At 36.7% G+C, this 72,089-nt stretch overlaps 1 protein-coding gene across 1 annotated transcript; it reads right to left on the reverse strand.

The window, feature by feature from the left end:
- Positions 1-4,731: 4,731 nt before the first annotated feature.
- Positions 4,732-54,726, reverse strand: TSC22D2 (TSC22 domain family member 2). The gene is made up of 3 exons (XM_082839027.1): positions 52,623-54,726; positions 7,480-7,531; positions 4,732-6,454 (listed from the first exon to the last, which is right to left on the reverse strand). The coding sequence occupies exons 1-3, from the start codon at positions 54,569-54,571 to the stop codon at positions 6,194-6,196; spliced, it is 2,262 nt and encodes a 753-aa protein (XP_082695153.1). The 5' UTR covers positions 54,572-54,726; the 3' UTR covers positions 4,732-6,193.
- Positions 54,727-72,089: the final 17,363 nt, after the last annotated feature.

Here is a 72,089-nt window from a genome sequence, read left to right on the forward strand (position 1 = left end):
ACACACAAATTCTATTCAATTAAATCAGTTCTGTTATCTACAAACAGAGTATTAAGAAATGTGTAAACTTCTCTTTAAGATTAGTTCTTTTTTTTTTAGGGGACACCTCACAGGCTAAATATAGAGATGGAATCCTTTTTACCAGCTCCCCTCTTTCTAGAAGTATTTGATGTTAAAGCTTTTTGGTGATTTAAAGTTTTTTCCTGGCAATGTCAAATGGTATCACGTGGCACGGCAATATTACTGTTCATTTATAAGAACCTTTCATTCAACAAATGATCTGAGGTCCACAAACGGTGACATATACTTTGAGAAAAACAATGTGACACTCTAGCTTTTACTTTTACATTGGACCATGAGCTCCTGGAGTGCACAAATCATGTCTCATTCATCTTTCTATCCCCAAACATCCAGTACAGGGTGCACACCCTGAACTGAAATAGAATTGAACTGCATTTCAACAATGTTTCTATAAAATAAAAAATAAAACTCAAGCTTCTCAAAAACAAAACCTTTACTTCAGGGGCATCACAAAATTATACATATTTATTTTTTTCTGTCCATCTGATTAAATTTTATATATATATATATATTTTTTCTTTTTTAAAAGTAGGAACGCTAGATTTAGACACTGACCTGATAATCCGTGCCCAAGTGTGAGAAAAATGTTCCCTTGCTGTTCGTGGACTTCCTCAGGTATGATCTATGTATAGGTATGTTGCTTGCCTGTTAAATGACAGTAAGAACTGTGATCTGGAAAACATTCTGGATTGCAGTGGGCAAGCATACTTTACAGTTGTTATACAGAAATATCTCAGACATGCAAAAGAAGGAAATAAAGAAGGTAAACTTAACTTTTTTTATAGGAAAGTAGAAGTGTGACATTTGCCGCATTTTAAAATTCAGTTATTTTTATGATGTGAGTTAGCACACCTTTTCCTTCCTTCTTTCAAAGGGGTAGCTTTGGCTTTCATGGGTAATGCCTTAGCCCATAAACTTCCTGCTCTGTTTTACAGCTCAACACAAGACATTAGACTATGGGAAAATTCCCCAAACTACTTAAACTCTCAGTTCCCCTGGTGAGGAGAAGGAAAAATAAAGCTAGCTCACCACCCAAGTGTGGTGAACAAATTCTGTGACCAAGTAAATTGTGCCAGTGCAAAATACCAGCTCCTTACCTTACCATTATCAATCCTGAAAGACTGTCTTGCTTTTATTTTTGATGATTCTCTTAAAAAAAAAGGATGTCTCTGACCTTTAACTTACTTTGTATAGTGCTTCACTTAGCATTTTTATTTGTGAACACAGCACGTCAGCCTAATTGTAGACCACTAAGGAAATCGTTAAACTACACTTTACAGTAATCTCTCTACTGACGAAAGGAATACTTGCATTTAAAGAACAGATTTTACCATTAAAAATTCTGTGAACTGGTAGAGAAATATATGAAACAGGAATGCATACTGGAACTTCAAAAAGGGAAAAATAGGATGCAAATACACATCACTAAATAATACACTATTAGTATTGCTAGAAAATAAAAACATGGATTACCAGGCAGGAGGAGGTGGGAGAAAAGGTCCAGTTTTGCTTACGCAGGGGGCTTATAGGGCAGAAAGAAACCTTCTGAATTGTGTCAAAGAATGAAAGGTTAAAGCCTAGCAAAACCTGTTCTGACGGGCTGTCAATATCTGCAGCGGGGCTAGAACCCGTATTATCCTTTCTTGGGAGGAAGGGCTAGCTCTGAGGAGCAGACTTTGAATTCATGCTTCTGGGCCATTCTAATCCTAATCCACTATAAAAGGACTAAATTTGGTTTACCTTTAGGGCTGGATTTACACAGAGGCATAAAGGGACAGCTGAGCCTCCTCTAGTCCCCCCTACCCCTTTGCTAAATTCTTGAAATTCCTTTAACAGGAAACAAAGGCTTTCGTTTCATAGAGATATATGGCTGTTGGAAGGAAAAGTCTTAAACTTTCTAAGACTTGGAGTTCTCTGATCTTTCCTCGGAGCAAGAAGTAACAGGTACCTGATGCTGGGAATGGAATGTTCACCGTGGAGAGAAAAATGGTACAGAAGAACTCAAGACAAACTTCCTTCATGAACCAAGATTGCCTATATAATTTTGCCTATCCATCATTTCTGTTCTGGATTGTCTCTCCCAAATTATTTCTCAGTTTCTAGTTTTAGCTCTCCAACTACCTCTCATGTGCCACTGGAATGATTAATTTTTCTGAAATGCAATTCTGATTACAATCCCATTGCTTAAAATCATTCAATAAATCATTCCTGTTTTCCGAATTGATGCCAAACTACTCAGGTGAGTGAGACGGTCATGGCCTGCGTGCCTCCTGTGGAACAGTTCTGTGGCTTCTCAAGGAGCTTTGCTTATGCTCTCCTTTAAGCCTCTGAGCACTTTGACTTTTGCGACCTTCAAGACTCACGTGTCACCTCCTTGAAGAAACCTTCCCTAACAAAGCCATCCTTGACTGTGTAAAACAAGCCTTTATTATTGCATCATATCTATTCGTTTGTCTCTATCCTTAATTAAACTCTGAAACTTGAGGGCTGGGCTTTGTCCTTTTAAAGGATTATTGAAGAGAATTGAGTCATGTCACTAAATGCCTGCCACTGAGCTATAAAGCTTCCTTTAAAATATGTGACTTCAGACCACCTTAGAAATTTGGTTTCCAGAAAATTAGGTGATATTTTATTTCTGGCTCTACAAGGATGAATTCTCATGAACAGGTATTTTGGTTACTTTAATTGGAAGGATACTGCGCCCACCCTCCCCACTTCCCGTTTTTTTAAACGTCCAGAAGTGACTATGGTTTGGAACTTGGAGAAATACCCTAATCTCTGACCTGTGACAATTCTTTGTGAATAATCGAAGTTTTAATTACCCATCGCTGAGGGCTTGATGGTAAAGCATTCCTGTTTTTATACTTATTTATGCTTAGCTCAGAACATCGGAAATATCCAGCTATTTTTGAACAAAAAATTATGAGGAACCATATATTTAATATCTCACAATCGCTCTATTTCTTGGGGGGAGGGAGGTGTATATCAAGCTATAAAATCACATTGTAGCTACTTGAAATGATTTTTCTTTGGGGAAAATTAGGTTTGTACTGAAGACACATTGCCGCATCAGAAATATTTTCTACCTATGATCTTGTGGTTGGTTGAAGTAAACCAACAGAACACTTATGTGGCACCTTGGTCTATGAGCATTTCACCGAGAAAATTACAGATGGCATTCATACAAGACTGTGCTCCCAAATTGGCATCTCAATAAATTAATATTCCAGCTAACTAGAGACCCTAAATATCTGAGGAAAAACTGAAATTTACTTAAGATCCTAAACTAATCATTTGGAGGAATGCTTGATGTTGTTTTCAAATATACAGTATATCTGATGCTGAAAAGCACATAGCTTTCCCACCCTTAAGTTTGTTCCTGACTTTGGATTGGGGGCATGCCTCATGAGAGTAGGTTTGGATGTACAGGCTTCCTTTCACAGCTATTTTTGGGGTTGTATGGTGGGGGATGGGTCATACAAGAGAAGCGGGGGTGGGGGGGAGTTGGGAAAGCAGAGGACAGGCACCACTATAGTTTTGCATTTTTTGAACATGGCACCAGTAGTTGAGTATCTTCTCATGTCATTAAGTTGAAAAGTTTTTTAAGGCTCGATACATTTTGCCATCTTACTTTCTAGAAGTTCACAGGAAAGCTTGCCTTTCTACATTAGGTCCTGCTATTTAAAGGACAAATAATTTGTTGAATGTGAACTTGTATTTCTTAGGTTACTAGAGGGTGAAGCTTTAGAAATTGCCGTTTATTTCTTCTGTGAACTATTCATGTTTTCTCTTCTATTGTGATTTTTTAAAATGTAGAAGTAGTAATAATTGCTTTTAATTACCATTTAAAGCATATTAATCACTTCCTTTGTGACTATTACTTTAGCATTTATAATGTTTTTCTACCCCCAACACCAAAATTTATATTTTCACATAAACCCCAACCTTTTCTAATACTTTTTTTCCACCTGTATTATATATCACACTGTTCGCACTTGAGGGGTGCACCCGGTGAGCCTTTTGGTTAACATTCCAACGTGGAAGTTTCACTTTCTAGCTCACCTGGAATGGCTCTATTAAAAAATCTTACTTCATATCTTTAGCTTGCTTCTTCAAGCCTAAGTACTTAGTTCCTTTAGTTAGTTCTATTAACATTAAAATTGTGTTTTTAGTGAATATATCCTGCAGCATAACTAGAATATAAAATAACTGGAAATCCCATGTACACTCTGATTTTATGCATTTAGTTTGTGACTTAAGTTTTAATTTTAGATAGATAAAGAACACTTATTTATCTTCTTTTAATGCGAAGACCTAACTATTGATTCTTATTAACTCCTGATTAGCTAGTTGGCTATAGATACAGAGCATGTTAATTTCTACAGGCACCTTTCTGAATTCAAGTAAAAGTTCTGGTAGACAAGGATTTCCTACTTAAATGTCATTGACATAATATGAATATTGAGTACAAATATTGCTCACCATTCTTGCATTCTTTAAATTATTTTACTTGGAAAATTTAAGAACCATCATTAAGTCATTAATAACATAGGTTTTCATTGAAGGAATATTTGGAACTCTGAAAATACAAATCTAATCAAATTAAATTTTGAACACATATGAGAGCCAAATATTTCAACAAAACTGCAGTTTAATTTCAGAAAATGTGTTAAAATATATATTTATACATCAATTTCTGACATATACTTAATGTGTTAGTATACACAAAATGATGCTTTCTCTTGAAACTGTATTTATGAAATGTACATTTTAATTTAAATACTCAGTATACACTGCACTTAATCTGCATGTTGCATTTATTAAATACATTAAAATCTGCAATGTAACAAAACGTTTTCTGCATACGAAATTCAAAACACCATTTTAAATGAACAAAAAGATGGCTCACTTCATTATTTTTTTTTTTTTTTTTTTTTTTTACAACTAGTGTATAGTACACTAGCTCAGCTCCACCATACTACCTGTTCGTTCTTTTTTATTTGACATTGTTCACAGACTAGTACATATTACAATAAGAGTGCTGGATAAAAACATGAGGTACGAAAGTGGTTCAAAGATTATAGGTCATGCAGATCATGCTAGACAGCAAAGAAAATTGTGACCGAGAGAACACTAAATAAAAATACATAAAGAATGTGCATTATAAAAAAAAAACAAACAAAAAAAAACAAAACTCCATTACACAGCTTTGCTTCTTTGGTTACAAAGTAGGTTGAACAATTTCACAGCTTTTTATTCCCACCCGAAAAAAAAGTCATACGAAATGTCAAAAAGCAGAGGAATCGTGGCAATTTCTCTATTAGAAAGTAGAAACAAATGAACAAAGTTTTCTTCATCAAAATAGCCCAATTATTTATTATATCACAATAACTGGTGACTACCTGTACAGTTGCACTATGTTCTTCATACTTACACTATACAAAATTTACATTCAAGCTGGGTCTTTACTACTGAAAATAAATACCGAAGGTAAATTGCCATTAGTGTTAGAAATATGCCAGGATTCTTTTGTTCAATTATTGCCTAAACGTTTCATCTATTAAATGCAATCCTGCCTTTCAATTCCTTTACTGATACTTATAATTATTCAAAAAAATTAAAAAAGTTCTGTGACATTGTTCATGTACATTATGAAAATAGCAGCCCTGTAATAAATAAAACACAAATAAATGAAAACTTATGTAGGCAAATGTTACTGATATTGAAAGAAAAGTGGCTCTTTAGATGAAGTGTTATTTATAATGCGATAGGAAGGCTCAGGGTAAATCCATGGATAATAGGAAACATGGGAGAGCCACCAAAGCTCTTAAAAGACCCCACTCGTGCGCACCAGGTAAAATGCTAACTTTGCTCTCTTTAATACACCCCATCTATTATTCTCCTTGTGTACTGATGACATAAACTGGACATCAACAGCACTGCATGACATCTCAAAGAGAGGAAAAGCTCTTGTAGAATGATTGTCTAATACTGAAAAGGCCAAACACACAACTGAAGCATGGCTACTTGCTTTCGTATAAAGTGGAAAGAACACCAGTGGCACACAAGGATAGATTGCTTTCAGTTTTTTTCTTAATGAGGCAAGAAAGCTTTATGCTGAGGACACATTCGGCTGCTGCGGAGGCTGCGTTGGCTGCGGAGGCTGTGCTATCACTGCTTGCTGTTGAGAAGTGCTACCAGCATTGGCCTGTTGGGCTGGGAGTTGGGATAACTGATCATTGTTTGAAAGAGATTTTAACAGTGCATTTTCTCGTTCAAGTAAAGAGTTTCTTTCAACTAATTCTTTTATTTGTTCCTTTAGAACTTCCACTTCTTCTCTTACTGCATACATCAAATGGCTTTTCACCAGATCCTGTGAAGAACAAAATTAGGAATGTCAAAAAGAGTGAAACGGAAAGGAGTTGCTATTTGGTTCTAGCCTACCTGGTGCCTTATAAACATTAGGCAGTTTTATATTTATATAGTTTTATATATTTATATTTATACTATAAATATAGTTTATTTAAACTACATTTATATAGTTTTCCTGCTCTTGCTTTTAATGTTTCTACTGTTTCTTGATTGACACTAAGGAAGATGGGGTGGAAAAAATCTAGCTCCCAACTAGGGCAGCAAGCCCAGGATTTTATTTTCAAAGTTTGGAGTGATTTCAAAAAATACCAGCTCCTTAAATTGTCAATTAATATAAGATTAGAATTTAAAAAAAGGTTTAAAATCATATATTTAGACGTCAGACGAAGAGAACAAAGGATATTAAACTGTCTGATAATAAACTAGTTACAGTACTGCTTTAAGAGATGAAGTGACCTGCAATTTCCAACTTTAAAACCTCAGGATTAAAAAACAAAATAGTTTGAGACCAATGGCCTTTATTTATAATCTATCTATGGTTTTAATAACTTGAATCAAAATATTTTAAATAATATGAGTAGAATATCTTTAAGAAAACCAAAAAATTGACAGTAATAGCAGAAATCAGAATCAGAATCAACAGAAACAAGTCTATTTATTAAAGCTGAGTAAAAGAGTCACTGTAAATAACCAAAGGATGGAAAAGATTTCCAGCTGAAGTTTTCATTTTATTAGTCTTTTGTCTCTAAATTATTTTTGATGCTGAGATATTTAGGGGATCAAATGCATGTTGATTATGTATATTCCCCAAAATGGCATGAAATGTAACATGTTCAAGTAGGGGAAATATCTATTCCACTGGTATTTATAGACTAAAAATTCTCAACATTCTAGCATTTTCAACCAAATCTCATTATCAAAAAATACACTTTGGTCATCTTGGTTTAAAGAAATTAGGTATTTGTTTTTTATAACTGATGAAACCCAACAATCTCTGAAATGAGAGGACTATAAATTTTTACTTACCATTGCTTGTTCTATTTTGTTGTCAATGGCTACACCACCTCCCCCAGATGCACTGGAAAAAATTAGAATATTTCATTAAATTATTCTAAAAAATGTAAGCTCCCTTCCAACTCTTAAAATAATTGTGTTTTACTTAAAACCAAAAATAGTAATTTAAAATAGATTATTAGTCTATTCTCAGAATTTCATACTCAGAGCTCTCATTTTGAAAATGATCTCAATAAACAGATGGCTTGTAAAAATCTTTGTAGTTTCAATACTTCTAATTTGCCAATGACATATATATGCTACTTTAAAAAGTAACTCCCAATTCTATCCAGGAGTTCTCAATTCAGTGAACTTAAGATACATTTTGAATGAACAGTACCCCCTCCACATCTCTTCATTTACCAACTATATATTCTAATTGCCTTTCATGTAGAAATTCCTTACTTATTGCATTAAATTCAGATGCTGATTTTTCTACTACAGATTTTATATTTTAATGTCTGGTTTTTAAATTTTAAAAACTGGCTTGTAAAAATGATTCAGAGGGCTTTTGGGCAAGCAGTACTTGCAGGGTTGGTTAACAAGGAACTCAACATTCTGGTAGACCTGAATGCTTTGACTGTAGTTTACTAGCTGGCAAAAATCACCTACTAAGGTATGTGGTTTAGACCAATTTTTCCTAGAAATAATTGGAAATAGTCTAGCTGGTAAGTACATCCCAAGTTTAAATATCACCTTATCATTTCTGTGATAATGACACAGGAGGTTGAATAATTGTCCTCTTTGGCAGTTTATATTTTCCCATGTATGTAGTGAGGATCTATATCCTTTTCTTGGTGTTTTTGTAAACTTTAAAGAATAGTTATTAGATTTTCTTGTAAATATAAATCAGATATGTTAATCTACTGTATCAATACAAAAAGAGGTCTTTAAACCACTTTTATACAAAACTTTTACTACATACTCTTCATTTAGTGTGTAGTGCTAAATTTAGGTGCTAATATATCTGAAGACTATTTTGCTTTAGATGATGTGGACCCTCAATGTTCTATCAGACTGAGCCTCAGAAATATCCTGTCTGATGTAGTGGTGCCTTTTTTTATTATAATCTAAGTAGATCTGGTTATAATCCTGGTTCTGCTACTCACTACCTATATGACCATCAGTAATCAACTATTTAACTTCCCTGGACCTCAGTTTCCTCATCTGTAAAATGAAGGGGCTGGTGTCAATGCCTCAGTGGACTTTGAACTTTTAAATCCTGAGTCAATGCGTGGAAAACACTAAGCTTGTTTATCTGTGCATTAAGCACATTAATTACAGCATACTACTTCACTTCTTGCTGCTGTTGCTAAGATGAAAAGGGGCTTCTGTATACCTAATAACTGGAAAGGATATATAGATCATTAATAAATACTTATATATGTTAGGCTTTAACTGCTTGTAGACAGCAAAGTATGGCTTCATGTAACTAAAAACTACAGAACTATATAAACTTTAATGTAAAGTTCAATTCAGACACCACATAGATAAATTCACCAAACACTGGTCATGATTTGGCAAAAAAGATAGTGATAGGCATTTAGATCAGAATTTGCCTGAGAATCCTAGATTATACTTTATTTTTTACTTCTATGTCAAGGAAAAAATGAAATAGTTTTAGTCATTTCATGACTTAAATACATTCAATTCTTTTAACACATCAGTTTTAAATAGGATATCTTAAATGCTAACTTTAACACCAGTTTTACATATTAATGAGCAAACAAAACAAAAAACCCAAATAAACCTCAAAAATCTTTAAAAAAGGTTTACTTCTTCTTCTTTTTTGATAATTAAAACAAAACCTAGTCAGTTTCCAAACCATTCCCTCAGCTAAGGAACAATAATTAGCATCCTATTCTTTGCTGATATAATAACCTCTAGTCCTGACTCAGATCTCTTTTACTGCTACGGAGGAACAGGTTTGCAAAGTATAAATGGATCATGTTGAAGATATGTTTCCCTTAAAAGGTATTACTATTCCAATTTTGTTAAACACTGTACTTTAACAGAATCAAATCAGTCACAGATACAATTACTATCACTATAGTCACCTTCGGCCACTCTGAAGGCTGTTATCAAGAATCCTACAACCTACTGCAGAGGTTCTCAAACTTTAGCATGTACCAGAGTCATCTAGATGTTTTATTAAAACACAGATTGCTGGGCTCCACCTTTCAGATTCAGTAGGTCTGGGGTCAGGCCCAGGAACCTGAATTTCTAACAAGTTTCCAGGTGATGCCAATTCTGCTGCCAGACAAATCATACTTGGAGAACCACTGGCTTAGAGATGAAAATTAGAAGAGTAATAATAAAAAAAACCTAACTCTACTTAAACAATTTCTTAGCCTTGTACACAAAACCCTTTACGACCTTGACCTCAGCTTTCTATGGTCTCCTCTCCTCTCATACCCCATGTGGTATATTGTGTTATGGTCTTACACAGCTATTTGCAGTGTGTGGAACATATGTTCTCTCAGGTCTCCATGGCTTTGCAGAAACTGCCCCCTCAGCTGGAAATGCTCACAGTTCCAATTCATCTGGCTATCTTTAACTTGTCCCTTAAGATGCTCAGTGCCACCTCTTCTGCAACACCTTCTGATTTCCTAAGGTAGAACCAAATATTCCATCCCTTTTGTGGCCCACTAAAATCATCACAAACTTTTTATAGTGCATAACCAGGAAATTCTGGCTCCTCCATGTAATCACTGTGAATTCTAGGAAATTATTTTACCTTTCTAGACCTCATTTTATTTTTTTTAACCTAAAATAAGGATTATATACCCCAATCCACAAAACTCCTGTGAGGATTAAGTGAGTCTAAATAATACTACCACTGTTAACTCTATTAGACTGAGCTCCTTGAGGGAGGTGGCTTATCTTCTTCACCTCTGTGAAGAAGTGAACAGTGCTTGGCACATAGGAGCTCAAATGCATACTGAAAGAGTCAATATGATAGTAATTGGATTAGAAACAATTACTGGTTCATGTTAGGAAGCCATTACATTTTTCTGAGTTTGAATAAATCAGTAGCTCTCCATGTGTGGTCCCTGGACCAGGAGCCATCATCAGCATCTGGGTACCTGTTAGAAATGTAAATATTCAGGTCCACTCAGATCTACTGAATTAGATACTTTTGAGGTGGGACCCAAGAAATCTATTTTAATAACTCCTCCAGGTGATTTGAAAGAAACTAAAGTTTGAGAACCACTGCCTTAAATAGCCTGATTTTTAATAAAGATACCAGTATGGTAGTTTTAAATATAACCAAATAAGAGTGTATTCTATTTCAAGATCCCAGAACATGGTTTAAGAATATTGTTTCAATGAGCGAACCAAATTTTCCGTTGTGTTCAAAGTCAACATAGTGGTTTGGGCTTTATGCTCTTTTAAAATGAGAATGATCAGCTGAAGCAGAATGAATAATTTCCTTTCATTTGTTTCCCTGACCTAATGTTATAGTATTAGGCCTTGTTTTCTTTCTTATTATTGTATTCACCACACTATAACCAGTTTCTGAACTTAAGTTCCTTAAGGGAAGGCTTCCTAAGACTTTGTAACTATTCTGTTAAACTACCGAGTGCTATATAAAAAGGGATAATTCTGTTACTATGGGTCTCTCTTTTAGAATAAAATCGTAACTGGATTAGCATTTACTAGATGAATAAAAAACTGTGGGTATGGAGGGAACGGACAGAAATACAGAACTATGGGAAAAAAAGAATGACTAAATGACTTTTTATATAATGAATTTTCATTTACCGGAACTGCGGCTCCCAAAAGAACCAAATGAGCTTGAATTTAGTGTTTAAATAAAGTAAATTACAATCACATTCATAAGAAAAGTAAACCTTAAAAGTATCAATGGCACACCAAGCTAGATTGGATTTCCATGCTGTTCCTCTTTTAGTTCATCCCAACTGGCTCCCCACCACAGCTTTTCTTCCCAGGCCTGCTTGCTCTTATCACAATAGATTACTTGCAACCTCACTGAGAAGACAAGAGGCCAGATAGGAACCTCTGCTGCGGCATCACAAGTTTCTTACATTTGCAGCCTTCTTTTTTTTTTTTTTTTTTTTTTTGCGGTATGCGGGTCTCTCACTGTTGTGGCCTCTCCCGTTGCGGAGCACAGGCTTCGGATGAGCAGGCTCAGTGGCCATGGCTCACGGGCCCAGCCGCTCTGCGGCATGTGGGATCTTCCCGGACCAGGGCACGAACCCGTGTCCCCTGCATCGGCAGGCGGACTCTCAACCACTGCGCCACCAGGGAAGCCCGCATCCTTCTTAATAGGCTAACTGTTTCATCCATGCTCTCAGCTCAGTGACTCTGCAAATCATCCCGTCTTGCCTCTCTAAAAATTAAAACCAGTGACACAGTTAGGCTAACTTGATCTCACATTTAAGAAAATTTTTTTATGAGAAATCAACTTTTTTCTTTATTAATGTGGACAGAGACATCATGGCTACTGTTTAAGATAAAAATAGTGCAAATTTCTTCTCTATTACATTTTGGCTACGCTGTCTTTCTTCTCCTTTCTCAATACAAATGCTTATTTAAAATTTTTTTAAAAAATTTATTTATTGGCCACAACCACACAGCATGTGGGATCTTAGTTCCCTGACCAGGGATCCAACCTGTGCCCCCTGCAGTGGAAGCACTGAGTCTTAACCACTGGACCGCCAGGGAAATCCCACAAATGCTTATTAACAAAGCAACAGGGTAGAGGAAAAGAACACAAATGACTGCCCACTTCATGGCAGCACACACTGTTTAAGTGAGTCCTTACTACAAGCCTGAGCAACACTCTCACTTTACAGCTGAGGAAACTGAAGCCAAGTAAGTTATTCAGACACAACCCTAGGGAGAGGATTAAAACCTAACCTAATTAATGTCAAAACATATGCTTTTCCTATCATAACAGTCAGATTGTGAAACGAAGAAAGCAACTATCTATAATGACCTAAAAGAAATCCAGCGTTGTGTACATTGTGAAAAGTGCTTTAACCAAGTACCAAATGTTAGTTGTCAAACCATAACTGTGGATCCAAAGATTAAACTATGTCCATAATATGCCATTTATCTTATCTAGCATATTCCTAGGAGAGGTTCAGCTCTGAAAACAAGGGAGGTCACTTCTTAGAAAAGGGACTTGCTCAGTGATCTTTAGACAGCCAGTATAGTTCACCTATTTGCTAAGGACTAAAACGTTCTTTTGGTTTGTTAGAAAGATGAAGATATCTTAAGATTATATGGATCTATATGCAGAATATTATAAAAAAAATTTACCTTGCTTTACTCCAAGACCCTCCTAACTTTCTCTGTTGAATCACAACACAATTAAAAATCCACTACAGGAATTCCCCAAATTACAAAATAAAATGTTTTGTGATGAGAACTTATTTGAGTTGGCAAATCTCGTATATCAATACTTATGTTAAAGCCCCCTTACCCAAACCAGGTAAAATCAATTCTTCTTAAACTTACAAGTTGAAGCTACAATCTTTCTTGGAGGCCAGTCCTCAGGAATCAGGTACTGTTTCCAGTAAATCACCTACAACCTTAATCCCCTTGCCGCACTGCAATAAGCTCTATAACATCATTAGTGCTAAAAATGCTTTAATTCTAATCTGGGCAACATTTTGCCTCTTCTCTAAGAAAGGTATGTTTTGCTTTTTAGAAAGAAACTGTTAAGTCACTGATTGCAAAAAAATAAATCTAATGAATCTACAGCTCAGCAAGCCTATCAAGGTTAAAAAGAAAAAAACCCCATCACCCTTCTGTAAGACTAATTTAAAGAACATTTACACTCTAACACAATTTAAGGGCAAATAACAATCCTCCTTCCAAAAAAGAGCCTAAATAGATAAAATTCATGTAGACAATCTCTGGCCAAATGCAAACCTCTGTGGTTAAGAATAAAACTATTAGACAAAGTTAACAGTAAATTAAGCTAAGAACTCAAAACTGCACATATTCTAATTATTAACCATAAGTTCTACCAATGTAAAAACAACCTGTTTAATTTCATGATTTAAAAAACTCACAAAAAGGCCCCATGGAGATTTTTATTATCAGTAACACAAAATAAGTGATTTTTGTGGATGATAAAAGCTATTATTCATGCTAAACAAGCAGGGAAAATGGCTACTCACAAAACTAAATGTTATTATTTTCTCAAGTAACCAATCTTACTGTGAAAAAAAGCTTTTACGAAGGAACTACTAAAAACTGAGCTAAAGGGCTTCCCCTGGTGGTGCAGTGGTTGAGAGTCCGCCTGCCGATGCAGGGGACATGGGTTCGTGCCCTGGTCCGGGAAGATCCCACATGCCGCGGATCGGCTAGGCCCATGAGCCATGGCCGCTGAGCCTGCGCGTCCGGAGCGTGTGCTCCGCAACAGGAGAGGCCACAATAGTGAGAGGCCCGCGTACCGCAAAAACAAACAAAAAAACCCCAAAAAACAAAAAACTGAGCTAAATACTTATATGAAGATTGATATTTGTTTTTATCATCTATAAAATCTTTGCTCACCAATGCCCTCAGCATATTTCACATTCATTTAATTAATTTCAGGTCAAAATCCTGACCAGAAAAGAATATTTAAAAAGAGGAAAAAAGGATTATACCTGTGGATTATACCAATGTCAATTTCCTGGCTTCAGGTATTATACTATAGCCATGCAAGATGTTATCACTGGGGGAGAACTGGGTAAAGGGGTACCTGAGACCTCCCTGCACTTTTTTTTTTGCAACTTATTAATCTATAATTACTCAAAATAAAAGTTTTTAAAAATATACATATACATGGTAAAGAATAAATTCAGAGAGTATACACAAAAAAGTATACCATCAATACAAAGTCCCTCTCCTACCTCAGACCCCCTTTGTCCAGAGTCAACCATAACATCTGTATTAATGACCTTAAAAAGGCCTATTTAGGAAGAATTTCTTTACTATTTTGGAGAGGAGTAGGAGAGGACTTTCTAACTATATGCCTCAAAATATAGTTTTTTTAAAGCTTCTTTAATAATTTCCCTAAAATATAAAGTACTTCTAGGAATCTGTAAGACAAGAAGCCCAAATAGAAACATGGGTAGAATTCACACGAACATTCACAAGACATGAAAAAATACTCAACATCTCATTCATAATAAAAATAGAGATTAAAACTATAATGTGATATTATTTCCCTAACAGACTGGCAAATATACTAAAATATAATACACAGTCAGTGAGGCTGTGGGAAAATGGGCCTTCTCTTACAGTGCTGGTACAAAGTGGTATAATGGTATAACCCGTATAGAGAGCAATTTGGTTATATCTAATAAATTTTATACACAACACACTCTTTGAGCCAGCAATCCTACAAGTTTCCTATGTATGCAAAAATACATGTATCCAGTTTCCTATGTATACATTTCCTATGTATGCAAAAATATCTATAGTAGTTTATCCTATAGATATTTTTGCATACATAGGAAATAATGTATTTACAAAACTACTCATTACAATACTTTATAACAGCAGGCTTTTGATTAGCAATAGGGAAGGGGTTAAATAAATCACAGTATAGTCATCCATTCAATTTAATATTAGCCATTTATTAAAAAAACCCACAAGGATGCTTTTCTGTGTACTGAGATGGAAGCAATGTATCTTGAAGATCCTTAAAGGTAAAGGTACAGATGTGTGTATATTATCATTTGTGTGAAGAGGGAGATAATACACATTGTATTTGCTTGTGTATACAATAAAGAGACTAGAAGGACACACACACACTAAGAAAGTGCTTATCTGTTTAGGTAAGTGCTTATCTGGAAGGCAGGCAGAAGGGGAACAGGGATAGAAGACTACTTTCTCTACACTGTGAAGAATACTGAAAAACACATTCCAAAATGAAAATGACTCATGAAGGAGTTATTTCCCTGTACAGTGTGAACTCAAGACATGAACAAATGGCAGACAGGAAACAAGAAAGGAAGAAAGGGAAGAGGACCAACAGCTCCACTTGTATTTGGAACTATTTCCTTCTGAAAGATTAGGTACTATGTTTAACATACAAAAAAACAATCAATATAAATAACATTTCTGATTTGTAAAATTTACTTCCTTGGCTTAGGGTGAATTAAAATCACTTAAAAATATAGTATAAATAATGTTTATAACTCCCAGTATATAGTTATTTTTGTTCAAAGTGATGCTAGTAAGTAAATAGTAAAAGTCTCTCCAATAAATATCTAAGATACAATAGGCTACATAACCTTACACAATGTTGCATTAAAAATGAATTCCAAAGAAGGTACAGATAAGATTAATACTAACTTTACCTTCTTCTTCCAGATCTCTTTACACTTCAAAGTTATGATATTTTGGCAGAATTATTTTAGTATTTGGTAGTAAAATTCTGATATAATTATTATTTTTTTTTTTCTTGAAGAGTTACTCTAAGGAAACAACTTAAAAACTAGCCAAACTAAACATTTTTTTTCTGTTAAAACAGTCAAGATGGAAGATGTAAAAATTTAGTCTGGAAAGACTGGAGACTTATACAAAAGTAAAATAGCAGCAATTTTACCACTACAGGCCAAACAGTCCAATAAACTAAGGAAGTTTGTTTAATACTCTATTATCTCAAGTGAAATACTTAAATGGAATAAGAACATGGAATCATATCTACTTAAGATAAATGAGCTTATACACTAGTTAGTTATTTCTTACTAGACTAACATTAGACAAGGTTTGACACAATGAAAGTTATTTCCTTCTTCTGAGTCAGACTGCAAAAGAAAACGGTGTGAGAAAGGGGTAGGAGGAGGGTGGCATTTTCCCCAATGTTGGAGTGCTTACATTTAGAGCAGACTCTCTTGAAAGCGATTTCATTTTACTGTTTACATAGCAGCAACAGGTAATTTGATGATAGCATAATTATGGGGGAGTGAAGGATACATAACCAAGGGGCTTAAGTCCAAATTAAAAATTTGACACCTATAGTCTTGGCTACTTTAATTTACTTCCTGGAGACTGGGAAAACAGTATTATGATTGACAATTATCTAGACTGAGATGTACACTGGTACCTGAGATTAAAAAAAAAGGAGAGGGATTAGAAAGGAATTTTGCCAACTGATGTCTAGTTCAGAATAACTGACGAAAACCTAAATAGTTATACTGAAAAGTAATATAGTGGATGTATTGATAGTTTCATATATTCATTCTAGATATTCTAAAACCACTCCTTTAGTCTGCTGGGATAGAAGCTGATGGTTAACCAACTTCTAAAAACATCAGAATTTATGGGACCTCCCTGATTGTACAGTGGTTAAGACTCCACCCTTCCAATGCAGGGGGCGAGAACTCACATGCCACGTGGCACAGCCATAAAATAAAATTAAAAATAAATAAATAAAAACATCAGAATTTAGTGATTAAAGTACTGTATACTTTAGTAAAAGATCTATGGTTTTCAATACTGATTTTAAGGACTATCTGTCCTACAAAGTACAAAAGTTTAATAAAAGAGAAAAATTCAATGAAAATCCTTAATGTGAATGAAGACATTAAAAACACATGAGTTCAAATTTCTCCAGCTGTGTTAGGAAAAGGATAAAGATTAAGAAAAAGCCTTCCAGGGAAAGGACTATGTTTAACAGCCATTTTGTAGTTAAGATCAGTTGTCCTTTAAAAGGTTAACAATATAGTATTCTTTCCCTTTGACTATGAGGAAATCACAGCACTTTCACCACCTAAGGAAATGTTCATGGTGTAAGTATATGAAAATGAACAAAACTGGAGAAAGAACATAATAAAAAAGAATGTCAAAGGACACCAAGGGGGGAAAGCAGCAGGGGGTGGTGGTGGTGGTGGGATGAATTGGGCGACTGGGATTGACATGTATACACTGATGTGTATAAAATGGATGACTAATAAGAACCTGCTGTATAAAAAAATAAGTAAAATAAAATTCAAAAAGAAAAAAAAAGAATGTCAAGGGAAATAAAAACAAAAACGTAAAGCTCTTAAGATTTGCATTTCATTTCAGAGACCAACAAGCACTGAATAAATTTTCACTTGGCAGTGGGCCTATTATAAAAACAACCTACGTAGCTAAATTCATCTAACATTTCTAAAGTAACTCAGAATTCTTCAGCAATGACATACAAATGGGGCAAAGGGGGGAAAAATCAGGAACTAGTTTAGTATAAATTTCTAATGCTAACCTTTACATTATCCCATCCCACTTCCTCCCAGTTCCAAATGCCTGCTCAACTTTTGAACTGGATAGCCTAAACTCCGTTAAGACCCTCCATGGTTTACTTTTACTCTCCTTGTTCATACTGTTTCTCACTCTCTAAGTACTGTAGAAACTCTACCATTCTTTTATAGATTTCAGCTCAAATATTTTCTCTTCTGTAAAGGCTTCTCTAACCCTTCCAGAAGTAGTATAGTAAGCCATGTTCCACACTACACTTATGGCACTAACCACACAGGCTATGTTTTAACAGTTGCATCTATCTCCTACCAGACAAAGCTCTACTGGCCGTACAGACATCTATCATGAGGCTGGCAGCCATTTAATAAAGACTGCCACAGATACTTGGACTCAAAAACTGTATACTTAGAATCTGAGTCCTAAATATATCACTCGCTACTCTGGGGCCCCTTTTTTAAAAAAATTTTTTTTTTAGCTATAACATGAGGTAGCTGTACTAGATCAAAGCCACTTCCTACACTTAACGGCAAAACTGACTTTTTCCAAGCACTCCTTGGTATTTAATAAACATGGGTAATGCTATTATTTTAACTAAACTCAATAAATAATTGGGGAAACATTCCTTAATCTCATTCTTCATTTTCAGTCTGAAACTACACTTGCCATATGTTCTTGCTGCCTAATATTAACATCTAATCCATATACTGAGGTAATCCAAATTCCTTTGGAGGTAACAGGTCATAAATCCTAAACAAACTTTTGCTTCTTATTTCCTAATAGCCAAATCTCAGTAACATTTACCTTTCTAGGTGACACTTTTGTTAAAAAAAAAAAGTTCCAATCTGTCGCCTCTGCACATGCCCAATACTCAACAAATACTGGGTGGAAGAACATGAAGTTAGATAGTGTCCACCAGTGGGAAGATCACTAGATGTGGAATTAGCAAATACACATTGCAACTTGGCCTCACCTCAGATTTGCTGTGTCCAGAGGTAAGTTATTCTCATTGGGCTTTTTTTCTTTCATCATTAGTTTTAGAGACTTTTTATGAAACTTACTGTAACCACTCAAATGTGGTGTTTTGTGTATGTGTGTGTGTGTGGGGGGGGCAGGGTTAGTGAGAAGGAAGGATAGTAACACTCAAGACAGGTCTTAAAAAAGTTACCTAAGCAAGCAAAGGGGAATAAGGGATAGCAGGACACTGCCAAATGCTTGGTCACAGGGATTAAGCAAGGGAAAATGAAAGTTTTTATAACTGAAGCACAGAGAGTCTGTGAGAAATCAGAGGGATGATAAATGAAAGAGACTCATCTATAACAAAGAAAATGCCAAGGATGACTGCAATTTTTAGCGTGGAGCAACTAAGGCATGGGGAAATAGTTAATGTGTCACAGGAAGATGGTTAGATTTTTTTGAGGGATGGGGAGTGAGTGGCAGAGAAACCTGAGATGAAAATGAGAAATTTGAAGTTACATTTGGGACTTTTGAATTTTGAGACATCTGGGATATAGATCATGGTGGAGAAATAAAGAAAGAAGGTTGAGAAATAAGGAAAGGTTGCTAGAAATAGGCATCTAGAACTCTAGAGTAATCTCTGGTGACGAGTCTAGATTTGAGAGTTATCAGAATGTGGTAGGTAGCTCAAATTGTGAGAGATGAGTTTGGTTAAACAGTGAAGACAAATAAGGGCCAAAGCACTAGAGGAGACTAGCAGGTAAAGAGTTGTAGAAGATGGGATGGGAAGAAACTGCCCTTCTTGAGAAAGCTAATTATTTCTTTTGCTGAATGGCCTCACATTTGCCTCTTCTTTCTCAAGCATTCCACGTACTATTTTTTTCCAACTCAGGAGGTATTCTTGAACAAATCCTCTCAATCCCATTTCCACGATGAGGCCTAACCAAATGAGTCAAAATGAGACTATCCCCTTGAATATTAAATGCCAAATACCAGTGAAGAGCACAGAGATAATTTTCCCTCATGTTATAGCTAATCTCTTCATTTATGTCCATTTCTTGAAGATGCAGAGATATTATTTAAAATAACTTTACAGAAAAAACATAATTCTATGGACAATATATTTGACAAAGCAAAATTAGCCACTAGAGTTATCTGACTAAAACCCAGCTTTTGTTCCTAGGTTAATAATTAATCTTTCTTTGCCACCTTATGTCCCTTCCTAATCTGTCCCTGAAGTCCCCCAAAGGATATTAATAAATGAAAATGGAGGTTATCAAGGAACTGTTTCAAAATAGGGATAAACCCAGAAGAATAAAAGTATCATGAGGTTTTTTAAAGAGATAGTTGCTTCATTAAGGGACAGCACCAAAGCACGGTAATTACCCTCCAATAAAATGAAGAGAATAGGGACTTCCCTGGTGGTTCAGTGGTAAAGAATCTGCCTTCCAATGTAGGGGACTTGGGTTCAACCCCTGGTCAGGGAACTAAGATCCCACATGCCATGGGGCAACTAGGCCTGCGTGCACGCCACAACTGGAGAGAAGAACTAGAGAGAAGCCCACATGCCACAGTGAAAGATCCTGCATGCCGCAACTAAGACCCTATGCGGCCAAAAATAAAAAATAAATAAAATATTTTTTAAAAAATGAAGAGAATATTCTAACAGGGAAAAAGTCTGGTCTATTTTACTTTTAATAAATCAATGAATGTTTTGCATTTGCGATGTTTTAAAAATTTAGGTCGGTTTGGGTTTGAGCAAAGAATTAAATTGCTGATCTTCAACAAATACAAGAAAAGTACTGTGAAGAAATGCCCTAAAGAGTTAAAACTGTCTAGGTTATCACTTTACTACCACTTGGCCTAACTCTCTTTTGCTCTCCACTTCACTGTGGGGGTGAGACAGCTTACCTCTCAGCAGCTGCCGAAACAAAACGCTGAATTCTCAAAGAGTAATAAAGTGGTTTAAGAATACAGGCTTTAGAATTAGACACGCTGGTTTTAAAATCCCAACTCCACTACTTACTAATGAGGTGATCCTACCAAGTTAACATACTGAAACCAGTTTCCTCATCTGTAAAATGGGGTCATGGTTGTACTACCTTAAAGGATTACTGTGAGGATTATATGAGACTTTTTACAATAGTAGACACTTAAAAAATTTTTGTTCCTTCAATTGTTTGGATCAATTTGGATTTTGACACTATGTAAGGTCTACTATTCCAGTGTATCTTGGATTACAAATGAAGCAGTGACGTACAAATAAAAATTATGATTAGTATTAGGAAACAACCTTTGTATTTATGTCTCACCCAAATAAAGAAATAATCCTAGTTATGCTTTAAATTTACTTGATTTCTTTGTACTCAATCAAATGTTAAAGATTCAATGCAGTCACAAAATATATGCTAATAAAAATTGACTTGAGATTTAAACTTACATCGATATTTATTAAGCACAGCATTATGTGGATTGAACATTAGTAAAATTCTTATTGATCCTCGATAGAATCTCAAAATTTCATTGTTCAGAATATAAATAATCTTAACTTACTGGGGGAAATTTTTCCAAAGGCCACTGAGATATAACTGAATTGGTTTAATTCAACATAAAACTTCCAAAAAACTGTTTAGCTAAAACTATCTCATGCCTTTCTTTAGTGTTACATGACATTACAACAATAAATATTACTAAAAACAACTCATAGGAGAGGGATAAAGTGTTGTTTTGCTTCTAAACCACATTTACTCTAGTTGAGAATCACTGCTTTAGAATTACCTAAGTCAAAAAGGAATTCTGGTATAGGACAATAAAGAAAAGTATAAAGTAGCAGTATTATAAAATCTAAAGGGTTATAAGGTTTTTTTACTCAAGGAGAACTATACTCAGATATGTACATTTTTAGTGGCAAAAAGTTTTTAACAGCTAACTACTTTTTCTCACTTCTTTATTTTTTTTTTGGCCGCTCGGCTTGAGGGATCTTAGTTCCCTAACCAGGGATTGAACCCGTGCCCCCGGCAGTGAAAGCACCAAGTCCTAACTACCGGACCACCAAGGAATTCCCTACTTCTTCTCATTTCAATCTAGATCACATCCTGGAATTATTCCAGGCAATAACAATTCTGTAAGATAGACGTGGTTAATGGCAGAACTTTACAATAGTTTGTAGGCATCAATTTATGTAAAAATTTTATGATGATTTCTAGACTTACATCATGACTTGAAATTTGTTAAATCAATTCAGATTCTAGAGATAAGAATGAAATGAAATGGGATGCTTTACCAACATAATCTTTGCTCTCTTCATTTCTTGCCGGTAGGCCCCATCCCTCTGACTCTTCCATAAATAATTCTGTTTTTGTTGTTTTCACTGAATGTTCTTCTCCCTTGAATTAAACCTTAAAGGCAGGAATTGTGTCCATCTCAAGGGTCTACTTATAGCAACACTCTGCATATAATTGATACTGAACATTTAATTGAAGAAAAAGATGGAATAAAACATACAGTATTTAATATATTATCTAATTATATTTTGTAAATTCAACATGAACTTATGTCAAGTTGAGCTTACTGTGCCAGGAAAAAGAGTTCAGAAATTAACCGGCTACTTAAACTATTAGAAACTAATTAAGGGTATCACTGGAACACAGTGAAAATGGGAAGACCTCCTGAGAATTTGTTTTTTTCCTCTCCCTGACAAACTCAGCTTAAATAAAAAGCCAATAAACCTTTTTATGATGAAAGCATCTGATTGACTGTTTCTCACTGAGAAGGAAGAAAGTATAACATTTTTTTATATAATATAGGCAACTGAAGTAAGTAGAGAAACTGTCTAAGTTTGAGGAAAAGAAAAGTCAGAGCTCTATGGATTTTCAGGTTACTTCTGACAAAATTATGCCACTGAAACTTAGCAGTTCCATGTATGGAACATGGTGATGACAAAGTCACAGTAGACTTTGTGGAAAATAAAGCGGACTTTAAAAACTCAATGATCTTTTGGATAAAAATCTTGACAAACGTCTTTTTACATTAGAATCATGGATTCAGGGGAAAATCTTTTTGTAAATCTAGTGAAGGCTTAATTATATAATCACACTTCATAAATATCCATCTATGGGGTATTCCCCAATATCATTCTCTATAGACAGACAGAATTGAATCTAGGGAAAAAGTAAAAGAAATCAACAGCTATCCTGAAAGTGGAAAGAGGAGACCAAAGACTTGCCGGTTTGGTCAAGTCAGAGAAAGAAGACAACTCAAACTGTCATGCCTTTGAGCATGTGTCATGAACAAGTAAAAGTTCTAAGTGAACTAGATCCAGGATTCTGAAGAAATTCAGAAGTACTTCACTCTTTTTACACTGGTGGATCAAAGCACATATAAAGGAGTCCCATGAAACTCTTACATCATCACTAGAATCAATAATTTCGAAGAGGGGAAACATCCTTGCGATCTCTAAGATGTTAAGCAATGTCTCCTTATCCATTTTGAAAAAGAGCTTTAGAACTAAAACCGATGACTTAAGGCCATGAACTAGAACCCATATTCTTGATTATAGCAGATATGAAAACTAACAGAATAACTAGAGAATATGCTCGGTTCAATGTTTCCATAGACTGTACTGCAACTTACATTTTTACATGAACCTAATCTCTTTCCTAAATCTTTAAGTGATGGCAAGATATTTTTCTGCTTCACATTTTAGATTCTCTGCTGTACAGGAAGGGTTTATAAAAGGTTTAAACATGAAATGGAAAAAGAAAGAAGACCAGGATGCTAAGATAAACATCACTGGAGGTGTTCAAAGGCTAGATGAAAACTTGGAAGGTGTGTTGCAGACATGATTCAAGTATGAGACAAGTGGTTGGAATAAATGACCATTAAATTCCCCTCCAACTCAGATTTATAATTCTAGACTCAGAGGATAAACTCGGAGGTGGTATCAAATAAAAGGGCTTTGGCTCTGGAGTCATACCCAGGTTTGAATCCCAACTCCATCATTTTTACGATATGACCTCACACAAGTTATTTAGCCTCTTCAAAGGATAATAATAGGACCAGATGCTAGGATTCAGTGAGATAACACATGAATGTCTGGCACATGGTAAGCACTTAATACGTTAACTATGTAATCTGTATTAGTTAGGTATAGCGGCCTAAATGTGAATGTCATAAAATACTCAAAGAATATTGACTTAGGAGTTAGGTGACTTACTTTTTACAGCTGACTCTTACTTTTTAAGGAATATACTATCAAATAAACATAATCCCAGAGTTTACAATTTAATGAAAGAGACAGACAAGTCAGAGATGTGATAAATGCTCAGACAGGGCAAGATCATAGAGGGTGTTTTGGGAGCATATAATCAAGATCTAGGGTCAAGGAAAAATGTTTAGTAGAGGAAGTGCCACAGTTGGGTGGAGAAGAAAAGGATACACACACACAAATGTTCCAAGTAAAAAGAACAGCAGGAAAACTCAAATAATGAACACCAGTTAGAAGTTTGTTGCAATTCCAATTAATAAAGGACTGTGCCCTGAATAGATGATGAGAGAGATGAATATGCTGAAGAAATACTCAGGAGGTAGACATGGCAGCACTTTGTCATTAACTGGTTATGAAAGATCAGATAGCTATGAAAGTTGGCTGTGAAAAATCAGGGAAATTTGAACGTAAGGACAGATGCACAGGTAATGAGTTTGAGTGCCAGGTGCATATAGATGGCTTCCTACAGCATACAGAGGACATCCAAAGCCATCTATATGCTCTTAGCATGATAAAGAATGTGAAGAGTGGGTCTGGACACCATCCTGAGTACACCAATAATACTTGAAAGGACAAAAAGAAAGGAAAAGTCTGCCAAGGGGACTGAGAAGAAACAACCAGAGAGGTAGGAAGAAAAACTGGAAAGGACGGTTTCACAGTTGTCGAAATATCAGTCCAAAATTCAAAACTTATATATATCAGTATAAGCTTTGTACAAATGGACAAATATCTGGAACACTAAAAACTATTTAAAAGCTACTTAACCATGATTGCAACTATTAATATCCATGCATATGTGCTCAAAATCTGGAAGGGAATATATAAACACTGAGACAGCAATTGTGCTAAAACATGGATTAGGTGTAACTGTTCTTATTCTATTTCCCAAACTTCCATAGCTTAATTTTGAAAGGGTACATATATTACTACTAAAAAAGCTGGGGTACAAATATATTATCTGAAAGGGGACTTTTAATACAGGATTCTCATATTCTGATGACCTATTATGTTGTTTGTATATTTTCAATCAAGTTTATACTTGACCTGCAGTCTACTTCAATTTAACTGAAGAAAAAAAATTCTTATAGTTTTACTTGTTTTTGTTTTAAGCAGTACTTTTATTGTAGATTTACCTTTAAGCCATATTTAGACTCAGGAACTTTATTATAAACACTTAAAAATAGGGAAAAGGTTATAAGGTTTGGAGCTCATCTGAGGATAAAATTAAACCAATGAAAAGGATTTGCACAAAGTAGGTGCTCAATAAAATCCATTCCCCCCCCCCGCCAAATAAATTTTGCTGCAAAAATGTTTTAAAAGTAGACATAAAAGAGGTTTCTTTATAGAATTATTCACAACTAAGGGCAAATGTGATGTGGCTTAGTAGGGGGTTTTTCATGTGATTCATGTCCCTATCCCAAGAAACATTTGCAGCTTGAAGTAGCTTTTTAAACTGCTTCCAGTGTTTGCTATTTATAAATCCTAAATATTAAAGGGTGAATTCCTTAATGGTTACAGTTAGTACAATACTATTCTAGTAAGTACTAAAACTTTCCTAATACATATATACTTGCTTATAATTATAAGCATTAAATTTGAATGGGTTATTTTACAATACAATAAATGATTTTAGACAGTAAGCAACTTACCAAATTTATTTTTTGGCAAGTGCTTTAAAAGATGGTTTTATAATGAGGATGACCCATTGCTATTAATACTTAAGTTCAAAGGAAATCAAATTTATGTATTCACATCTTCATACAACATGAAATTTTCCCTTATCTTATCCTTCAAGTTTTCCAGGGTTACTCTCTATACCTGCATATCAATTGAGAGCCCAGGCTCCACTTAGAAAGCTAGATTTGAATCCTAGTTCTACCACTTAATGGCTATGTGACCCGAAAAAGTTACTTAATCTCTCCAGGCTTTCAATTTTCTTCTCTATAAACTGAGGCTATTGATAGTATCTATACAACTGCTGTGAACATTAAATGAGATAACATGTCAAAAATACTTACTATGGTATCATGCTAAGTATTTCTACTTAGCAGTCCCTGACACACAGTAATCACTAAGTAGCAAAAAAAGCAACTACTCTGTGGAGAAATCCAATCAACACTTGAGCACAGAGACGGACAGAATGCAAGTTCTAAACTAAAAGCAATTAGGCTCTGATTTGTTCTATCAGTCTAATGGTCACTTATAATAAACCAGCCTTGGAAAAATATCAGTAGGAGTTAACAGATCAGTGTATTCATTAAAAACTTTCTTCATAAGTCACATACTTGGGTGTCTAACAAGGCTTGTCCTTTAGACACAAACATTCACTAGCAATGTTACTCAACTGTTTTTGAAAACCTGGCAAATACTCTAACGTTCCACTGAAAACATACATAAAGTTCTATCCAAAATTCCACAGGCTTCAGGATCCCCTGAAGGCCACCCACTGACTACTAAATATGGATATCCTACTAAAGAAATCAGAACGTATTCTCCTAACTACCAAAGTTTTACAGATACATTGTACAAAATAAAAAAATAAAAATGAAAAATATATATAGAATAAGGGACAACAGTTTTGTTGTATTTCCTTCCAAAATACCATTGATTGTTATTACTGGTTTAAGAACCTTAAGTTTATATACAGAATATGATCAACATGAAGTCATGGAATACTATTATCTGAAACAATTTAGAATATTATTCAAAAGATAGAACGGGTATGTGTGTGTATAAGAGAATAACATATCTCTGGTTAAGAATAAGGTCAGAAATAGATATTGTAGCCTATTTAGATGATACTTTCAAATAACTTTGATAGACTTGTAGGATATGTGCACCATATTTTAATGAAAATATTAATTCTAATATTTTCTGTGTAACCTTGGAAGTATAACTTAACCCAGATTCTTTTTCTTCATACACAAAATATGATGATCAGGTTGAAGATTATGATATCCTAATCTAAACAGTATTATCCTAATCTAAACTGTATTATTTTGAGAGTCCCCCTACAAAATACAGCTGTGTAAAACAAAGCAAAATAAGAAGGTATACAAAACAAATTTGAAAATTTTTGCTTTCTAAGCAGAATACAGTTCTGAAAGGAAATGTTTTTTCAGGGCACACAAAAAATGTATATTGACTTCAAATATATCATTTTCATTTGATATTGTCATCTTAGGTGTTCTCAACTAGGAATTGAGAAAATTTCTTTGGCTTTTATTTTTAGAGACAGCAGGAAAAATGCCTTTTATTGAGAAAAATAAAATCCCACAAGTAATAAAACTATTTAAATTATATCTCATGGAGAAAATGGATGAAAATTTTTTTATAAAAATAAAAGATTAATATATTATTTCTCTAATATCTCTTGGGATATTAACTAGAAGGTATATGGGGCCCCTAACTATACTGTAAGCATCTACAGCAGATGCAATAGCAATATTTAAATAATCTTACTATAATATAGGATGTCACTTTATTTTTTAAACTGATTATTAAACACCACTGCAAAGACAGGGTCTTGAGCCTCATGAGACTCTGAAAGAATTACATACTCCAAGTATTTAAAACTCCAAGTTTTAACTTATATATTTAATACTATACTCTTAAGTTATACAATGTGCTCAGTTTGCTCATAAATATTCATCTCAATACAATAACATCAGGTATAATACATAAAATCTAATCCATTAAGTCTTACCAATTTATGACCTGATGAGACACTCTTGTGGACAACATTCAGTCCTTAGAAGCTAGAATAACCCTCCAACCATGTGAGGGCATCACAACTTTTAAACTTTCGGCTTTCGATCATTATTATGTCACATTCCTCCTCCGATGCTGAATTCTAAAAAAAATTCTAGCAAAGAGTTTAAGTAAATAAGTGTTTTAATCAAATAGCCTTTAGAAATCTTTTATAGCAAAGTTGTATGTTTTACCATGATTACACAACTGATATTTTGTACTTAAGTATTTTAATGTAAAATAATTTCATATTTGATATGGATACTTCAAACTTTAAATAACATGGACTCTGAGGCCATCAGAATACTTGGTAGTAAAGAGTCAAGTAGAAATGGAACCAATCATAGGTTTAAGATCATGATCCAGAAATTATGATTTAACACCATAACTTGGTATAGACAGCTTTGTAGTCCTGCAGAATGGCACTTGAGTTCTACTGTTTGGTCCACATCCATATATGAATTTCTAGACTTATACAGCACAGGTGGCTGGATCAGTAATAATCTATATCATTCATTTAAATGCTCAAGACAGCATTCAATTTTTATACCTAAATCCTAGTCTATCTCTATCATCCCCAATTTTAAAATCAGAGAACATGATGGAAAGAATGAAATTTTATTATGTGTTTTATATAATAGATATAACAATGTATCCTATTCAGGAGTAATCCTACTGCTCATCTGCGTATGGGCATGGAAGAAAACTGGGGGTAGGAGGATTTAATAATGGTAAAACTTACTTCCTTAAGAATATAATCTTACATTTATTAAATTTTTTTACAAAGCTTTCAATTGGGCACCTATTTTAATCGCTGGAAGGTAATATTAATAACATTTTCTGTTTGATAAGAATGCTGATTTATATTTTTAGTTGCCAGTAATCCACAGAAAAGGCAACCCTCATATTTATGGGCATATTTTTACCTACATTAACCCCCTAAATAAAATGGCATAATGGGGTAAGGGGGAAGGGGAAAGGAGGAGGCCCTTATTCAAGAAGACTAATATGTGCAAACCGATAGAAACTCAAAGACAGCATTGTAAAGGAAACTCTGCAGCCATCTCTCCAGAGATATTTGGCCCAAATACAGGGGGATGGAGTTACGTTGTTATACATTTTAACTGTTAATGGAAATTTTCTATTAAACACACACGGTCATTTAAAAGTCTTCTATACAATCTGAAGATCTATTAGAATTTTTCCAATTTACAAATATAATCTTTCCAAATGTAATCTCACAACACATTTGACTTCAATAAAACCACACAACTACATTATAAGGCTGGGCTATGAAAAGACAATAATCACCTGGTGAAGGCAAAAATCCATATTTATTTGGATAAATAATAGTTTAAGGTTGTGGTGATTTCATCAACATTATTACCAAAATGTTTTAGAAAGTTTTTATGCAACTCTTGTCTCCTATCAACCAAAATACTACCATAATTTAAAAAACAAAAGAAGACACTTTAATGATTTACTCTTTTGAGGGACAAGTCTCATGAGAAGATACAATACTTATTTAGCAAAGTAAATGCTTCCTGAGATATATCTATCAGTAATGCTGGTAATTTGCTTGTCTGTAAGGCTTTGATGAACTAGTCATTTAAAGGGCAGACTACTTGGTCCTTTGTTAAAGGACCAGCCAACAACAAGCACTGTTATGATAAATGCCTGGAAAAAAAAATCTTTGGAAGACAGAATTAAACCAGCCATATAAAGCAGACTTAGTTATTTTACTGTGATGCTTATAAAAAAGATAATTTTAAGGGTGTGTGCACCATACAAATGTATAGGAAATTTAGGACGTAAGAGCTGTATACACTGAAAGTATGTAAAACTTCTGTATCAAATTTTTCCCGAGCATGCATTTTCAAAATTAGCTGTTACCGAGTAAAAGGCTCACAACTGAAGAGTTTCAATCACTAAATTCCAACATGTAGGAAATCCTTATTAAAAATCTGAAATAAAACTGAGTAACTGAAGTGCTTGTGGATGAGTAACAGAGTTAAGATTAATTAGATATCCTTTAAAATTTAACTTAAAATTAGAATTCTCCTAAAAATGAATATTTATTTAGAAAGCTGTTCTAATATATCAATCATAATCTTGAATCTCTGGCAAGATTGCTATCAAAAACAAATCTTGAACATTTCCTATAGATATCATTTCATTCTTCTTTAATTGCTGAGGAAAAAAAATCCCATTTAACTGAGAATGTGCTATTGAAAGTTCTTATAGTATAGTCCAGCAATAACTAGGCTTAAGTTTACCATTATTTAGCTTATTTTATGGCAAACTTATATTAATAGAACAAAAGAGTGAGCACAGGGACAAAGAGGTAGATGACTTGCAATTTCCAAGTCATTATTTGAAAACAGATATGTGAAATCAGACAAACCTATACCTAAGAGTTCCTAAAGGAACTTGCTATTTGAATGAATGTGCTTAGCTTCTTTTGGTACAAAATTTCACTTTCAAAGCGTAAAACACATTTCTTTAATAAGTTTACTACACCGTTTTGAGAATTCTTAGACATCATATAGATCAATGCTTGCTTCTGTAAAAGTCAGAAAAACTTATTGTTTAATGGTGAAAAGGGGAAAATGGGGCAACCCTGCATGCCCCTGATAATTACATATAGTCTTTCCATATGTATTGGAGAAATGAGGCTAGAAATATCAAAGATAAACTTATGGGAAAAAATTAGCCCAAACGTACCTAACAGAATAAGAACACTGACACAGTGTTCCAAGAAACTCACATATAAAAAGACATACACAATTATAGGAAACTTGTACCTGTGGTTGAGCCAAGATATAAATTAAGACAATGATCAGTTATGTTAAAAACTTAAAAAAAAAGATGTTTAGCATTTTATGTATTGTATCAAATGCACCTACTGGTGAAAGATAGGCAAGAATTTCATTAATGCAGCTTTGAAAAAGAGCTCTAACAAGATAGTGATAGATATTTTTTAACAGATCATGTTTATTCACAAATGATTCATACTCTTCTTTCTTTCAAAAGGAGTAGAAACAGCTTATAGAGAGGAGACCAAGAAAAAGAAGAAAAAAAAGGAAATTGAAATTGGGGGTGGGAGAAGATAAAAATGGAAAAACAAAGTAAGCAGAAGCAAGTTGTGTGTTACTCAAATATATGCAATAAGGTCCTGCAGGCTTTGTTAATAACACAGAGCTATATATTTGACTTCGAGCTCTTGTTATAACAACAGTTAACATAAAAGAAATGTAACTGTTCTTAAAATTTTAAATATCAACACGTGTTACGCCTAAGAGTTAACGTCTAATTTCTTGAAACAAACTACGCTATGACCATCCCAGACATACATTTAGCAGCATTTTCTGGACTAAGTTAGCAATATCTAAGAAACAGCTGCTGTAAATAAAGACAGAAATTTTCTGAAGATTAATGGTTAATAGTCACTGTGAACATGAGTGGGATTAGTCAGACACAACAACTCTTTTTCCCTTCCTGTTCTCCTTCTAATAGTGTGTAGGTCTAGAAAGAGAATACCTTCTTTATCTTGATATTACCACTAGTAGACATGTATTAATAGAAAGATGTTTTTGGCTTCCAGGATACAGGTTACAGCACCACTATTTCTGGGCCAAATATCACAATTAAAAACCGAAAAAAGGGCTTCCCTGGTGGCGCAGTGGTTGAGAGTCCGCCTGCCGATGCAGGGGACACGGGTTCGTGCCCTGGTCCAGGAAGATCCCACATGCTGGGGAGCGGCTGTGCTCCGCAGCGGGAGAGGCCACAACAGTGAGAGGCCCATATACCGCAAAAAAAAAAAAAAAAAAAAAAAAACCGAAAAAAATACAATGAGCACCTTCCAAATTTTTTAGTATTTATCACCGAGGATCTTCAAACTTTGACAATAACCAGGAAACAAAACAGCATAAAAACGTTATTTCTTGAGGATATTTATCAATGAATACACATTCTAAATTATTACCACCTATTTAAATTTACTTGTCAAATGTGGAAAAAATTTTAGAAGTTGTCAAGTGAAGCCTAAACACAGAAGCTAATTTCTGGTAAACAAATGCATTTAAATGCTCTATATCCATCACAAAAATCTAATACATTTCCTGATTTGCGTGATTTAGAATATTAGTACAAGTGCACACACACACACAAAGAATGTCACCTAGAATACAGTCAGTCATTTCTCTCATCTAACTACCTATCAACCCAAATCTTAATGAAAACAAAATATTAAAATAATTCCACTTAATATTTCTTTCTTCTCAATAGGCTGCCAAAACTATCTGCAGGTTTAAATACATAGAAGAGGTATGAGTTCATACTTTTAAATTGTTGAAGAACTAGAATGGAAAAAAACCCCAAACAGATGTTATATGTTTGTTCTGGTTCAATAATTTCAGGCTATATTTAAATTTCCTTCTCATCTGAACAAGTTCAGTAAGAGTCTTCTCTTAAAAAGCTTTGCTAGAGTTCTAGATTCTTCAGGAAAAAAATAAGATGGGTTTAGCAAATTATACACACACGTTTCTGTTCTGTTCAAAGGCTTGGTTTACTTAAAACCCATCTGGTGAAAAGTTAAAATACAACAATAACAAAGAGACCTTATTTCCGAGTTTTTTAATTGTTTCTCAAATTTCATCCTGAAAATAATTATCAAGACCTCTCAGAGTAGGTAGGCTGTGGTGACTTATGCAGAGAAAATTTACTAACTAAAGAAGAAGGTGGTAAGCACATGAACAGAAGCATGTAACAGTGGATGAGCAGTTAATAATTTCTCATCACCAATTCTGAAGCCCAGTCATGTGCTGAAAATAATATCAGCACGTCAGATGTCCCATTTCAGCTAGCCACAGAAAAGCTAAGAGGAGAAGAGATGTTTAGGATCCACTGAAACACCACTTCAAACAATGAGATACAGATCTATGGTTAGAAATCTGGCAGCAGACAATCCACCTTAGGCAACTATCACAATAAAACTAGGAGGATACAACAAACCATAAAGGATAGCAGTCACATACTTTGTGAACCCAAGTGGTGAGTAAAAATGTCTTTAAGTTATACTACTTTTTCTCAACTCAAGATAATTAAAATCCCAATTTAATACATATGTATAAAAATCACAGTACAGAAAAAACTAGTACAAGAATATACCTCAATTTCTGTTCTAAGGGATATACTCACATTAATATCCACATGTTCTTCTCTTGCCACCCCCCTACTAAACTTTGAGAAATAAAAGACTCCTCTTAAAAACTTCTCTAATCCCAGTAGTTGTTTTAGCTGGATTTTAGGCAGTACTTCCTTTCCTCTCTCTTCTCCCCAGCCCCTATAATACAGACTAGTTAAGCAGATGCATTTTTTCCCAGTATTTCATCCAGAACATTAGCACTTCCTTTATTGGTGAATATTTAAACAATCTTAAAGGAGGCTAATAGAAGTGAAGTACTTATTTATTTATATAAGACAGGAGGAAAAAAGATAGGTGTTTCATAATTAAATGTAATCTGTGATCTTGTTTAGGCTCTTGGATCAGGTAAAAAATGGTCATGAATGACATTATTGGGACAACTGGCAAAAATGTGAATATGAACTGTATGTTACATATTAGATAATAGTCTAACAAATCTGAATTTGGTAATTATACTACTTTTTACGTGATAGGAAACATATGCTAAAGTATTTTGGGGTTAATAGACATGCTATCTGAAGTTACTCTTAAATGGTTCCTAAATAATGTTAGGATGATAAAGCAAGTATGACTAAATGTTAACAAATGTTGAACTTGGTAAGATTATTGAAAATTTAAAATTTTTTCAAAACAGAGATTCAAAGATTTTCCCTTCTTTTTGGTTAGGAAATAATATTCTTAGAATCTTCTAGTCTCTAAGACCACTTATCTTCTTCAAAGTTTCTGCTGTTCTCTAAATGTAGGTAGTGCTGCCCAAGGTGCTGGCTTGACCCTTTTTCCCTACTCTGTTCCTAGGAAATGTTAGCCTTTCCTAAAGCTTGAACTCTAAAATAAAATAATATAAACAAACAAACAAATAAATAAAAGATTCTTCAATCTCTTCTAGCCTTAACTTCTCTACCAAGCTGCAAGTCTGCAGCTAAAGCTGTACCCTGAGTATTTACTTCCACCTTGACTTTCCACTGGCTCTTCGACTCAAAACAAAATCTCATCACTATTTTCTCCTTCCCAAACCAACTATTTCACTAATACTTCCTAATGGTACCACCATTCCCTCAATTAGGTCTGACATGTTGGGAGTCAAATTTGACTGCTTCTCTATCATATCCAATCACGTTGGAGTCAAATTTGACTGCTTCCCTATCATATCCAATCAGTAGCAAAATTCTTTAATTCTAACCTTCTGATAACCATTCTTTCCTTATCTCCATTGCCTAATTCAGGCCTTCATTACCCTTCTAATATCTTTGATCTCTACCCAATCCACCATTTCTTCTCTGTTGTCTTCAAATGTTTTATGCACCAATCAAATTTAACCATCCTTATCACATATGCCCTGTACTTCCACAGTAGTTCACACTATTTCCTCTAACTGGAAGGTGCCTTTTCCTTGGTCCTTTCACTCTGCACGACCAAATTCTACCCAACCATTGGTTTCCCAATTTGTGGCCACCACTTAATTGTCTCTGACACGGGAATTCTTCCCTAATAGAGAATAGTTTGTTAGCCTTCCATTCCTTAAGCAAATTCACAGCTCTTTGAGGTTTTCTTAAAATCATGGGCAACAAAGACAAAACAGAAGTAAAGTAGATCAATTTCAAAACTTTTCTTACCTCTTTTCTTTTTTCCTTTAGAATTAAGTGGTGGGGCAATAAAACTCCACACATAGGGATTTTGAAAGTAATTGGCTCTAAACCTCAAAGTCAAACATTCCTGATTAATAGGATGACAGCTTTATTATTTCTAGTGATTGGCAAGACTATTTCCCTGGGGGCCCATCTCTTTTCAGAAAGTAAGCTCAAGCCTGTCTCTTCAAACACCCACCTGGCTGTCCAGGTAGAATATAAAGAAAGTAGATTTTCTAGTTAGCTTTGTATTTAGAGTAACTATCCTATAGAAATGGAGTACAATAGGTCTGTCACCATCTTTTCCTATTCATTTTAGTTAGATAAATATTGCCTCAAATTACATTAGCTTTTGTAGCAGGCTTGTCACTTGCTAACCAATTACTGTAAAATGCAGCCAACCAGTATCTAGGTACTTTTTACTCTACCTATTCAACTTAAGTTTCAACCTCCCTGAATTTACATACACGTTCTTTCACTTTCTCAATTGCTGCACATACTTTAGACTGTTAAATTCACAAATGCTTTCATCCAATAATAGCTATGACTTCCTGCTTTAACGTCATCTGAACATTTTATAAGCATGTTCTTAGGTTTTCATCTAAATCTGAGATCCAGTCTTAAAAAGATGACAGGCCATTAAAAACTTTTCCTCTAATTTTTAGCATCTCTGATTACCCTCTACTAGATACCCTTAACTGAAATTGGTCAAAATATAATCAGATAATAAATTATGTAAGTACTAGGTACAAATTGTTAGGAAATATATTTGGTGTGGTTACGTAACAGTTTGGGCTTATATCCTCAAGGTACTTAGAGTATAATTATTAGGAGACAACATTTAACCAGTAAAAATCTCTAACAAGTAACCCACCATGGTGATTCTTAAAATTATGTAGTTCAGATCCACTATGCAGAAAATATAGATGAACCTCAAACATAATACTGGATAAAAGAGGATAGACACAAAATACATAGTGTATGATTCCACTTACTGCAAATTAAGATAGAGGAGGGAAATAATAGGAAGGGGGCACGAAGGGGTCATGAAGAGCTTATACTACTGTATCTTGATCTGGGTGCTAGTCACACAGATGTGTTCAGTTTGAGCTGTACAATTATGAATGGTGGACTTTTCTGATACAAAATATACTTCAATAAAAAGATTTTTAAAAAGTCATTAGCACCGAGCATTCAAAAACTAGATTATCCAAATTCTGAAACCTGAGTTTTTACAATTTGGGTTAACAAGTGGGTGTTAATGATATATCCAAGCTTCCTGGAGTATGAGCGAAACAAAACAAATCGTGTCATGGGAGTAGTTTAGTTCTGATTTACTCCTAACTTCAAAAATGAAATCTCACAATGACAGGAAATATTGGATGCCTTTTCTAACACAAAATACTTGAGGTTATTTAACAAGAACGTTTTAATGCAACAACTGTGAAACTAGATGTAAACAGATGTAAGTAATCACTATAAAGACTTAATTTAACTGAAATCATCAAGTATCTAGAAAAAGACATAAACTTACTCAGACATTCATTTTAAGTTAATAATTCATGTATACTACTTTCCTTATTCATTTCTCTTTAAATATTGGTGCTATCATGAGGAAGGACAAGCTGACTCAAGGAGATGGTGCACCTAGCAACTGTTACTCTCATTTGTTAACTACATTTAAGTATTTTCTTCATTGAGGCAGAAACACTTTTAAGTGTTTATCAATAAGGGTAAATCCTTACGAGCTACCTGATTTCTTCCTTTAGGCTACCTGAGGTAAAGTTTCTTCCCTCTAGTACTCCTTTACCTTACTGACCTGATATTTACAAGAGGGTAAAGTTGTTTGCTATAAATTCTTACCCTTAGCTTTTACAGACAAAGGACTCCCAACGAGAGCCTGCTCCCCAGTGATCATCAGGATAGGTTTCTAAACTAATTCTGTCGATTTAACAAAGTAATGCCAATAATGATTAAGTCTGGGAAGCTGTTTTTTAAAGAAGAAAAAACAGGAAGTCAAATTTTCAAGTTACTATTCTGAAATGCCAATGGCTAGGCTATCACTAAAAATTGGCACAGGGCTTAAAAGCTTTCTGGAGAGTAAGGTAATCTCCAGAAAGCTACATTATTCATTTTAATAAACAGTCAATGCAAATAATCTGGGCTCCCTGTATTATTTTAGCTATCAGTATCTATGGTGATGATTTCAGCCTACTGATTCCCTGATGACAATGCAGAAGACAGAAAATGATGGCACCTACAGGAAAAGGGAAAGGAAGGCTTGACAGGAGCTTCGACTTTAGTATAATAACTGAATAAAACATTGGGTATCAATGGAAAGAGAGAATATCTAAATATAGGCAGAAGCAGACTGAGGGAAAGCTTCTCAACTTGCTAACTCTAATTTAAATAGTGGAGAAAACAAACGGGCCATTAGAGAGCGCTAAGTCAATGTGAGGAAGGTATACTAGTTACTTATATTTTGATTAAAAGATAGTCTGCTGAAAGAATTCTGGGGAAAAAAATATACCAGTCTTTCAAGTAAGGCAAAAACCAAGAATCTTCAGATATCTAGGGCAGGTTTAATAAAAATTGGCACAGAGCTTAAAAGCTGCCCCTACTGAAAATGATTTCTAAGATTTCATAAACAGGAGCCTGAAATATGGTATACATCCACATTGATAGGCAAATTTATACCTCTTAAGTAGATAATGTAAGGAATTTATAGTCCCTTAAATCTCTGAATGATTCTATTTAATAGAATCATCCTTGAAAAATACTGATAATTGCCAAATTATTAATAATATTAAGAAGTCTTAAATTTATAATAGTCAAAAATGAACAAGGCAGCTTGGTGAGATATTTTTCAAAGCTTAACACACATTAATCTTCAACCCCTGTCTGCGAAGAAAACGAATAAACAGTCCCACAATACTTTATTAGCTCATAGCCTATTAAAAAGTTTGCAGATACCTGCCAACTGAAGTTGTAGATGGTTAGAACTAATAAGGCCAGACACTACTGCTCTTCTCAACTGAAAATTAATTAAGCTAGTTGAAAAGCTAAAAGGAAGCCACTAGTCAGTTTCTACTGCGTTAGGCTTGTCACCTTGGTACCAACATGCCAACTTACAGTGAAGAATGGCTGATATAGAATATAAGTTTTGATTATATTTTGGCACTAACACACTATAGACAAGTATCCAAGTATCTCTTAAAATTCTTTGGTTCTGGACAAGAGGCTCCAAGAAGAAGAGAAAATATTTTCAACCCATGAGAAACTATAGATAAAGCAGCCTGCTTGATTTCTGATACCTTAAATGTTTCTGGTATCTAAAAAAGAAAACAGATAAGGAGTATTTAGCTGTAACAAATGATGAGCAGGCAACTTCTACAGCTGCTTTATAATGAAAAGAAATCTTTTAATTAGATCCAAATTATAAAAGATAAAGCTCGAAACTTTCTACATTGTTTTGATGAAAATAATAGGTATTATTCATATTGATGTCACGGTAGCTCATGAAAGTTAGCTATTTGAAATAAATTACCATATATCTAAAAACTATTTTATAACATTTCTAAAGAGTACTATTTTTCCTTTTTCTAAGGGAAAAGTATAAAGTACGCCCCAAAGTACTCACCCTGGCTACATCTGGTAAGCCATTTGAATGATTAAAACTTCATGCTTGTTTCATGCCACAATTTATTTACATTTATGTCTCAATTTATATTGCTACAGCTATACAATTTAAAAATTGAATTTATAAACATAGCACTATACATTTTAAAACTTCTTGTTCTACAAGTAACCATTTAAAAACATTTTTAAGTTAAGTAAGGAACACATCACCAAAAAGACAGTTTGTTAGAAAATTTCTTGAGTGATACGGTAAATCAAGCCTAAGAATTAAGACACTGTTATCATTTCTGAGCAATGTAGACCATGTCTTCACATGACATGTACATGCACATAGCAATACTCTATTCTAATGAAAGAGATGCAGTTGAGTCTAGGAGTGTTATCCAAAATATGCCAAAGGACACAAATGCACTGCCAAGCAGAGTTAAAAGAATCTAACAAAGCTTTGTGTGAGTTTTAAAAACATTGTTTGCACTCAACTTCTATTAATTAGACACAGAATGATGGAGTGCTAATAAATATTCAGCAAAATAAGTGAACAGAGCATATACTACTTAAAATGTGTATTAAGCAGAAAGATAAACCAAAGTATCTGCTGCCATACATGAACTCCAAGACTTCAGTCTATATATTAAAAAGTTAAAAATAAAATTTATACAACATTTCTGTGAGAAAACAAACTGTTTTAGGGGTTTATAAAACAGTAATGCAGATCTGGTGAATTCTAGCAAACAAGCTTAAGGTTAAATTTTCTTGCCGAGAATTAAACAATGACTACTACTTTGATACCTTAGTCTTTTCCTTCCTCCAATTTCTTAATATGAAATAACATTTTGCTTTGAGTTACTAAGGCTTTTACAGAGAAATCATATAAAATGGCACAAAATTAAAATAACTGTAGGTAGTTTATTTTATAAAGGATGTTTTTACATTAAATACACATGGGTAAGGGGATATTTCATGTAATAAAATCCAATAGAAAAAGCCCTTCAAAAAATACACTTTTAAGTGCAGTAAAAAGGAAAGTATGTCTATATTCTATTTAAAATATAGTTTGTCCTTTTGGTTTATTTTGCTGCTTTGTCCCATGCTAGATACCATGTGATTTTCCCCCCTCCTAAAATAATAAACATCAGTTTTAATGATGAGAAACCATTACAGTACAAAGCAGTTCATGCATACACTTTTGCATGTATGCATTCCATATGAAAGTATTCATACCTATCCCAGAGGTTCTTTGATTCCTGAATCGTGTTCAAATGGAACGCTTGGAAGAAAGCAGTTGAAGGATTCCTGTGAGATCCAAGAATCAAATGGAAATGAAGTTGAGAAAGTACAGTAAAATCACTTACTTTTCAAAAAAAGATGGACAACTAATGAGAACCTACTGTATAGCACAGGGAACTCTACTCAATGCTCTGTGGTGACCTAAACGGGAAGGAAATCCAAAAGAGGGGGATATATGTATACGTATAGCTGATTCACTTTGCTGTACAGTAGAAACTAACACAACATTGTAAAGCAAATATACTCCAATAAAAATTAAAAAAATAAAATAAACTCATTTCCCAAAAAATTAAAAAAAAACGATTTTAGATTTCTAATACCATGCAACTGCTTTAATAAAAAGAAAAACCCACATAAGCTTGATTAAAAACATTTTGAAAGAAATTTTAAAACTGGACAAAATCCAGCAGACCCTAACAATTCAGGATCACAGTTCTAAAAAAAAAGGCGTAATACAGATAAAATGAAATACTAACTAGCACCCAGTTGTGTGTGTATATATTTACATACATATGAATGTGACCAGTTCATAGCCAAAATCAACAACTACTCTGTATCAGATGCCTTTATAAATCCCTACACATTTAACAGTTTAACAAAGGTGTTCTCAGGTACAGTATTCATGTAAAATTAGTTAAACAATAGCTTCATGATATGAAAATTCTTCATAGGACCTATTTGACAGGATTTGATGGTGACCAATGAGTCCTTTTCTGGGTTGGACTTGACACAATTTCCACCTTCAGAATTCATTTATTTATGGGTGGTTTCTCTGGGTTAAGGCAAAAAATGGTGCTGCAATTGGAGGGCAGCCTTCTAACTTCCTGCCTTTGTACAGTGCCCCTTTAAGGGGTAAGAACTTATACACCATTATCACCATCCATTTCTACTATTCCCTGGAGACACATTCCCTAGGGCTATAACTATAGAATCTTAATGGGGCAAGCTCTCAGCATGCTGGTTTCACCTCACATCTCAGAAGTTCTCAGGAGACTAACCTTTGACAAACCTGCTCTCTAACAGTTCTGTCTCCACCTCAGCATATTTCCATGGTCTCCGCCACTCCCAACCCATACAATAGGGAGCCAACAAAAACTTGCCACATCACTTCTAAAATTCCTGACCGGTGCTGTAGCAGAATAACAGTAGCAAGCTAAGAATATTGTATACCAGACACTATTCTAAGTGCTTTACATTTATTAACTCAATACTACAACAGCCCTAAGAGCTAGGTGCTGTTATTATTCCCATCTCACAGATAAGGAAACTGGGTCAGACAGAAGTAACTTGCCCAATGTCACAGAGCTAGTTAAATGGCAATCTGGTCCCAGGGTTTATGCTCTTAAACCACTATGCTAAACATATAACAGAGTTAAATTTTAACCTCTCTAGGTCTGTCTCCATCAGTTAAATGGTGGTATTACCATCTAGCCTTGCAGGGTAATAGGTAACTAGTGCTCCTGGCATTTAGTCAATGCTCAATAAATGACAGTTATTATCTTTATCGTCAAAATGAGGTTCAGATACAACATGGCAATTCTGAGACCCTAACTAGTGCCTTAGGAGAATCTGCAGTATTATTAGTACAATAAGAAAACTATTTCCAACTTCTACTGGAATAGCAATCAAGTATCAATGATCATTAAATAAAATACTCAATAGAATTCCATGACTTCAAAACTCACAGGACATCAAGACATATATTATCACATATATACACTAACAAACGTAAGGTAGATAGCTAGTGGGAAGCAGCCACATGGCACAGGGATATCGGCTTGGTGCTTTGTGACCACCTGGAGGGGTGGGATAGGGAGGGTGGGAGGGAGGGAGAGGCAAGAGGGAAGAGATATGTGAACATATGTATATGTATAACTGATTCACTTTGTTATAAAGCAGAAACTACACACCATTGTAAAGCAATTATACCCCAATAAAGATGTTAAAAAAAAAAAGACATATATTATCAGGACTTCCCTGGTGGCACAGTGCTTCAGAATCCGCCTGCCAATGCAGGGGACACGGGTTCGAGCCCTGGTCCTGGAAGATCCCACATGCCGCGGAGCAACTAAGCCCGTGTGCCACAACTACTGAGCCTGTGCTCTAGAGCCCACGAGCCACAACTACTGAGCCCGAGTTCAACTACTGAAGCCCACATGCCTAGAGACCATGCTCAGCAACAAGAGAAGACACTGCAATAAGGCCATGCACTGCAATGAAGAGTAGCCCTGGCTCTCCACAACCAGACAAAGCCCGCCCACAGGAATGAAGACACAACACAGCCAAAACTAAATAAATACATAAACAAACAAACAAAACAAAACTTAAAAGACACATACTGGGGACTTCCCTGGTGGTGCAGTGGTTAAGAATCTGCCTGCCAATGCAGGGGACACGGGTTCGAGCCCTGGTCTGGGAAGATCCCACATGCCATGGAGCAACTAAGCCCGTGCACCATAACTACTGAAGCCTGTGTGCCTAGAGCCCATGCTCCGCAACAAAGAGTAGCCCCCGCTCGCCACAACTAGAGAAAGCCTGTATGGAGCAATGAAGACCCAACACAACCAAAAATAAATAAAATTTTAAGAAGACATATATTAATCTACTGAATTGTAAAAAAAAAAATATTTTCTAGAAGGCATTTTAAATTTTAATCAGTAGGGTATCTTTTAGATGATCCAAATCTGGGAAAGGCAGATAGACACTAGATGCCAGTGTGTCACCAAAGCAACTGTTTGATTAACTAGGAGTCTCCAGTGTGTGTACTTCTTTTTGCTTCCCCTACTTCAACTCCTTTCTGTTCTTTTAACTGTTTCTCTACTTTTCTCCTGACTAGGTCTAAGGCAATTAAAGGCACTGATTGGACCTACTAATATCAAGAAAGAATTAAGAGGTTGCTGACTACTGTTTATTTAACAGCTTGTATCCTCTCAAGATATATTTGCCAGGCCCCTTTTTTTCACTGTACTTAGAAAATCAGTCTGCCAAATTAAATGAAAGCCAACTAAACCAACTGAAAACTCAATTTGGCTTTTTTACCAGCTCACCCAAGACCATATGGGAATAAGTCTGCTATTCACACAGGTCTGTTTGGAGACTTTGGGTTTAAAATAAACAGAGTGACACAAAGAGGAAGGTAGTAAATACAAGAAAATAACAAAGAGTAAACTTGGAAGTTATTCTGCAAGTTTGGAATTCAAAATTCATTAAAGAACATTTACTATATATATATATATATCTTTTTTTTTTTTTGCGGTATGCAGGCCTCTCACTGTTGTGGCCTCTCACTGTTGCGGAGCATAGGCTCCGGACGCGCAGGCTCAGCGGCCATGGCTCACGGGCCCAGCCGCTCCGCATCATGTGGGATCTTCCCGGACCAGTGCACGAACCCGTGTCCCCTGAATCGGCAGGCGGACTCTCAACCACTGCGCCACCAGGGAAGCCCTACAATATATATATATATATATATTTTTTCCTACAATATATTTTTAAGGGAGATATTCTTTAGAAGAACTTCAGATCCCCTGATTTTGGAAAAATATATACATATATATTTAATTTGAATCAAGTTCAAATGCCAAATAAATTGGTTTTAAATAAAGTCACATGACTTTAGTTATGAAATTCCAGTATTTTTACAGCATAGATACTAATAACGAAATGTTTCTCATAGGTCAAATGTAGAGGTGAAAAGAGAACATATCTGCAGTTAGTCGTGTATCTTGGGGGCGAGAAAAATAACTGTGAAATAAAATACAGCACTATAAATGGACTTAAAAGTCTTTAGAACATGTCAACAAATACACTTAGGTTGCAAAAGCTGGCAGTTAACAATTCCTTTTTACATATATATTCAAAATGAATAAGCCATATGGAGTTATAGAATCTATGTAGTGTAAAAAATTTTAAATACTTGAGATTCCAAGGATAAACATTTAGTCTTACTATAAAATATGAAATTTCTGGTTTCTGGAATACTTAAGCTGGGATGTTATCCATAAACTGATTTTTCGCAAATAGCAACAATTAGTCTCAAAACATTGATTAGCAGCACAGATTAAAGGAGTCATGTCTATGAAACATAGTTGATCAAGAACTTCAAAAGAGCCATCTATAAGTACTGAAGGGCCTGATCATCAAAGACTTCTGTTTTGGAATGGCATAAAATTGAGGAAATTAAGAGTTCATGGAAAACACTGTTAATGGGGATCATTTCAAGTTTACAGTCTATGAAATCTGAAGGCACCAAGAGGCAAATGATATTAAAAATGTGTTAGAAATATTGAATTTTATGCAGCTTTGGTCACAAATTCTCTTCTGCTCAAGAAATAAAATTTGAAAACAGTTCTCTAACAACATTTGATGTCAACGTAAGCTACTAAACTCAATATAAAGCCAATCAAGCACTTCTTAGGAAGACTCACCTAAAACACCATTTTCCTATTTGTAGAAAATTTTCCAAACCAACGAACAAAATACTTCTTGACTTTATATACTGAACAGTCTGTCATGATAATCACCAAGTACATAAAGTAGTACATGAGAAAGTAACTTAAATGTGACATATGTCTACCTGCTAAACTAAGATACTATCTTTGTAGGGTAACTAACATAATAGCGAGGAGAAACATCCGTATATATTCTACCTCAAAACTAAGCTAAAAAACTCTTGACGCTTAAGGAATGAGGTACATGAGCCCTCTCCTCAGCAAATACCTTCTCCTTCTCTTATGTCAAAGCTCAACTTCAGAAATCTCTAAATAGAAACCAGGGAAATACAGTAAGCCGAGGAACAAGGGCCATCTCCAACGTTATCATCTAGGGATTTTAAATGATTTAAAAAATATCCTTTACGTAAAGGGTTACAACACAACAGATCAGGGCAACTGAAGCTTTTCCTTCATCCTATCTTACAGTCAGTAAAGTAATAAAACAAAACTAACTCTGGGAATATCCAAGAGCACTGGCTTTGGAGTCAGAAGGCCTGAATCTGACCTTATGCCTTGTGTGACTTAATAGCTGTGTGACTCAAATCCTCAGTGCCTCAGTTTCCGTAATCCATAAAAAAGGGGAGAAAAACACTCATTACAGTTACTGAAAAGATAAAATGAGATTATGTATACATACGGTCTGAAACAATTAAGCCTGGTCTATGTTTAACATAGGGTTATGATTTCCAAATATGCTGTATAAAGATCAACTTTTGGTACAGTATCTTAACATATACCAAATATTTCACCATTATTAAGGTACTACTGAGGCAAACAGAACACTTAAGGCAAACAGAATTCATAAACTTAGAGCCAGGTATACCAAGCTATTTAGTACACTCCATTGGAGAATTCCACCTCTAGGATTCAGAGCTCCCCCAGGATTTCCTTATACACAACTTTACCACAAGATTTTAATTAAAAATGCAATAATCACTAAAAAGTGTATTGAAATGGTTCCAAGATACATACTACTTTAACAATAAAAGCTTCAAGAAACACCTTAACAGCAACCATAGACTTAAACGATAAAAATTTCCATTTCTCTCCGTGACATTTAAACCCTTCACTCTGATTACTGTCAAATTAATCACATCATGTTCCAAATCTGACATATTCTCACTCTTCCATATTGTTACACAAAACTGCCTTCTACTTGGAAAATCATCTGCTTCTCTCATCAGTGACCTAATCTGAATGACTCTTAAGATTCAACTCTAGAGTTAGCTTCAGAAGAAAGCAAAAGTAATAATGGGTTGCTTCTGAGGACAGAAATTGGGTGGCTGGAAGACAGAGGTAGCAGAATGGCTTTCAATTTATAGTCATATATTTTGAATTTTGAACTGTATAAATGTATTGCCTATGCAGAGAATAAGTTGATTTTAAACAGAAATCAGTCTAACTACTTCATCCCCACACAAATCTGACTTGATGTCCTAAATTGTTCCCATTAATAACTTAAATTTACTCCATCACAGCCTATAACGTATATCAAAGTATGCAACTTCAAATCGTAATTATTTTCACATAGCCTGAGATCTTGGAGGGCAGGATAGTTTTATTTCTGTATCCCAGTACTTACTACTCAGAAACCACAAAGAAAGTTGAATGATTCACATATTGCCACTTTAAATGTTTTCCGGGGCATTCAACCTACTTAACGGGTATCTGCAAACTTCATTTTTTGTCACATAATAGTCTGGGGGCATGAAAAGGGTTTGACCAAGAGGAAGGTTTAAGTTGGCAGCTCTCTCATGAAACATGTCTATGTATGGACTCATACTCAGGGAATCTTAAAATCTGACCAAAGGCTCAAATTCTAATTTTACCAATGAGGAAAACCAAGCAAATTAAATGACTTGACCAAAGAAATCAGCTAAATGGTGGAAGAGCCAGGATTAGAACACAATTTGCTGTACCACTTAACTACATCATGAGTTTTCTGGCCTGAAACAATGTCTCCTTTTCTCTGATTATATCCATGCCATCCAATTACATTTTTGGATCAAAACTAAACATTCTTGGTATGGTTTGTAGCATGTCAAGAGTTGATCTGGAAAAACAGTGTAGACACTGAAACACTGATGTTTCTGTGATGTATGTTTGCCACACATACTGTTTTAGGTTATGCATGATTGTTCACAAATCACTTGCATACCTCATTTAATCCTCTCAAACTCTCCAAGGTAGGTATTATCCCCATTTTTCATATGGGAAAACAAGGCTTAGAGGGCTAAATAACTAGCTCAACGTCAAATGTCTCAAGTATGCGGCACAGTTGAATTTCAGCCCAGGCATGCCTGACTCCATTGTCTATAATGGTTACTCATATGATACGCTATAGTACATAATTAAACACACTATTGATTTATTTGATCAGGAGCCCCCTCTCCTTTTTTTGCTTTTGTTTTGTTTTCAAAAGTTAGGTAGACCATATAACATGGATTTGTTTTGGTTTAACTTACAAAACCTGTTAGTAAAACTGAATTCTAATTCTACTTAAGAAATTAGTCAGCCTTAAACTTTGTTTTGGGTATCCTTCATGCACAGATTAAACAATTTACTTGTGTAATAATGAAGATGGATAGCCTAAACCTTTACAAAGAACATTTAAAACACACCAGCATTATTTATAATAATTGACACATTAATCGTAGTTTCTCTTCTATACGTCAATACTCTTTAGTCAAAGTACAGTGAGAGCTTATAGGAAAGGAGGCTTTAAGTAATTTAACATTCAGACTTCACTTATTTGTCTTGCCTACTCTGATGAGTATAAATCATCAAGACATTTACTAATCGTATATGTCCGAGGTGAACACTATTAAAATTATTAACTCAATCATCTACAGAATTTTCACATACCTGTCATATACAAATGTACAACTTAAAGAATGTGAGTTCATTCTTTTTAACAAAGGGTAGCTTGAGTACAAAGATATAAAACGAAATACTTTTATCTGATTTGGGGCTTTAAATTTGAGAGATAAGCAATCCAGAGTAGCATATATGAAATTTAATTTACCTGATTTAAAAGTAGAACTTATGCACATACTTTTTAGAGGTAAAGCAGATAATCAATATACCTTTAATATTACCAGCCAAATTTGAAGTGTATAAATTATATCATGAAAGTCACATAATGATGTATAGGAATGATACAAATTGGTTACTGTTCCTAAATCTTTACGGAGGAGTCCCAATTTTTACCCTAAGCAATGCCAGATTAAGAATATAACAAATAGAGTAATCTCAATCTGGTATGTTCAAGAATTGCTGTGGGAGGGCTTCCCTGGTGGTGCAGTGGTTCGGAGTCCGCCTGCCAATGCTGGGGACGTGGGTTCGAGCCCTGGTCTGGGAGGATTGCACATGCCACGGAGCAGCTGGGCTCCTGCGCCACAGCTGCTGAGCCTGCGCTCTGGAACCCTCAGGCCACAGCTACTGAGTCTGTGTGTTGTAACTGCTGAGGCCCGCGCACCTGGAGCTCGTGCTCCTTGACGGGAGAGGCCGCGCCAGGGCACCGTGGTGAGGAGTGGCCTCTGCTCGAAGCAGCTGGAGAGGGCCCCAGAGCAGCAACGAAGACCCAATGCAGCCAAAAAAAAAAAAACACAAGAAAACAACAAAAAAAACAACAACAGAATTGCTGTGGGAAAGGCCTAAATTATACCAATGATTCAGGCATGCATATTCTTTGTGATGCGGTAATTCGTATTACACCATTTTAAAGAACAGGTTCAAATCACAAGTCTACTGGTTTAGTATAAAGAAAAAACAAACTTAAAGGATTTATTCCAATTCAGGAAATTCGCTACACAGACCCCTTAAATATTGTCATCAATTAAGATTTCTTATTAAAAATCTGCTCTTCCCATTAATAAAAAATTACTTAGAAACATCATGGTTCAGGCTACATTTAACCAGACACACCTGTTTTTGTAAAGCCTCTCTTGTATTTCGAGAGTAATGCAATTAAGAAATAAATGTATCTGTTTGGAAGAGTAAATACATACTGGTCTAAAACAATTATTAAAAGAAGGAATTAGACCACTACTCCTCACTATTAACATGTGTTCCTGTTCCTTCTGAGACCATATTTCATGTCATTTCACTACCTTTACTTCTGTGTTGGTTACCTGCCATTACTTCCTACTTCCACAACGCCCCAGCTTCTACCATTTCAGGAGAGAAAAGTCAAGATCCTTTTATACTCCCCTATCAACCATTCCTCAGGGAAGAGATTCACTGGTTTCTTTACCATCTGATTGGTGGGGCTGCTCTTTGTTACTAGAGGACTCTATAGAGCATGACTGCTTCCAACCTCTTTTGGTGCTGAGAAAGACTAAACTCTATTCTAAATTACCAAGTACCAGATCCATAAATCCAGTATCATGTTTTATCATTTCCAAATTAGTGCTATCAGAATTCTCAAAGAACAAATAGATTGGTATCACATTTATTCTCATAAAGGAGTAAGCATATATCCCACTACCAGTACTGTGAAAAAACAAAAATGACTTCTCATAAAGGCAATTTAGTTCAAGATACCCTCCCCATCCCTTACAAGAAAAAGACAGTGTTAATAAATTAGTTACTTGGAGTGTGTCTTCTCCACACACATAAAAACCCTTATATTTTCTAAAAAGTTAACCAATGTTCAGCCTATACAATTTAGTTCACACAAAATTTTAAACAATGGTGTATCACTGTGAATAAAAAAGGCCATGCTCCCACTTATACAACTCTTGGTTTTAGGAATTTCAGGCACTTTTGGATCATCGGCCTTTCTGGAAATCTACGATAATTTCCTTAACTAAGAGCCACGTTTATGACTAAAGCACATCAACATGGCACTCTGATGAAAGCATCAGTATCATTTTTCTACTAAATAATGATGTCACTCATACACAGGAGATACTACACTTTGATTACAAAATCCTTACTTACTTAGACAGGCCTAAGATGGTACCTGGCATGTGATTTAAACATCAACTGTAAAGCTGCAAGACAAAAGTACCTCCACACTTCAATACTGATAAAGAACCAGAAGCTCCCAAAGAAACACAGATTCAAGTTAAGGAGCTTTCATTTTTAAAGACTAAATGCACTAAGACTTTTTCAGAGTTCTAAAAAGTTCCCTATAGATTTCTGAAACAAAGTAAGAGTGACAGTTCTGCCTCCTCATATACATTTACATAATCCTCTCTTAAATGTCACGTTAAAAAAAAAAAAAACTCCATTAAAAGAAGTGTGTATATATGTATATCTCATACATACATCTATATAGATATATATGAAGTGTACAAACAAAATCCATATTTATAGCACATACCAGGACACACTATTTAACACTCAGAATTTATAATATTTTATCAGCAGTCATTAGCAAACTACACAAATAAAACTATTAACAAGATATAAAGATATTTGCCACTAGAGGATCCTTACAATCAGGTTTTCAACAGTCTTTTGGTTGCAGTTGACAGTTCACAATTGCAGCCATTCATAAGAGTTCCTGGCATGTGGCCTACAGAGTTCACATTGGTCAGCTATCTATGGAAAATGATCTGTACCGTGTTCCTTTTCCAAAAGGGCCAGTAATATTTTGCACCTCCCCCTATTTACCAAATAGGAGTCTGTTAAGCATGTAGGTAGTTCAAACAAATTTTGTAACGTTCACTGTAAAAGTGTCTATGCATTTTTTTATGAACTATATTTTCAACCATTATTATATCCTCCAGTTTACACAAAATCAATTTGAAGAATCTCAACAACTGACCATAAACTAGAATGATACATAAACTTCATGCTAATTAATACCATATGGTCAATCGGCAATGTTAACTCACAAATTTAACACTTTTCTTATTTTCTATATACAACCATCAGCTCTTTTAAAGGTATGATAGTATATAAGGTCTGATTCTTTAAAATAAATGGTCTCAGAATGAGCCAATACAGATCCTTGTATCAAGTAATGCAAACAAAATCACAAGACAGAGTGCTTAATATATCAACTTAAACCACCTGATCTTTTTGTTAATCTTCCATTTTCCTTCCTTTTCTCAACGAAATAGACTGTGTTTACTAACGTCTTAATGGTTTTTAAAAAGGCAAACATCTTTTTTTACAAATATTTTCTAAGGATCTGAAATTTGTCAACCTATTAATAATTACTCAAGACCTCTCACTCCAATACGTTTTACTTTACATCTGAATGACTGCAAATAAAATTGTACGAAGATTTTAATTTAAGAAGGCAACCGAAAATCACATTAAAATCACGAATTTGTCAGTACTATCTCCTCAAAAGTAGTCATCTCAGTAATTTAAACATACGCCTGGAAAAACTGTGTTACTTAATTTCAAGGATACAACTTTAAAAATGCCCTCTCTTTTACAAAGGCTTTCCATTAAAAAACAAATTTAAAAAGACCCCCAAACTATTTCTACTTAATGGATTTATTCCTTCACCAGGTGTGTTGGTCCAGTGACAAAAACAGTCAAATGTGTAAGATTACATCTTGGAAACTGGCATGTTAAATTAGAAACCAATGAAAAGGCTATAACAAAAATTAGAAATGCACATTTGATAAGCAGTGAAGATTTTAAAAGATTGGGTGGGGGAGGGAAGCGCCACATTTAAAATAGGACTATACACAAATGAAAACCCCTGCACTGGATTAACTGTTACAATTGATAAGAACACTAATACAGTCGTATCTGTAGTTCAAATAGTCACAAGTTTGGAAATGAGATTCTTGAAATTCAACTTTTTTAATAAAGTAAGAGAAGAAATAAATGCATCTTTGTGGTCATACCCTAAAGAATACATCCCAGAGTTTCCATTTATCAACAGATCTTTCTGCTTCATACCATATCGTCACCAAAAAGTTCTGGGGAATGTAATTACAAATGCTGTAAACTGACAGGTGTGAAGAGGAGAGAAAACACATTTTTCATTCATAGGTGTGCGTGTGTTTTTGCGGTAGTGAGGGGTTGAGAAAACCAGTCATCATATCTTGAAGAGATACAGTGTACAACAGGAACAGAGAGGTAGTAAGCAAATGGTTATTTACCAACCCATCACAAAAAAACTGGCTTCTGGCAGCTAGAAAAGGGAAGATGCCTGTTGACTATTACCAAAGGTGAACAAATAAACTCAAGTGGCATTTCAGGTGTGCCCCTACGTGTGAAAAGTAAAACATGGCAGAAAATGTAAAGAGGGGTATTTGAGTGGCTTGTGGAATCAGTGTCTTTACTTGGTAGTCCCATCCATATAAAATCTCTCCATGACTAGCTAGCTGAGCTCACTCATGGACACGTGGTACTCTCTAAGAGTTCTTAAATGGAAGAAAGACTCCCCACAAGCAAGTCACCTACAAAAAAAAGATGAACTTTGAATTATAAAAGGCAAAGAAGATGAATTTCAGTGAGCATTTTTCAAACGAAAAGAAGTACATAACAAAAATACAAAGCTAATTCGAAATGAAAAAGAAAAGAATGTGAAGGAACTCAGAAGAAAATAGGAAGAAAAAGCTTTAACAGCTCTCATTGTAGTCTACATACCAATTATTCAAGAAATCTATAAAAGTAGTTCTGCTCTTTCAACACATCTAAAATTAACCTCTCTCAAAACAAAAACCTCAGAAAATAAATTTCCAACTGTAAAGTACCTGAAACTTTCTCTGTAATTTTTAAATGTAATATCTGGTAATAAGTCAGTTTTTAAACATTTGCATTATACACACTACATCAAATTTTCATGTGACATTTCCTCAAAACCACTTAAAATCCTCATTAAACCGTAACCAAACATCAATTGTAGTAGAATTGGTATAGTAATACACCAATTTTCCCTTAAACTATTTAAAAGCATCCCCCCTAAATACAGGGAGCCAATTGTTAACGTTTATACTTTTACTATAAAATTACTCTAATTTCAAGAACTACAGCTTTCACTACTGTCAAGAGTCTCTCCCACCTCCCTTGACTGTAGTAAAAAGACTGATGGAAGATAAGAACATCTTTCCAATACACTTTTTGCGTTAAAAAAAAAAAAAAAAAGCATCTTAAAGAAGTCACTGGGAAGCCTCCAGACCTTCTATCCTCTTTTATTAAAGGGCTGAAGAAGATATGATCTTCAAAGCCGGATTTGACATTTCACCATTATCTCTCCAGCCTTTCCAGATACACTGGAGGAGATGCCTTACGTGGCTCTTTCTCTACTAGAGGGCTTTCTGTTTTTCCAGAATGGGAAATGTTTAACTAATTTTATCTCTGTCTCAAAACTCACACTGACAAAACACTCTGCCATTAAGTGTTCAAGTGTGATTGATACCTAATAAAGGGACAAACCTACACGGCATAACCTACTAGCCACCACTTCTAAACTGAGAGGATTGAACTAAAATCCGCCCTTCTGAATGAACAATGTTGCATATCTATCCAATTTAGTGCTTCTGAACAACTGTGACACCAATTCTCTCCTTACACATCTTTTTTAGCATCAGTAATCTAAAATTAATGTCTTTTCAAGAACCGATGAATCAATTTTACTAAACACAAACTAATTTTTATATTTAGAAACATTAAGGGCCTCAAATTGAGAAAAGAACCTCCCACAGTTGAATCCTAAACTACAATGTGCGGTCAAGCATTCCCATCAAATATTTTAAATAAGATTTCCATACCTGTCTTCATCACCATCAACAGGAATAGCTATGCTGAATACAGAGGTGGAGAGACTGTTCATAGGTGTTAACTGAAGGGGGTTTGCCAGGGCATCTGCAACAGGAGGCTTCACAACAGGCTTAATTTCAGCAATGAGAGAAAGTGGTGGTTGAGGTAGGGGTTCGGATTTTCTTCTAGTATCGTCAACTTGCCCGACTAAAGGCTGGGTCTGAGTCTGAAACTGGCTTAGGTCAGACTGCGGTAGACTCGTCGGTGCACTGGCCGTGCCTGGCGCTAAGGGCAGCCCCACGTGCTGGATGATGCTGCCGCTCCTGCTGACCGGAGGATGGCTTCCCAGCTGCTGCGCCTGGGCCAAGGGCGCGGGTACATTTGGCATAGTAACAGAAGTGGTAGACACACTAGGCACGCTGGGAGCGGGCGCGGCTGCAGGCACGTTCGGAACTCCGGGCACCACGGCGTGAGGGCCGCCGGGCACTGCCGATGGCGCGCCGCTGCCACCCATCTGCGGCGGAGGCGCGGGCTGCGGCTGCCCGGCCCCGGCGGGAACCAGGCCCGACGGCGCCGCGCCTCCCACGGCAGCCGGCGGCACTCCGGCCGGCTGACCGGGCGCGGCCGGTCCGCCCTGCGCGGGGCCCGGCCCCGGGGCCACGGCTTCGCCAGGCAGGGAGGCCGCGCCCATCATCTGCGCGCCCGTGGAGGAGGCGTTCTGGCCGGGGCCCGCTCCGGCGCCCGCGGACGAGGGCTGCGCCGGGCTGGGCGGCTGCAGGCCGGCCACGTGCGGCTGCAGGTACTCACTCTGGCCGGCGGGCTGGACGGGCAGCAGATGGCCCGGCGGAATCTGAGCCTGGGGATACGCGAACTGCTGGGGCGGCGGCGCGGCAGAAGCGCCCACGGCCGGGCCGGGCTGCGGAGGCAGGGTCAGGCCGGGCTGCGCCAGGGTTACATTCGTCAGCGGCAGACCCTGTCCGTTGGGCCCCGGGGGGACGGAGCCAGGCGCGGCGCCCTGGGGCTGGCTGGGCGGCGGGGCTGCCATCATCTGCGGCGGCCCGGCCGCGGCTCCCGGGAACGGCGGCAGCGGAGCCGAGCTCGGAGCCACAGCCCCACCTACGGGCGGCGGCTGCGGCTGCGGCTGCCCAACGCCAAAACTCTGCGGCGGGGCCGGGGCGGGCTGGCTCATTTTCTCCGACGGGGGTAGCTGTGACACAGCAGTCAAGGAACTGTCAGTTCCCGAGTCGGGCCCGTGCGCCCCCGGCATGGAGGCCACCACCACCACCACGGACCCTCCGGTGGCGCCCAGGCCGCTGTCCCGATCCGCAGTCTGATCAAAAGTATTGCTGTGCCTAATGCAATCCCCGGACCGGGTCAGGACGCTGCTGTCGGAATCCCGCTCATAGTATTCCATGCACGTCCATCGGCCGCGTCTATACGGCTCCCCGCTGCCGTGGTCCAGCTTGATCACGCGGAAACGGGAACTACAAGTGGTGGGGGGCTGCGAGGGGGCGGCAGTCCCTGGCCCGGCGGAGGGGCCCGCGACCGCGGGGGCTCCGGGGGCCCCTGAGGAGGGGGCCGAGGGGGCGGCCGCCGCTAGGGTACTGGCCAGCGCCCCAGCCACGCTGCGGGCCGAAGCGGCTCCTCCTCCGTTGGCGGGAGTGGCCGCCGCGGCCGCCAGCTGCCCGTCCAGGACGAGGTTGGGGGAGACGGTACCGGGAGTCTCCGCATCCCCAACATTGTTGAGCGTCTCTTCGGAGGAGCTGCGCTCGCAGACCTCCTCGGGGCCGTAGTCCGTGGCCCGAGAAACGTCGAATATCTCGGAGGAGACGTCCTCTGTGCGTGACTCGTCCGGATCGTCCAGGCTCTCGGTGTCCTCGGTGATGCTAGTGGCCACCTGGGCTGTGGTGACACTGGTGATCTGGAAGCAGCTCTTCTTCTTGGCCGGCATCTTGGACATGGTGAGGAAGGCTGGAGGGCAGAGAGGCACGCCGCCTCCTCTGCGATCTTGCCGGAAACCAGGAAGGGCAGAGCAGGGCCCCCAAAGACAAAGTCCGCGTCCGCGCTGGGGTCTGAGGGCCGCCGCTGTAAGAGTCACGGGTTGATCTGTGCGTCGGTCGCTCCGCGAGACATCCTCCTCCCGTTTCCTTCTCCGTGTCGGTCTCTTCGGCTCTGCCCCCGTCTCACTCGCGCGCCGGCTCCTCCTTCCTTCTCGCCTCCCGCAGTCGCGGTGCCTCAATTCAATACCCCCAGTGGCGGCGAAAGCGCGATCCCAGGGGCGGGCCGGCTGCTTCCTCCTCGCGTCTCCGGGCCGCCGTGGTCAGTCCAGCTCGGCGCCCCGCGCGGTCAGCAGGCCTAGGCTGGGGGTGGGAGTGGGAGGGCGAAGGGGAGGAGGCGGCGGCGGCGTGAGGGGCGGTGCTGTCCCGCTCCTCGAGCCAGTGCCGGCGTCAGCTCCGGGCTCTCGGACGCCGAGAGGGAAGAAGGAGGAGTGGCGAGTCCGGAGCCGGGGATTCCTGATTCAGCCAGGAGCCGCGGGCGGGCGGCGGAGCTTCGGTGCGGCCGGGCGGCCCTCCCTCCCCGGCTCTAGCCGGAGCTCAGCCCCAGGGACATGTCGACTGTCTCTGGCGGAAACCCGCTCCGGGGGAGGGGAAAGCCGGCTCGGTCCTCCCCTTACAGGGGGAGCCACCCCCGCGGGCGGGCGGGCGGCGGCGGCGGTCTCGGCCTCCCCTCGCGGCTCTTGAGAGAATGAGGGGCGGCGGCCGGCGGGCCGGCAAGCGGCGGCGCTCTGGCTGTGTGAGGTAGCGGCGGTAGCTTCTTCGGCTCCTCCTCGGTGCGGCCGGTTTGCAGGCTCTGGAGAAACTGAAATTCAAACTGCTGAAGCGGTGGCTGCAGCTCCCTCCCCTCAGCCAAGATGGGGCTGAAATGGCCGCGCCAGGGATGCTGGGAGGAGCAGCAGCCCGGCTACCGCCGCCGCTGCTGACTAAAATGCCGCCGCTGCCGCAGCCGTCGCCAGCGCCGCAGCCGCCGCCGTTCCGTGACGCACCGGCGTCGTGACGTCACCGTCCCGCCCCCTCCGGTTTCCTGCAGTTTTCGCGTGGAGGCTGGGGGGGCGATGGGCGGGGCTAAAGGTTAAAAAAGGGGAGCGGTTTTTTTTTTTTAATTTAAAAATATTTTAAATTTAAATTTTGCGCTATAGGTCTTTAAGAGTTGAAGAACTAAAGGCTCTTAAATTCCAAGCCTAGAAAAACTTACAGCCGCGCCAATCGAATGTTTTTATATCGGTTTATTCCGAGACACTGGAAGACTGGAGGTCATGTGCTTGCTGTGTCTAATGTTTAGCAAAATCTTAGTGAAACAAGGCGATAGGAATGGGGGTTGGGGGGGTTAGCTAGGATAAGGAGGGAGACGGCTGGAGGAACCGAATCACTTAAAAAAGTCTTTCCTGATAATAAATGTTATCCACTATAGTCAGAGGAGTGAAACGTTGAGAGAAATGGGGATGATTAACCAAGAATAGCAAGCCAGATTGAGTCAGAAAAAGGATCTTATAGCCAGAAATTCTGTCTCCAACAATGGCATCAGGAGATGGTTTCTTGCCCAGGGTGAGGTCAGTTTAAAAAAAGATTGGAGGTTACCAACATATTCCTAATTTTCCTGAGTTTGTTGTGATTCCAGCATCGAAGAGTTCATTTAAACATCTTGAGATTGTTTTTACTTTCAGCGTGAAATCAGCTTATGGGCTCCATAAATGTAGAACCTACTGCGTTAAATAGTTGTAGCTCTTTCTTTTGTTTATTCTAAAACTCCTAGTTGGAGCCAGAGTGTTAGATGTTTTGGATTGGGCCATGAACAATCAGAACAAGTTAGAAAGCACCCTTTCCTGTCCAGAAAGCAGCTATGAAAGTACTGGAGAATTTATCATTTAGTTGCCTTCTGGTGAAAGAAAATGGTAAGGCCATTCTTTTAAACAGTTTAAAAAAAAAAAAAGAGGAAGGCGGCTCTTGAACTTTGACATACTAATACATCATTTAGGTAAAATCTAAAATGTCCTGATGGAATTCAAAATTTCGTATCTATTACAGCTTTAGCAGTCATACCATGATGGGTGACATAAATCAGTTAATCACTGTACTCAGTTCTCTAATCTTTGAAAAATAGAAATACTTTTTATCCCAAAGGATGTTTTGGTAATTAAAATTTACAGAGAATTTTTTAGGTCCTTAGTTGTAAATAATATACAGAGATTTGTCATTTAACTTTAGTAGAACCCATGTCCTCCATACCCAAGTGACTGAGGTCAGGATGTGAAATAAGACCACATAATAACATCCCTGTTTCTTAAGGGGGTGGGAGAGAGTAAAGTAACAAAGTGTAACATTATGCTGCTATTGTGGCAGAGATAGCTAATGGAATGTTTCAGTTCTAAATCTGTAATTTCAGTAATTGTTAGAGACAGTTTTCCATCAGTAAGGTAGATCAACTGGTTACATCCAATATGAATTTATAAAAACTTAGTTTCATTTTGGATTAATTTCCCAGATTGTTAAAAGGGGTGACCATTGGGTGATGTTGACTGTGTGGCTTTTGGAAAAATAAGTATCGTATGCCTGCTTGTCCCATTACATTATTTTATAACATCAACTTCTTGATTACTTGTTATGATACTCTTAAATCGCACATTTAAAGGAATCATCTTAAAGTAATCTGTAAGACCGTTTCTCCTTAAAGAACATGTAAAGAATTTATTATGAAATGAAAATGATGACAAAGATAATTTAGAAGACATCAGTAATGGGCTATATTTCTGGTAAGGATGGGTTTAAAGATGTTAAAAGACATCGAGCAAAAAGATAAGATTTATAAAGTTAAAATGTTTTGTTTATCTGTTTAAGGATTTGTGTGTGTTTAAACGAATAAAATAGTTCTCTTGAAAGTAAGTTTTCCAAAAGCTTTAAAGGCTCTAGCTTCTTTTATACATTTGCTCTTTAAAAATGTAAGGAACTTATTGCATAAAACTTCTGTTAAGAAATGATAAGAATTCTGGTTGTTGCAAATAAGTGTGAAATCATTTTATAGAGAGCAAAAAATCATATAACTGCAAAAAGCTATGTAATTTCTGGTTGTTCCACAAAAAATTAAAAGCTGTCATGTAACTAATTAAAATGATAGAAAGCAGGATGTACATGCAAGTATGTGTGTGTGGGGAGTTCATAATAAGTAACTCGTAGCTCTGTAGTCTAACACACTGGAACTGGGGAGATCCCTGGAGTTCTATACCTCAAGACTAGTGGTCTTACTCCAACTATCCTGGCTTCCTGTCTGCACCCAGAAACTTTAGGTGGAAACTGTGGGAATCCTTGGTTACTGCTCAAGGACCTCCAACTTGACTGTTCTACACTTTCTTCTTCCCTCAAAGATTTAATTTGAAGCAATGTATGAGAAGCATATTTAGGAAGAACAATGCAGGGGGGAAAATGACTTAGAAACTAAGGACTGTTTCCGCTGATTGGAAAAAGACAAAACAAAACAAAGCAAGAAACAACTATGGCAGCAAGATCTTTTCATCATTTGAGAGAATCCTATCCCCAAATTCTGCTAGGTTATCATCTAACCATATCAGTTACCAGATGGAAAACTGTTTCATAGTCACAACATCCTGGAATGTAAACTACAGAAATACTCAAGAAAACCTGACTTTTTATTTTTCCAATGAATGTGTATCATATTTAAATTAGTAATGGTACATTAATCCAAACACTCTGGGATAGAGTAAAGAAAATCATATTTTCGGTAGAAATGAAGCAACTGTCTAGGTTAAGAGAAGTAACCTTTAGAATTAGTACTGTCAGTCAGACGGTGACATTTATTGAGCATTCCCTTGTGTGCATTAGGAATTGGATAGCTTGTATCCCAGCCAACAAATTTTTCTGGGATTTAGAAATAACATGTTTATTTTCTATATTTTTATCACTAAATTGTTAGAAAAATACAAAGTGGAGGACTAGTTTTCAGGTTCCAAAAAGCGTTTGCTGGAAATAAATATCAGTTGTCTGAACAAGTAGTACTGGACTTATTACTATGTTTTACCTGGGGTTCCATTTCTGGAACAATATCTTATTAATAACCCCCTGCAGTGAAGCCGTTGTGTAATATTATCCAAAAAGGGGGAAAAAGGTAACAAAAGAGGACTAAGGCTAATGAAATTCCATGAATACTCTTATAAAGAAAAACATAATCTGATTGAGATGTACAAACTTTGAGAATGAAGTGTGTAAAATTTTCACATGTATGAAAAGTTCTATTAGCTACTCTTCTAGAGTTCAATATGCTATCAAACAATGATGTCTTTTTTTAATAGTGAAGATTTCCTTGAGTTCCAAAGACCTTTGAAGTTCAGGCAAAATAGAGCAATTTGGTGGAAGAAAAGGGTGAATTTTGAACTAATAATAAATACAATGTCCTATTAAAGCTTTTTTCTTTTATTATGGAACTTAACTTAGAATCTAAAACATTAGTTCTGTGGTTTTGAAATCTAACTTAAATGCTGCAGTGTAGGGCAACTTCAACAGAAAATCTATTAATGACTATATATATATATATTTTTAATATTATATGTTACCATTTGGGATAAAAGAAATCTGTGTTGCCTAACTGGAGAGAACTTGAGATCAAGAGTAAGCTCCAGTTTTGCTATGGACTTGTTTTCTGACTGGTGACAAGTCTATATTAATCCCTCAGTTTCCCCATTACTAAAAAGAAGCAACATTGTGGTAAAGAGGCGTTAAACCACCAACCCCAGAGAAAGAATGGATGGAAAAAAATAACATGTGGCAGTGTTTTGGCATCTTTGGAAAGATAGAACTCAATGTGATGCTATTGGCAGTAATGTTTTCAATACAATTTGTTAATTAAAAAGAAAGTTACAAAGTGTACATGATTTTAGGAAGAAGCCATATTCTGTCATAGATGAACTAGTTATTTACAGACATTTAATGGCCTATCATTGGTAATGTGAAATCATCACCATTTATTCTGTCCTTGTGTATATGAATTTGGTATATGCACAGATGTGATTATGTATCATTTCAAGTGATGACATACCTTTACTTTTAAGTTGTAACTTTAACACTCACAGAAGAGCATTGAAAGACATTGCCAATTTCTAGACTTCTGGGTTATAGTTCCTTATGTATGTTACTATTATCATCTTACAAAGTTTTTAAAAAGTGTGTTTGAGTGTAGAAACTTGTATAAGCTTTATATGGACACGAAGGTGGTCTAAGTGTTGTTGACTGATAATCTGTTGGTCATTCTAACCTGGCTAATTGGACTACTTTTAATTCATAGGAACAAAGGGTTGAAAGGCACAGATAGAATCTTGACTACTTTGTATTTGAAGTTACATTTTAATTCAAAACTAGTTCTTTCGTCACTGGAAACAAAACACTTTTAGCATTTAACTTTAGAATACTTGAAATCCTACTTTGACAGCATTCATTCTCATTAAAATCTCAACTCATGATCCATGTTTGCACAAGGATTTGGGTATTCCTTAAAATGTCCGTGTAATGAGCTGCTTCTCTGCAAATTAATACTCACTTCCCTTCCCCATTTGTTGCCTGGGATCTTTGGAAAAGAAGGGAAATAAAGGAAAAATGCAAAATCAAGGTGAAATGTTAACCATAGGGTCGTTCCAGTTGCTGCCGTGAAATCCCTAATGAATAATCATAATAGTATTACTATGACATCCATTTTGTGGCACATACCTATTTTTAACCTAAATTGACTAGATACAAATATATTTTCATCTTCAAATATTTAGAATATTTTCTCCATCTTCACCCTGTCTTTTCTGGATTTTGATACTAATTTTTCTTTTTTTGCATACTCCAAATGTTTATTCACTGACTGATCTAATTCTAGATTTTTTGTTTATAAAAATTTCATTCTTACTTGCTGTATAGGTACTCCATCAATACAATGGTTCTACCCTCGAAGGAAAAAATATTCAACCCTTTCCACAGAAATGCATATTTTCAAGAAAGAAATTATGTGGTAATGATTCATTCACATTATCCAAATATTCTCTACTGAATTTCTTTCATCTTAACTACTGTGTTTAAAATAATTTTGCTTTTTAATATTTCATTTGAAATATTATATTTTGGTGAAAGAAAAAAATCTCCTAGTAGCACCAGCCTTATATTTTGAACAAACAGCTTTAAATATCTACTTGTTCCTTCATTCAAAACATATTTAGAAGCCCACTATATGTTGGCTTCTTTGCTAGACTTGGGGAAAACACTTATACCCTTGTTCTAATAGGTCTTGTGTTTTAGTAGGGAAACAGACACCAAATAAAAAAGTTGTAATTTCACATATTCATAAGTGTTAAGAAGAAACAAAGCAGTCATGGAAGGTGGGAGCCAGGGCACCTTAGGTGTGTGCCAGGTGGGCCCTAGGAAAGGCTCTTTGAGCCAAGGGCAAGCTCCTTGTCAATAGCCAGCATTTAAGGAGGAGAGACAGGTGCAGACAATGACCCTGAGGTAGAAACCAATGTGTGGTGGGGAGGGAGCTGGAGGCATCTGGAGGGAGCAGGGCCAAGTGAAAAAACCTGTATTTTATTTTAAGTATAATGGGAAGCCACAGGAGGGTTATAAGGAGAGGATTAACATGATCTGATTTACATTTAAAAAGAACCCTCTTTGTTTTCTTAGTCTCTCATAGTTTAGACTATGTTGTGTATTATGTTTAGACAGATCTAAACTTCTCATTATATAGTCAAAGATAAGTTTATAGGGCTATAATTTTGTCATACCAAAGGGGTAGAAATATCTAAGAGTCTACATGACAGTTCTTACATAGACATTTAATAACTTTATAGCAAAACAAAAGCTTAATACCTGTAAGAGAGAAATCTTTTTCTCAATGAAACCCTAAACTAAGTTAATGGCAGTGATTTTGATTACTCAAGAAGAACGTGAAATGCCCCATTTAAAAAGAAAAAGAAAGAGAAAAAACAGCTCTGAACAACAGCAAAAAAAGAAACCGTTTTGCTTAAATGCAATTATTAGATAAGTGTGATAGAACCACCTGACAAGAAGAACTTCTAACAAGTAGAGCTAATTTTAGGGAGGCTCAGAGCTGAGCCTCATTTTCCCAGTGAGATAAAAATATACATAGATAAATCTAGGGACACTTGGAAGCATTCAGTGAGTCGTAAAAGAGCCGCAGAGGAGGAACCTTTATGGAAGAGGTAGGAGGCAAGGCCATACATTTTGGTATTGGTGGGTTAACTTTCTTTTAGAGATTACTACTTCGTATTTCCCTTTAAGGGAATTTTACTCGGTTTCATGGGCTATTTCTCTGTTAGCAAGAGAATGCTAAGATAGCATTATTTAATTGAGGCTATACCCTGGTGGACCGGTGGTGACCTGGCCACTTTCTTCACCCCTTCCTTTATCGTCTCCCAATTCCAGGCCGTTGTATATGAAGGTTAAATTAGTTCTTACCGTGGTAAACTCCAAAGCAGGGCCATCAAGTCTGATAGCTTCTGCAGAGATAGACGCATAGGCCATTACTACTTTCTCTGGAGCACACAAAGTTCATTTATCTTCCTAGTTGAACATGGGAGAAGAAACACCTAGATGTTTTGTACCATAGGACTTTATGTAAATGTGAACGGACTGGTATAAATTCCAAACAAAAAGGAAAAGGTTTGCTTACCTTATCCAATACTTTTGAGATATGTTGTTTATTATTTGATGGTAGTTTTTGTTTTGTTTTGTTTTTTAAATTTAAGGTGTAGAGCATAACGATTTGACTTACATACATCATGAAATGATTACCACAATAAGTTTTGTGATCATCCATCATCTCTTATAGAATTTGGTGGGTTTTTTAAAAATTTATTAATTATTTTATTTTAATTAAAATAAAATATTTTAATTTAATTAAAATTATTTTTAATTAATTATTTTAATTAATTTATTTTTGGCTGCATTGGGTCTTCTTTGCCGTGTGCGGGCTTTCTCTAGTTGTGCCGAGCGGGGGCTACTCTTCATTGCGGTGCGTGGGCTTCTCATTGCAGTGGCTTCTCTTGTTGCAGAGCACGGGGTCTAGGCACGTGGGCTCAGTAGTTGTGGCTCGTGGGCTTAGTTGCTCCGTGGCATGTGGGATCTCCCTGCACCAAGTTTTAAGATTTTATAAATCTAGATTTCCAAAGGACAAGATTGGAGTCCTGGTTTTGTGTGCAACAGCCAAAATATAAATGGGTCCACAAAACGTTTTAGCTTTAGCTTTGGTAAGACTCAAATATGCTAGTGGTTGTCTGATTCCCCCGAGGAACCCTCCTGCCTCAGGACCTTTGCACTTACTGTACATGCTGTTCATTCCCTGAGATATTTGCATGCCTAATTCTCTCACTTTCAAATCTTTGCTCAAATGTCACCTTTTCAATGTGACTACCCTGACTACACTATTTAAAACTACAAGCTCCTCCCACACCCATCCCTCTTTCCTGCTTTGTTTTTCTCTATCACACTTATTACCTTTTAATATATTATGTCTTTACTTCTTTTATCTATCTATTTATTTATTTATTTATCTTGTGATACGCAGGCCTCTTACTGTTGTGGCCTCTCCTGTTGCGAAGCACAGGCTCTGGATGCGCAGGCTCAGCGGCCATGGCTCACGGGACCAGCCGCTTCGCGGCATGTGGGACCTTCCCGGACCGGGGCACGAACCCGTGTCCCCTGCATCGGCAGGCAGACTCTCAACCACTGCGCCACCAGGGAAGCCCTATTTGCTTCTCTTATTTGTTGTCTACCTTCCCACACTAAAATGGATTGTTCCAAAGAGGTCAAGGGCTTTTTACCTGTCTTGTTCATTCTTGTATTTCCAAGATCTGTAATAGAGCCTGGCATATTAGATTCTCAATAGATATTGTATAAATAAATGAATTTTCCATTTTTTACAACATCTTACATTTTCATTCAATATTATGAAAGAAAAACAATAAATATGCCTAAAATCGTGGAACAGTGGGAAATTCCCTGCAAAAACATATATCTATAAAAGGAAAAAGGGGGTTTCCCTGATGGCGCAGTGATTGGGAGTCCACCTGCCGATTCAGGGGACACGGGTTTGCGCCCTGGTCCGGGAGGATCCCACGTGCTGCGGAGCGGCTGGGCCCGTAAGCCACGGCCGCTGGGCCTGTGCATCCGGAGCCTGTGCTCCACAACGGGAGAGGCCACAGCAGTGAGAGACCTGCGTACCACAAAAAAAAAAAAAAAAAAGGAAAAAGAAAATATTTAAATTATTAGACAAAGATTTTAAAAACATTTTTATTGAAGCGATTTTATTTTTTGCAGAAATTTCAGAAAATATGCAAGATGTATATTGGATCATATGCAGAAGTCCTTGAAAATACAGTATCTTTAGTATTCTGTAGAAACCATAAGATTGAAATTTTGATTAAGAATACACACTCTTTGACACTAGCCATTCTTAATCATATTTAATTCAAGGCACATTGAAATATTTTGTATAATAGTCTAGTTTAAATAACACTTCCTTTACACAGGAAAATTTAATAAATAGAGCCACTCTAGGGGTTAAAAAGTCCTTATCATTTGTTTTTTTTAAATGTAGGTCTTATAATATGTCACTATAGTAACAAACTTTGGAAGAAAGGCTCTGTTTTGAATTCACAGAGTCTAAGTGCTATGGATTAATGAATACCTAGGCTGAAAAATGTCTTTTATAGCCTCCTTGGGCTTTGTTTTCTTCATGTTTGGTTTGGCTGCTCTCATTTACATACTTGTTCTCATTAGGGTTTGAATTTCAGAGCTGGCCTCACTCTGCAATGGGAACAAATGTCTTGCCATGTGATACCAACTTTCCATTACATCCTGAAGCACTTGCAGTCCCAGAGGCAAAGAATTTATGGTTGGTACATGAGAGATGGGACCATCACATAAAAGAAGCCAAATTTGAAAACATATTTTTTTCTTGGTGCCAATGTAGTTTCAAGATGATAAGAATTCAGAATAATCATCTAATGACTAAAAATGAATCATTGTTAAAACACTGTTTTTGGCATAAAATAGCTAATGTTTCTAGTTGGCTGATAATTTTCATAGCAACCATGGTATTTGGCATGTCCTAAACACCTTTCATTAGAAGTTTTCGGACCCCTTTGAAGCAGCTCATTATACTCTGAAACAGTTCTGAGAATAAGGGAGAATAATATACAAGTTCTGCTGATATTCTATAGCTGTGTAGAGAGCATCGTGTAGCAAATACTGAAAATGCACTACAAGATTTCTCAGTAATTCTCTAATCAATTAGGAAATTGAGTAGATGCAGCAAGAGACATTCAGAAGTACTGAAAGTCAAGTCCCAAGTTAGAATTTGGTCAGAATTCCAAACTTAATTGTTTTATTCTTTTTTTTAAAATTGAAGTATATTAATTGTTTTATTCTTAAAAAATAAATAGATGAATCATGGAGGCTATTTCAATAGCAGGGTCACTATTAATATCCACAAAAATAACATGGCACCCTATTTCCACGGAGTTCTGTATACTTCCCTGTTTCTCCTTATTCCTCACTATGTTTTAGAGATTTTTTGGTGGCAGGTATTATTTTAGTTTTGGCTAGAAAATCAAGGGAAAAGAGTATTGAGAATGGCAGTCAATAACTGTAAGAACTCATTATGAATCTGTTCATATCTCTGATCATAACTTGCATTCATGTAACACTTTATGGTTGTCAAACTCTTGCCATGTGTCATATCATTTGACCCTTATAACCCTATATCTGTGTGACCCTGGACAAGTCACTCAGCCCATGGCCATGGTTCCTATTTGGTAAACTGCATTTAATAGATGCCCTTAACTAAGTCTACAGGAATGTTCCAGAATTAAAAATAGAGTAGTCCTATGCATTATGAACTCTTTAAAAGAAAGGTATTATTATAAATGTAAGGTATTATTATTTATCTAACTTGGGAAACTGAAATTTAGAGAGAACAAGTGAGTTGGTCCTAAGTATTTAACCACATTGTTCCGAAGAAACACATAGAACCATGGATTAAAATGTTTATATTTCATAGCTTAGATAAAAAGCATGAGCTTTTATCACAAAGGGTAAAATATTGCCTCTTAAGTGGAGAATAGTACTTTCCAAAAAATAAAAACAAATATTTCTTCTGAACCATGAACCCACTAATTTTATTTAAATGTATCAAACTGAATATGATTTTATCAGTTATTGAGCAACATTCAGGCTACATACATATGACAGCTAATGGCAAAACCAATTTGTTTGAAAAGATACCCAATTTGGGGGTAATTAATCCCATAATTATTCTGAATTACATAAACTGAAAGGAGAAATAGGTAATATATATATTTTTTAATTAATTAATTTATTTTTGGGTGTGTTGGGTCTTCATTTCTGTGCGAGGGCTTTCTCTAGTTGCGGCGAGTGGGGGCCACTCTTCATCGCGGTGCACGGGCCTCTCACTGTCGCGGCCTCTCTTGTTGCGGAGCACAGGGTCCAGACGTGCAGGCTCAGTAGTTGTGGCTCATGGGCCCAGCTGCTCCGCGGCATGTGGGATCTTCCCAGACCAGGGCCCAAACCCATGTCCCTTGCATTGGCAGGCAGATTCTCAACCACTGCGCCACCAGGGAAGCCCTGGTAATATTTTTGATAAAAATATTTTCCAAATATGTATACACATAATCAGAATAATATTTCATACGTAATAGTTAACTTGGTTGGCTAATATAGCCTTACCATATAGCTTATATATTAGAATGAAACCTCCTTAAGAACACTGGATATTTTATAAGATGTCTCAGTTTGAATGACATGATATTCTCTAGCTTCTACATTATTGTTCTTTTTAAAATATATTATTACCCAAATGTACATGACTGAAATAGTATTTGTATTTACTAACATTGCTAACCTCCAAAAAAGATCATTTTAAATTATTTTATTAAAAACTTTTTTATAATGGAAAATTCCGATATACATAAAAGTAGAAAGAATTGTATAACGAATGACAATACTTGCATATTCAGCGGGGTTCCTTGAAAATGGAGAAGTGAGCAACAGAGAGAGATTGAAAAGAATGAGTGTTTAACATGTGCCAGGCTGTGTGGTAGACGCTTAAATGTGTCTTCATTGAATCACCTCTAGTTTGGAGATGAAGACAGTGAACCTGAGAGAGACTGAGGACTTCCTGAAGAGATTAGAATCAGAACCATGTTAGAACTGGATCTGAGTACTCCCCAGGTCCATGTTCCCGCCATGACTCCATCTGATAATTTATGAACCACCAAGATTGGATGTTCCCAAACTTGTGAAGAGTAACTACTTTCTGGGTTTTTGTTTTGTTTTGAGATCTCATGACAGTGGAAGGAGAGGCCAAGAGAAAGGGGTTAAACCTGTTATGAATGAATTTGAGGAGAAGAGTTGCTCTTAGTGAGGTTCTTGAGTGGGGAAGAAAGCTGGCAGGAGGTTCCTTGCCATGTGAAAGAAGCAATGGACCAGCGCAGGCTTTGGGTTACGCCAGTCAATTAGGCCGATATGTTGAGAACCTCTGCTGTGGTTGAATAAGGCTCCCTGGAGGACTTTCTGTGTGCTTATATTAAGGAGTAGAGCGTTTATGATACGAGATAGAGAATTTTATTTTTCTATTCTTAAACAAAACAACTGGAAGTGTTGGGTCTGTCATTCTATTTCAATTAAAATGAAGATGCATCTTTAGCTGGAATGTATGTGTAACTGTCTTGGAATTAGACTCTCCAGGGTCAAACTATCTCCACAGAGGAGACAAGAAAATTCCCGGGATACCAGGCAATGTTTTCAGCAGGCTGCTGCTACTTCCTGTGCCAGAGAAGAGGAGACTTTGGTTCTAATCCCAGCTGTGCAACTGGCAAATCATCTTACCTCTCTGGGCCTCTGTTTTTCCTCCTCTGAAAAATAAGTAGGCTGAACCCGACAATTCCTAGACCCCCTTCCAGCCCTTCCACTGTGTGGTTCCATGAGAAGAACAGAAATCACAGTTTATCCCTTAGGCCTTTTGGGGGAATAAAGCCAATATGGAAGGAATTACCTTCCATGGTAAAACTCTCTGTCTGCTATACAAATTTTAGTATCCAAAGATTTAAAGTCCATTGACCCTGAAGACTTGCTGGGAAGCAGGTCAGTTGACATTTCCATACACTTATTTGAATGTGTTTTAGTGAAGTTAAAAATTTTTTCTGTAAGCTGAAACTTTGCTTGAGAGTCAAATTAAAAAAAATTTTGTAGTATTTCATTTTGAAATGTAAAGTAATTGACTTGTTTTGAGTGTCCTATTTAGGTACTTTTAAAATCTCAAATAATTTTGTCAAACACCCCCGAAATTGCACTCCACCCTCAGAAATTATTTTAGGAAAAATTGCTTGCTATATGAAATGGAATAGATGAAAATTTAAATGTTACATCATTTCAGTTATTCAAACATATATACATTAATGATGAATACATGCTAAGTGGAAACATTTTACTATAAAATTACATTGTGCTTTTGAACTACATAAAGTTCATTAGTTCACAAACGGGTGGATAACCTTGGTGAGAAAATGAAAAGACCTGTAATTGCGTGAAAATATAGATTCATCTTCTTTCGGAGTTGTCGTTTGCTCTGTACATGTGTTGAGTTCCTGCTAACTTGACAAGCGCTGCCTACTTGCTGAGGTTACAAAGATGAGTAAGATATGCTCCCTGCCCCTAGGAAATCATAGCTAGTAGATGTTTGTAGTTTGTCTGGAAAAAAAGAGAGCTAATAAAGTTTTTCTATTGCATTACTTCATTTGAACTGATGAGGTGGTACTATTATTTTCTTTATTTTACTCACGAGGAAACTAAGCCTCATAGAGGTTAAGTTATTGTAATGGTCAACTTGTTATTATTTGCTCAGTATCTGTGGTTCTATTTAGCAAAGGCTGGGATCATGTCTGTCCTTTTCACTCTGTAGCCCCAGTGCCTACCACAGTACCTGAACCTAATGGGTGCTCGATACACATTTGATGGATTAATAGATATTGGATTATTAGTACATCCAACAAATACTGGATCATAAAAAAACACTAGTAACATTAGTCCTCTCACTCTTCAGGTAAGTGCTCTTTTACTATGCCTTGCTGCCTCTTTCATTAGATCTGTTTAGTATTAACAGAGTGAATGCTTCAGGTCTGGAAAAAGAATTATGTACCACCTAGTTTTTTAAATAAGGCAAGAGATTGCCTTTGAAAAGCAGAAGCTGACCACCATTGCAAAAATACCAGGATAAGTCCCCCAGATTTAAAACTCAACCATCAAAAAAAAAAAAAAAAAACCTCAACCATCGAAGTATTCTTTTCTTTATGAAGAAACAATTATGTCATATGTATCAAGCTTTGCCATTGTTTAATGGTTTGGAATCTTTTGGAATTAGCCATTAGAAGAGAAGGCAGCAAGTCTGAGGGTCTAGAAGTACCGTGTGTACTTTATTAGTAATTTGAATGGTATTTATCAAGCTCAGTTTATGGCTGATGCTAAGTATCAGGGTTATTAACACTTCAGAATATAAGAATGGAATTCAAAATGACCTTGGCAAAATTGAGAGTTGATAATCCTAAATAGGAACACATGTAGGCAGGAAGGACAAATGCATGATAACTGCAATGTGCAACTGTGGCAGAAAGGAATTTAGAGTACAAATTCAGGAATCAGAGAGTAATTCTTGCATTACATTCTCCAGACTGTTACTGGAATACTCCTGTCAGTCTTGGGCCTACCAGTTGAAGAGATTTTTAACAAAGTGGATGAGATTCAGAGGATCTAGAAAATAATTAAAGGTTAGAAATTTGGGAATCAGAAAACAAGTTGAATTTTAGTCATGTAAGTTCCAAAAAATGTTTACCACTCTTACACCCTTTCTCCGAAGCTACTCCAAACGTGCTCCACCAAAATGAGAGGACGAAGCAAGATAGGATAAGACAATGGATCCAGCATCCAGGCAAAGTGAGTTCCAGGAGATAGGGAAGGGACAACCTGGGTGGCCAGTGTGCACCTGGTCCAGGACCATCCATCTCGCTGATGCAGGTTACAAGATTCAAGGAGAGTCTTCTTTAAGAAGGGGAAAATCAAATTTCTAATGCATTTGAACATTTTCAGAAAAAAGGCTCAACAAATTGATGGAGAGTTTGAGGTTCAGTTTATGATAGTACACAGAATTTTTGACAAAACAAACAAAAACCGACTGCAAGGAAACAAGTTGGAGCCAAAAAGAAAGGAAGACGAATTATAGTATATAAATGGTAGAACTTACCAATAAATAACCCTTATATACCGACTCTAACATAAACAGTAAGTATTAATCTAACCAAAATTATGATCTGGTGATATGGAATGATGAAGAGACGAGGAGGGGGAAGTGTGTGATGGGAAGGGAGAGGGTGGTGGAAGAAAGCTATGTATTATATTCCACAGTGAGAAGTCTTAGCATATGTCTGTACTTCAAAAAATCAAATTAGCAATATAGGCAAATATAGCATACTTAAAGTTCTGGGAGTAAACATCAAAAACAGCAACCAACCAACTAATCAAATGAATAAAATAAAATAGCTAAAAACACTGAACATGGGTGCCTTTGATGTAGGGAGAAAGGTGCTGATGGGAGGCACAAGGGGCTGCTATTTGTTGCAGCAAACTGTATAAATTGGATTGTTCAAACTATGTGCATGTATCACTTTGATTAAAAGGAGCAAACAAAAAAGAAATCAAATTAACTATCAATACATAAAAATATAGTTAGGAGGTCACCTAATAATATCCAAACGTGGGGAAATTTGTCTTTTCTAATAGTGATAACTAACTGCTTGTTGTATTTGTGAAGTCAGGATTTTGGCTAATGCTGTGTTCTAGTAAAGGTTGATCTAAAGGAGCTTCTAAACAAACGAGGTGTTTCCTTTCCGGGAGCTGCGTGGGACTAACAATCCACACTCAGCAGTCTGGCATGGCTTCTATGCAGTGATGGAGTAAGGCCTGAGCTGCATTGCCCTGGCTCATCTTCTGGGTTCCTTAGAACTCTGTGGGCCCCTGGCAGAGGTGTGGTGTGAAGGACAGAGCAATAATAATTCGAAACATATTACGATGACACCTATTCAACTCTACTACAATCAAGTATAGAATTTAAAAATATACATATATATATATATATATATACACACACACAAATATTCAAATTATTATTCCTCTGCACCTGTGAGGAGATTACTACCTCTGAGGGGAAGGAACTGACATGTTTTGAGTATCTGCCAAGTGCTTCACAAACATAATTTCATTTAGTTACTCAGTATTGCTATGAGGTGGGTATCACATAACCCCATTTTACAGATGAGAAATTACAGTTCAGAGAGGTTAGGTAACTTTTCTCAGGTCACATAAGTAGCCTATGATTGAGCTGGAGTTGACCTTAGGTCTGTGTGTCTACAAAGCCAGTGCTTTGCCCTTCATACTGCACCTCTCCCAGAGACCCATAGAGCAATAGGGAACCCAGAAGATGAGCCAGGGCAATGCAACTCGGGCCTTACTCCATCACTGCATATAAGCCATGCCAGACTGTTGAATGTAGATTATTAGTCCCATGTATACACACACACACACACACACACACACACACATGCTTGTTTTACCTTTAAAATGATGCAGAACAACCAGTTCTCCCATTCTAAATGGATATGCTTTGAAAATAACTGATTTGCTCAAATTATATAGCTATTTTGATGTCTTGTAGATACAACTTGAGTGTGTATGTGTTACATGTGATCTGGTACCGTGAGAAGACTTCAGAAACACTCAAGGCCTGTAGGTGATGGAATAGTCAAAACTTGTCCCATCCAACCAATCTCCCAAATTGCTACATAACCCCTGGAGAACCTGTGAATCATATAAACAACCATTTATAAATAAAAAACAACCATTTATATACAACCATTCATAGATACAGGTGTTTCCCTGAGGGTATTATTTATGTGAGGGAGCTAAAGAGCAACTTGCTTTTTTTTTTTGCCTTGTTAAGTATTAACTCTGGCACCTGCCTCACAAGGGCAGCAGGGTGGAATGGTGGAGAAGAACCCACTTGTGAAGAGAAGCTGAAGAAGCCCCTTATAGAGAGAGGATGGCAAAGAAAAGTCAGCCTTTGAAGAAAAGTCCTCCTAAGGAATAAGGACCACATGGTCCTGTGGTCCTCCTAATCCAGATGCCAAGAATAAACGATCCTGGCTGATGAAGAGCCACTTGCCGCTTCCTCAGCTTTGTGATTCTGCCTGAAATGGATTTCCAGTTGAAAGATTAAACAACAACAAGAGCAATAACAACAACCATCTCTCAAATATGCTCTTAACAGGTATTAACAGTTCACTATGACAGTAGTGC

The sequence above is a fragment of the Leucopleurus acutus genome (assembly GCF_964270905.1).
Source record: "Leucopleurus acutus genome assembly, chromosome: 5".
NCBI lineage: Eukaryota > Metazoa > Chordata > Mammalia > Artiodactyla > Delphinidae > Leucopleurus > Leucopleurus acutus.

Coding starts and splice junctions, on each gene's coding strand:
- TSC22D2 (XM_082839027.1), bottom strand. CDS start 54,571: ATGTCCAAGATGCCGGCCAAGAAGAAGAGCTGCTTCCAGATCACCAGT. Junction 7,532..52,622: donor GTTGATGGTGATGAAGACAG/GTATGGAAATCT, acceptor AATTTTTTCCAG/TGCATCTGGGGGAGGTGGTG. Junction 6,455..7,479: donor ACAAAATAGAACAAGCAATG/GTAAGTAAAAAT, acceptor TGTTCTTCACAG/GATCTGGTGAAAAGCCATTT.